General features: G+C 37.5%; 2 non-coding genes across 2 annotated transcripts; both read right to left on the bottom strand.

The window, feature by feature from the left end:
• Positions 1 to 55208: 55208 nt before the first annotated feature.
• Positions 55209 to 55315, bottom strand: LOC114007550 (U6 spliceosomal RNA). Its single transcript, XR_003549157.1, has one exon. It is a non-coding gene; the product is annotated as a U6 spliceosomal RNA (small nuclear RNA).
• A 455-nt stretch (positions 55316 to 55770) lies between these two features.
• Positions 55771 to 55877, bottom strand: LOC114007560 (U6 spliceosomal RNA). Its single transcript, XR_003549170.1, has one exon. It is a non-coding gene; the product is annotated as a U6 spliceosomal RNA (small nuclear RNA).
• Positions 55878 to 72089: the final 16212 nt, after the last annotated feature.

The following is a 72089-nucleotide window of genomic DNA, read 5'->3' as shown; positions in this document are numbered from 1 at the left end:
GTAATAAGAGGCATTTGGATTAGTTTCTCGAGCTTTAACTGGGATCATCCCAGGATTCTGTGTAGTATGTATGGGGTTCAAACATGCAGGCAGGACTTCTGTTCGCAATAAACATAGAGTAACAGGAACCTAATTAACTGATATACCTTAAATATAGAAAAAAACTGGTTAATATATATGAAAGAGATCTTTCAGACATTGCACAGTTGGCAACTATGATCCCATAGAAAGGGGAAATAAGCAAGGACAAGGTGGGTCTTACAGTTGTACCAGGTTATAGTCCAGAGGTTGAAAGAACAAATTAGTCAAAGGGATGCAGTTTCTATATATGTAGAAAGTGAGTCGTTGTAAGGAATTGGATTGTGCAATTATGGAGGCTGCAAGTGTAAGTTCTGCACTGTGGGCCTCTGGGTGACACAGAACAGCAGATTGTGAAGATGAAGCCTAAAGACCATCTGCTGGAGAATCTTCTATGGTTGTAGAGCTAGTCTTTTTGTTTCGTTTAAGCCTTCAGCTGATTGGATAAGGCTCACCCAAATTATGGGTGGCAACCTGCTTTACGCAAAGTCCACCGATATTATTCTCATTCTCCGAATAGCATCTTAAAAAAATATTCCTGGAACCAGCAGTTAGCATAATGGTTATATTGCTGGACTCCCATGTAGTCAACCACAGTTCGAGTCCCAGACCCGGTGGCTTAAACTCATGCTGAGCACATGTACATGTGTGCCCAAGATCCTAAGAGGAGAATGGAGGAGAAGGGATTGTAATGTGGCCATCCCCCCCGGGGGGGGGTGATTTCTCACTTTCTGTCTCTCTGTCTCTGTCTGTCTTGTGAGCGCACGTGCCCTATAGCAAAAAAAAAAAAAAAGAAAAGAAAAAAGCTCCAAAAATATATATATTCCTCACTAAAATAAGGTAGGGAATTGAAGAAAAGTAAATAATGAACAGGTGGGGCAAAGAGAACAAATGACTAAATTGTAGATTTAAATACAAATGTGTGAATAATTAGCATGTTTAAAAAAGTTTATTTACTCCTTCCATTATATATATAGAGAGAGAGAGAGAAAGAGAGAGAGAGAGAGAGAGATGAAAGAGAGAGAGAGTGAGAAAGATAGGCCCTCCAATAAGGTCTTGACATTGATGCCTGGATCACAGGCATGTGTGTGCATGCCAGCTGTGTTCAGGAACATTCTGGGATGCAAACCCTGGACCTTCCCTATCTTGGACCAGTTTTGTTATTCCTGTGACACAACCTGGTCCCATAATAATTAGTTAAAAAGTAAGTGACTTAAACGCACCAATTAAAATCAGAGATTGTCAGATTGAATTGAAAAGAAAAACCCAAGTATATGCTGTCTATAGGAAGCATATTTTTTATTTCACTTTCTTTTATACATTCAATCACATTATTTATCTTACAAAGTGAATATTACAACAGGTGAACATTTCTCTCTAGTCCAGTTGATGAAACTATAAAATATCTTCAACAGATAATACCACATTTCTTTATCCCATTAATGCTTTGCTTCTCTATTTTTCTTCTAAATGTCCTTCCTCAGACCCTACTCTTTCACACACACGATATCCTTTAGTCAATCAGTTTCAGTCAGAGTGTGGACAGTCCGTATATATTAAGTGGGGACATACAGTGTCTCTCCTTCATAGCCTGGTAGGAAGCATATTTTAAATGTAAAGATACAAACAGGTTAAACATGAAGAATAAGCTACTCCTCTCTTAACGACCTGCCTGTTTAATGACTGCTCAGACTTATGACCTATTCTCCAGAGCGGGGAATCCCTTTTCTCAGTCTAAATCTCAGAAATATCATTTCTTAGTGTTTGTCTCATTCCTGTAGTCGGTTAGTATTCACTACACAATATATTTGCAATCACCTAAGACTATTAATACATATTTCATTTATAAATTTGTACTTTATTGTGTACCCGTAGTAGTGTTCAGAGTTATACTGGATTTATATTACTGTGTTGTGGTGCACCTTGTTGTTTTCTGGTGCTTATGTAATGTATGTTTTTTGCATGGATAGAATTACTTGAAGCTAATGTGGCATCATGTTGTATCTATTGAAAAGTGCATACCCTGTGGCATCACAACATACCAGAAGACATCTGCCTTTAAGCTCCTCAGTTATTGGCTAATTTGCTTAACGGTCTAGTCAGGAATTGAACTTGGTTGTTAAGTGAGGGGTGTCTCCAGAACTAGGAGTATTATCAGAGATAAATAGGGATAAATCACAATGATGAAGAGATAAATTTATCATAAACACATACAAATCTAAAATATATATGCCAGTAATAATTTGAAAATACATGAAGCAAAAACTGATAATACTGAATCAAGAAACTGACAAATCCATGATGATAAAGATTTAAACATTCTTTTCTCAGTAATTCATAGACTAAGCAGATAGCAAACAGAAAATCATAAGCATATAGAAAACCTGAACAACAACTTAACAATATGGGACACAAAATCTGAAAATAAACATTGTTTATAAGTACACATAAACCACATTTTAGGTCACAAAACATATTGTAAGAAATGTGGGATGGTTGAAATCACATCACAATGTAAGTAAACTGAAAATCAATAAAAGATCCATGGAAAATTCCCAAATTTTATGAGATACAACTAAAGCAGTGCTTAGAGGGAAATGTTTCATTTAGCTTGGACTTTATAACAAGAATACTATAGACTGGGTTACTTACATGAGAAACATTTATTTCTTATAGTCCTGGGACTAGAAAATGCAAGGTCAAAGTTCCAGAAGATCTGTTATCTGTTGAGAGCACTCCTCCTGTTTTGCAAATGACCATCTGCTATTGATAGTTGTGTCCTCACGTGAAGGGAGTGAGCAGAGAGAGGTCTCATGCTGCTTCTTGTAAGTGTGCTAATCCCATTCATGAGGGCTCCACCCTTTTGACCTAATTACCTTAGGCTACTCCAGAATATACCCCCATACCACTCCCTGCCTGATGATATACTAACACAATAGAGGTCCATATTTCAACATACAGGTTTTTGAAGAACATATTCATTTACACAGAAAATAATTCTTATATTAGAAAAGAAGAAAGTCTCCTCTTACAGTGCTGGAAGTAAAATAGAAAATTAAAACAAAATAAATATAAGGGATAAAATAATAAAGATAACAGCAGCAATCAAAACTGAAAACAGAAAATAAAGAGGACATCAATGAAAGCAAAAGCTGGTCATCTGGAAAAAACATCAGTTTAAATCGATAAACCTATTCACCAAGAGGTAGTGAGAAAAGACATGAATTACAAATATCAACAATGAGAGATTCTAAAGACCTATTGCTATTAAAGGATAAGAGACTAATATGAAAACTATGCCTATAGTTTCATGACTGGGAACAGTTAGTCTGGTATTTCCATGTACATCTGCTAAGAGTGCTTTCAGCAGTGGGAGAAAACATGACTGACAGAAGCTTAAACAGTACATTTTTCTCATATGAGAAGACAGTTTGTTTCAGGATTCTAAGATGGCATCTCTTCCATTCTCTGATCTTTTTCTTATTGTTAGAGGCATTAGACAAATCAGTGGTCAAAGCTGAAAGAGAGGCTAGAAGCTGGACTAAATTGGGTTTCCCCCTTTTATCATGAAAACCAAAAGCTTTCTCATAAGGTCCTCCACACCAAAAGATGTCCTCTGACACCTCAGTAGGTGGAACTGGGTCAGATGACCTTCCTTAGTCTCAAAGGAGGTTGGAAAATACATTTTTTTAAAGTGATTTAAAATGGAGACCTGCTCTGGAAAATCTCTGAGGAGACAAACCAGTTAGGCCTTGGAAGTAACCTGGCTTGAATTGCAAACATAAGCAAAATGTGACATTTAAAAGCATTTCTTGTAAATGCTTATATTAGAGAAAAATGAAACTTAACTTCAACCAATCAGAAGCTACCAACTACCTTATAGTTCTATAACTAGGGCCTTTTCAAAAGGATAGACCAAATCAGGCACCCGTATAACGATAACCAGTCAGAAATTATCTTTGCTTTACTTCTGCGTTTACCCTATAAAATCCCATCCCTTGAGCCTTTTTGGTGGAGCCCAAAACCTCTTTCTGTTTCCTGATTCGTGCATCACTATTTGCTCAAATAAATTTTATTGTGTCTCAGTATATCTTCCAATTTATCTAACAAAAGGTGTAGGATTTTAACATTTGGTGTATGTTTTGAGCTGAATTTCTTTAAAAAACTTTTTAAAAGATTTATTATTATTACTTTAATTTGCTATAGGGCACATGTGCTGACCAGAGAGAGATGGGGCTGAGGTGGAATGAGAAAGCAAACTGCCAGGTCTGAGACTTAAACCACAGTCGGCCGTGGGGGAGTCTATTGCCTCAACCACCATGTCACCTGCTGGCCTCAGGCTCAATTTCATACTCATAAAATTCATATGTTGAAGATCTAACCCTCTATACCTCAGAATGTGACTGTATTTAGAAATGGACCTTCAAAGAGGCAATTAAGTTAAAAATTAGGCTGTTAGTTTAGGCCCTAATCTAATCTACTCTCGGGTGATACTTTAGATGGTAGACCTCACAGAAATCAAGATAAATCATCAGTGTTCCTTTCACTCAAAAGGTACTGCATTACACATCTTTTAAATCTTTTATTTGGAGGCCAGTCATCTTTTTTTATTTTTTTATTTTTTTTATTTGCCATAGGGAATGTGTGCTTACCAGAGACAAAGGGGAAAATGAGAAAGCTTCTCCAGGGGAACTACCATGCCACAATATCTTCTCCATTCTCCTCTCACGATTTTGGGCATGCACTCATATGTGACTGGCGTGTTTTTTAAGCCACTGTGTTTGAGAACTGAACTTCACAGCTAGCCATGTGAGGTTTTAGCCTCCTTAACCACCATTCCACCTGACTGGCCTGAGACCAATCCATATTTTTTAAAGATCCATTTCTTTATCTAATATAATGATACCTGACACTTGGCTTTCTCTTTGGTCAGATCTGCCAATCAAATTTATTAACAACATCACTTTTTTTTTTTTTCTGCTATAGGGTGCGTGTGCTCGCCAGACAGACAGAGAGAGACAGAGAGACAGAAAGTGAGAAATCACCCCCCAGGGGGGATGGCCACGCCACAATCCCTTCTCCTCCATTCTCCTCTCGGGATCTTGGGCACGCATGCACACGCACCCGGCGTGAGTTTAAGCCACCAGGTCCGGGACGCGAACCGCGGTTGACTACGTGGGAGTCCAGCGACATAGTCATTACGCTAACTGCTGGTCCCAACAACATCATTCTTAACTTCTAATTTTCTATCAAAATTGATTTGGGGAAATAAAATAGATTATAAAGGATATAATTTAAAATGATCCATCTGCATAAAAAGTGAGACAAATAAGGTGAAAACATACAGCTTTTGAAAAGTAAGAGTTATTTAGTGTTCCTGAATCAAGGAGTTTACAACGTTTTAGGGAGTCCATTCTCTCTCTCCTTATCCTTTCACAGGAAGCTTTATAGATAAGGAATAAAATTTTACGATACATCATTTCAAAAATTTAGAGATAGTAAAGCTGACAAAATTCCCAAGAATATCTGGCGAGTCAGTGTTGAGATGGAGATGGAATGAAGGACTGTCTGATACTTGAAAACTGGTCCTCTTTGCACTGTTCCCAGTTCTACCACCATGTCTGGACAAAACCCAGTGGTGGTGTGTTTTTATTTTTGTTTTTGTTTATAATTTAATTTTGTGTGTGTGAAAGAGAAAGGCATTGACAAACAAGTGGCTGCTTCCTCTGAAGTTCTGTCTTCGTAAGAGTTTGTACTTGCTATTTATTACTTACTGGATGTAGAATTCTAGGTTGGCAGATGCTATAGTTTCAATGTGTCCCCTAAAGTTCATGTGTTGGAAATGTAATTCCCATTGCAACAGTGTTGAGATGAGGCCTTTAAGAGGTAAAAGCTCTCATGAATGAATTAACACTATTATTGGGGGAGTGGGTTGGTTACCGAGGGAGTGGATTCCTTATAAAAGGATGATTTTAGCACCTCTCTCCTTTCTCTTATATGTGCTCTCTTGCCTTTCCACATTCTATCATGGGATGATGTTGTCAACAGACCCTCACCATATGTAACTCCTCAGTCTTGGACTTTCCACCCTCCAGAACTTTTGTTTTGTTCTCTCTCAGAGCATTTTAAAGATGTTGCTGTCTTCTTGCTTACATTGTTTCTGATGAGTTATCTCCCACCATCCTTATCTTAATCCTTCCATGTATTATGTATCTTTTTACTCTGGCTGTTTTTGAGATTTTTCTCTTTATCATTAGTTTTTAGCAATATGATCACAAAGTGTTTTAGTGTAGTTTTCTTTATGTTTCTTGTACTTTGGATGTATTGAGCTTCTTGGATCTATGAGATTATATTTTTAATCAAATTTGGAAAGATTTTGGTCATTTAAAAAATGTATTTATTTTAAGAGAGATTTTTGCTATAGGGTATGTGTGCTTACCATAGAGACAGAGAAACAGAGACAGAAAGCGAGAAATCACCCCCCCCAGGGATGATGGCCATGCCACAATCCCTTCTCTCACATTATCCTTTCAAGATCTTGGGCACGCCCACATGCGCCTGGTTTAAGTTTTAAGCCGCCAGGTCCAAGACTTGAACCACAGCTGGCTATGTGGGAATCCAGTGATGTAACCCTTCCACCATCTACTGGTCCTTTGTCATTAGTTTTTAAAATATGCTTTTTTGTTTCCTTTTCATGAGCATATTAGGCTATCTAATGTTATCTCACAGTTCACTTAATTTTGCTCATTTTAAAAATCTCTTTTTCTTCTCTTTTCAAGAAAGTTTCCTATTGCTCTGCCTTTAAATTAAGTACTGTTTTCTTTGGCAATATTTAATGTACCGTTCATCCTATTTAGTGTATTTGGCATCTCAGACATTGTTGTTTTCAACTGTGGGAGTTTGAGGACCTTTTTTATCTTCCATGTTTCTCTTTAACTTGGTGAACATCTAGAATTCAGTTATAACTATTTTGATGGTCTTGCTTGTTAACTATTACATCTGCATCAGTTCTGGATCAGTTTAAGTTGATTTATTATTTTTCTGAATGCCTGCTAATTTTTTTACAACCTTTTAAAGTCTTTCTAGCTTAGAATACTTTTTGATTTTTCAGAAAGAAAAGTTGTGAAGATAGTAGCAAGAGCTGTCATATATACCACACCAGATCTGTCCTTCCATTAGCAATGGACATTAAATGGTACTTTTGTGATGAATAATGAACTAGTTTCAATTTCTTCCTGCTAACTAAATTCCACAATTTGTCTAGATTTCCTTAGTTTTTAGCTCATGTCTTTTTCTGTTCCAGGTTCCCATCCACACTACACTTAGCATTCATACGTCCTTACACTGCTTTTGGATGTGACATTTCCTCAGACTTTCCCTGTTTTTGATGACAGTTTTGAGGAGTATAAGATAGGAAATAATATAATATTCCTTAATTTTGATTTTTCTGATCTTTTTCTTTGGACTGGAATGAGGTTATGTGTTTTTTGAGAGGAAGACTGCCATTCTTAGTCACATCATCTCAAGGGTACATAGCAAGGTGACATTTCCTCACACCAGATAGAATGGGGATTCAGTTATTAACATGATTTATCACTACTGATGTTAACCTTGCTCAATTGGGTCAGGTAGTGCTTATCAGCTCACCTGAATTAAATTGCTGATGTCCAGGAGTGTTTCATAATAGATTTAGAAATGTGTCTAAGATACCAGTTCCCTCACATTTAGGGTAGGGCTAAAAAAGACCAGTAGTCATTCATTTATTCCTTAGTGCCAAATACATAGAATCATATGTTATAAAAGTTAAAAGATTGTGAACTATTGGGATGAAGAGAGGGAGAGAGAAGTACAGGTAAGCACGGTGATAAAAATAACCAGAACAGAGGGGACGGACAAGATAGTATGGGATGAGAATGATGAGAAATCTCAGTAAATGAGGAATATAAGCTTGTTCAAAGTCCTTCATACCAGTCAGTGTAAAAGTATAATGCCCACTTGTAATATCATTTGTTCAAAACAATATGACAAGAAGGAATAAAGATAAAATAAAGAAAATAAACATGAACTAGAATTGTATAGAAGATGTCTTTCAAATAAAAGTAATAATCTCTAAATTCTTAAATTTTTCATTTCTACTGTAATTTTTTTCTTCTTTTCTGTGAAGTTTTATGACATTAGTTCTTTGGGAAAAGGAAAAAATAGTGAGAGTATTTGATTTTTATTTAATGACCTCTAACTGGTTTTGCTGTGGCAGAGCAATATTGTGAAGTATTAATTAAATATCTGGGAGTATTTGTTAGGGCACAACTAGTTATCATCACTTTTCCCAATTCCTCAGGTTAGAGCAAGAGCCTTTAAGTTTGAAAAAGGAAAAGAAGAACTGTATAGGAAAAAAATAATTTTACAGGTCTCTGAGTCAGACCTTCATCTTACAATACCCTCCCTTCCAAAGTAACCTCTTAGAGTGGAGGGTGGGCAAGCTACCAAGTTCCCTGTCTACTCCATCATGGCATGGGAGAGAAGAATTCAAATAGCTCCATGGTGTGCCTAAGGGAGGTAGATCTTAGGTCTCTTCCCAGAGCCCCTGAGATTCCTCCAAAAATGAAGATATAATCAAATATTTTATCACAGTCAGTGGTCAGATGTGATCCTGAGAATTGGATGATCTTAGAGTCTCATGGTCAGGATAAGGGGATACCCTCAGCAGATGGGAATTCAGACATCTCATTGAATGCAAACATGGAGGAAGAGCAATCGTAAAGAATTAGATTTAATAATATGTGTCTCAGCAGACAAAGGATGCATCTCTTTGCCCCACACACATTCCATTGACACAACCTGGTATACCCCACTGGACTTGGGTACCATCTTTAGAAGAAACAGCCATGGGGTAAACTTTGAGTGTACAGATGATAAATCTTAGATTAGTAGCTTCACCTAGAATTGATCAAGATTACATTTTCTAACACCAGATATAATGGGGATTCAAGATAGACATATGACTTGTAGAAAAACAGTAAACGTTTTGAACATCTTAAAGTGTGTACTCTGTTAGAGGTCTGTTTAGCTACCAGCTTGAAGAGATTAAAAAGATTAATCCATAGATTGTAATTCTTTCTTTTTCATCCATTCCTTATGATGTCTTGTCTCAATGTCTCTATTTTTAAAAGCCATTTGGAATGTCTTGCTCTCATATCCTAATGGTACCTGAGGTGTAGACCCCATGTGGTTTCAATTTTACAGAGTACTAGATCAGCCGTGTCAATTTCAGCCTTAAAGATAAGAAGGAACTTCACATATGACTTTTCCTGGATTTTGGCATTTATTTTCTAAGTTTTTGCTTACTTAGTGACTTATAATATGTAAATTTATTCTGTGACCTTGGGAGAGATGTATATTCAAGGTAGAGGGTTATATGAAAAAGTCTTTGATTCTATTTTTTTTAAAGAATATAATCCACTTCCTCACCTCAGTAATATGAATAACCTCCATGTACATAGTCCTCAGGGTTGAAAAACTCTATAACTGGACTACACTGGCACCTGTAATTAAAAACTATCAATGTTTAACTACATGGGAGACTTCAATTGACTTGGTTAGAATTGACCCCTACCTTGATGGGAAAAATTTTTCTTGTACAGAAAGTTCCCTGCCTCCATTCAAGGAGGGAGGCCAGTGGGGGGAACTGGCTGTTTATTTTTTGTGCCCATGTAAAAGGAGCTCCTGAGTAGACATCTCCTGCTGTAGGCCAAGCCTGGCAAAGAGGTCATCTTTGTTGCAAGTGGCTGAGGAATTGCCTCCCCTGCTGATGATTGGGTATATTTTTAGCAACAAGCTGAAACTTCTCATTCTTCAAATTGTTTTCATTTCCACTCAAAGAGGCAAACTGCATGAGTTGGGGGAGAAAAATAATAAGAGGCTCAAGCACTAATAGGAGCCGTGTGTCCCGTGTAAAAAGAAACCTGATGAAATTACTTCCCCTGGTGCTGACAACTTAGTCCTGGCTCCAGGGTGGTTCTAATAGCTGTAGGCTAAAAGAATCATTTCCATAGTGCCGCTCATAATGATAACATAAATTTCACTTAAGTATACATGATTATAGAAAATTGCACAGAATTGCAACAGACTTTGTGCTGAACTGTTTATGGAGCAATATAGATTTACCAACTTTTTTCCCTAAACTCAATAGAAGACAAACTATTTTGACTCCAGGAGAGAATAAGGGTCTAGAGCATTGTGTTAATGTGTTTAAAATTTGAACTCAGGCTGGCTATATATTTGCAAAGTGTTAATGATGGGGTAGGACATGGGGCCACTCTACCACATTTACCAACCTGCAAAGTCCTTCTTTGAATGAAGTATTTATGGCGTCACCAAGAGTCCTAGCTCTATGTGTGTGTTCATAGCAGATGGAAACTCTTCAAAAGAATTCATGGTTGAAGAGTTGAAGGAATATATGCTGAGAGCATTTGTTTTGCCTTGAAGCCCTCTAACCTCAGGTGTGCCTCTTGACACAACTACAGTTGTGTATGTATTGAACATCTCTCCTCTCTCATTATTTCTAAAGTGCTAGCACCATTTTTTTTTTCTCATTTGTCTTAAGCCCAGTACCTTGTGCATGGTGGATCTTCAATAACTACTTGTTGTATTAGGTTGAACTGAAAAATTTCCTTATATTTAAAATGCAGCACAACCTGTGAGATAAAAAAATATATATTCTTAACATTCTTATTGGGTTCTTAAACATGGCAGGGTAATCTGTCACATGTGTCAGAAAGATAATGGCAGATAATAGAATGTGCTTTTGAGGGACCAGGAGTTGGCATAATGGCTTTGTCACTGGACTCCCATGTAGTTGACTGTGGTTCGAGTCCCGGGCCCAGTGGCTTAAAACTCACACTGGGCACATGTATGTGAGGTGAGAATGGAGAGGATAATGCAGTGGCAGGGATTGCGGTGTGGCCCTCTCCCCTGGGGTGGGGGGGAGGCATGATTTCTCACTTTCTGTCTCTCTGTCTTTCTGGCAAATACACGTGCCCTGTAGCAAAAACCTCTCCAAAAAAAGAATGTGCTTTTGGAATGTTGTGACTGACCTGGCATAGAGGTATAACCTGAAAAAGAAGGGGAAGGGAAGTAACTTCATCCAAGTCACCCATTCGCTCCTTTAATCCTCACAAAAATCTTTCTGAGATAGACATTTTTATTATTATTTTATAGATGAGGAAATTGAAATTTAGAGTGGCTGAAAATATTTTCCAAGCTCATGTAGCTAGAATTTGACCCTATCTCTGTGTAAGTCCCAGTTCTAAGCTGCTTCAATCATGTGCCATATTCTCTAAAAAAGAGAAACATCTTACCTGTGTCCCAATGACAGCATCAAACATCCATTCCAATTTACTTTACACTAAGCCATCTTCAGGAACTCTAAGATAATGACTCAAGGGCTGGCCCCATAACCTACTAGTTAAGGGAGCCAGATTCTACATAGCCAACTTCAGTTCAAATCCTGGTGCTGGTGGTTTGAAAAACATTCTGGGTGCAAGTTTATGCCACAAATCATGACAGGATGGGGAACCAGCAGTTAGCGTAATGGCTATGTCACTGGACTCCCACGTAGTCGACCGCGGTTCATGTCCCAGACCTGGTGGCTTAAAACTCATGCCGGGTATGTGTGCGTGCGTGCCCAAGATCCCGAGAGGAGAATGGAGGAGAAGGAATTGTGGTGTGACCATCCCCCTGGGGGTGATTTCTCGCTTTCTGTCTCTCTGTCTCTCTCTGTCTGGCGAGCGCACGCGCCCTATAGCGAAAACCTCTCCAAAAAAAAAAAAAATCGTGACAGGATGGAGAAATGGAGGATGAAGGATTGTGACATGACCATGCCCAAGTGGGAAGTGCTTTTCTCCTCTCCCTCTCTCTTTGGCAAGTACACGTATCCTCTGAAATTTAAAAAAAAAAAAAAAAAAAAAAAAAGAGAGAGAGAGAGATATTCCTGCCAAGAATCCAAAAATATTCCATCAACTTTATCTACTCGTTATTGATGATTGACCAAAGTGATTCTTGAGACTCAGAGTGGCATGTGGCTCACAGCCAGCTGGCTCTTGACGTTCCATGTGTTCTCTGGGATATGACTGCTACTTCTGAGTTATACTGAATAATAACATCCCTCAGTGGTGATAGTGGAAGCAGAGAAGCTTATCTGGCCTTCTCTGGAAGGTGAAAGACATCTCTGTGGTTTCAATGGGATAGAGCAGTTGGGGTGAATTAGAAGACAGAGCAGGAACATCAGACAAATTACACACACTATTTGACTATAATAGAGAATGATAGCTCTCTTTGGCCATGAGTTGTCTTTGAAGAAAAAAAGAAAGAAGTAATGCAAAGAAAATCATTTTCTACCCCATACACAGTATATCCCTCACCAATATATATACAGTAGTCAGCATGTTCATTTTCCAGGTATAAAAACCAAAGGCCCTGTGTAATTACTCCATACTTAGCTCATAATTACCATGTCATAAGTGAACATCTATATGTTTTTTAGACCTTCTAGCCTATTTGGTAATTGGGCCTGGAATTCTGAAGAAAACTGGGGATCTTTAAAAATGCTTTGCAACACATGTGTTATTGGTGCTGCATGAAACAGAGTGTGACTGAAATGCGCTGAGACTTTTGCAGCTTTTGGCTCTCAGGCAGCATCCCCGGGTATGTTCGTGTTCCCAGAACTAGCCCATGAGACATTTTAACCAAAATCATGAATACCGTACACTGATTTAAAACAAGTTCATATTTTAGGCATGGAAACATAATCCATGTATTTCCTCTTTGCAAGTGCAGGAGATACCTCACTGTCTTCTACAATGGGTGTAGAACCAAGCATAGGAACAGCAGGGGGAATCTTGTCAGCTTGTCAATGACATGAGACCCCGTGTTCCTGTGTGAATTCACTTCCTCTGAGGTTTTGCATCACTTTAGAGTGAAGGTTTCAAGTGTGGGACCATCGTTTTTAAAATCTTGAATACCACAGTAAATGAATATATTCAAGGGCTGTCTCATCCAAATGTAAGTGTGAAGACTATCTTTCATTCATCTCTTTGTGTATTCTCTGCTATTACACAATTCTTCCAACTTGTGGTTTTTGACTTTACTAATTCTGTCCATGTTGCTCAGTTGACATTAATTGCTCAATAAATAGTTTTTAAATGAACAAAGGAAGGGAAGAAATGAGCAAGTCTCAAAACACCAGTATTTATAGTAAGGAGACAGATATTCTAAAAGTCATAGGTTAAACTTTTCTAACACAAGTGAGGGTTGAAGGCTGAAAGTTTATTTGCAAAATGTATGAAATAAAAAGGAAAGGAATCTCTAAATACATTTTCTAAGAGTAGAGAATTAAAGAGGAGTTCTTGAACTGTTTTCTTAAATGTGCTGTTTCTTTTATATAAAGGTAGATTTTTTAAATTTAAATTTATTTATTTGCATTCATTCACTGTACATCATTACAGCATACAAAATGAGATTTTTCATCCAGGGTACACTGTATATTGTCTCAATCAAGTGCATCAACAAACATGTTATTGTCAGCAAATAATTTTCCATTTCTTGTTTTCTGTATGTTTTGCTTTTTTCCCCCCTTCCTTGGTTCCCTATCTCTTACCCTCTGCCACCTCCCACTCTCATCTCACACTGTCTCTGGTATCTATATTTGCTTTCTATACTGTTTTTCCCCCATATTTTATTGAATTACTGAAGACCGTAATTAATCTAAATATTTTTATAGCAAACACAGCTGATATATACATTTCCATGAAAACAAGTCTAACTTTAGGCATCCTATAAAGTAGCACCTAGCTGGGACTATATATCTTACTGCAGTCATTGAATAGATATTTTTTCCTGAAACTTTTTTTTTGTAACTTAATTTACATTTTTTCCCTAAGCATCATCACAGCATACAAAATGTGATTTCCCATCCAGAATATACTGCATAGTGACTTAATCATGCATATTATTATAAAAAAAATTTCCATTTCTAGTTCCAAGAATTATTTTTACCCCTCTTTCTGACCCTCTGTCCTTTCCCACCCACTTCTCACACTATCTCTGGTGTCTACAATTGTCTTCCATTACTTTCCCACCCACATTGTATTGATCACACAATTTCTTACATAATCTAACTACTCTCAATGGTGAGTTCACTCCTTACTATTAAGAAAACCAGTTTTGGGACCAGCAGTTAGCATAATGGCTATGTCACTGGACTCCACGTAGTCGACCGTGGTTCACATCCCAGACCCGGTGGCTTAAAACTCACGCCGGACGCATGTGCGTGCATGCCCAAGATCCCAAGAGGAGAATGGAGGAGAAGGGATTGCAGCATGGCCATCCCCCCGGGGGGTGATTTCTTGCTTTCTGTCTCTCTGTCTCTCTCTGTCTGTCTGGCGAGTGCACTTGCCCTATCACAAAAAAAAAACTCTCCAAAAAAAAGAAAACCAGTTTTAACTTAAATCAAAGAAATGCCAAGGAACTTTGCTTAAAGCCAGGAAACAGGTTAGGATCCTATTCAAATGGTAGGTGCGTGAACCTATCAGTCTCATGTACTTTTATCTTCTGTTCTGGTTCAATTTTCCTGATTAAATTCTGGGATATAATATTCAACTCCAGACTTTTCCCTACGATCAAATTGACCACTTTCTTAGTTTTTGAACTCTTATTTCCGTGTGTCTGTATTTAATTTTCCTGATATAGCACACCCTTAAGAACTTCTTGGAGATCTGGTCTGGTGCTGGTAAATTCTTTCAGGTTTTGTTTATCTGAGAATGTTATTGTCTTTTCTTCCCACCTGAAAGATAATCTTGCTGGGTACAGTATTCTTGGCTGAAATTGCTTCTCTCTTAACACTTTGAATACATTTTCCCATTCTTTCCTTGCTCACATTGTTTCCGATGAGAGATCTGCTGTTAGCCTGATGAGATGTCCTTTGTAGGTAACTTGATGTTTTTCTCTTGCCAATCTTAGTATCTTGTCTTTGTCTGTGGTTTTGGTCAACCTGGCTATAATGTGTCTTGGAGAAGATCTTCTTGGGTTGATTCTATTTGGGATCCTTTGTATTTCCTGGGACTGGATCTTTGAATGCCTCTCTAGGTTTGGAACATTTTCTTGCAGGATTTCATGGAATAGATTCTCTTTACCCTTATGGGTCTCTTCACCTCTGGAATGCCAATTATCCGGATGTTTGGACGTTTGATGGTATCTAGTACTTCTCGTATATTATTCTCAAGTTTTTGGGCCATTTTCTCAGTTTTTGTGGTGAATTTTTCTAGGCCAGCCATTTTGTCTTCTACATCCGAGATTCTATTTTCTGAATGACTTAGTCTGCTTTTAATACTTTCAAGGGAGATTTTGACTTCCTGTATTATAGACTTCATCTCTAACAATTCCATTTGAGTCTTTTGTAAAGTGTGTAATTCCTCTTATAGCTCTTGCAAGAATTTCCTCATCTCCTGGAACTCGACAACTTCTTTCTCCTTTCTCTTTAGCAGTTCATTGTCTCTCTTCTCTTCCATCTCTGTTAGCTTCAACATTATGAATGCTCTAAATTCCTTGTCAGACATTTCCATGATTTTCACCGAACTGCTTGTGGATGAAGAAGTGTTGCTCTTTTCCATTGGAGGAGAGGTATTTTCTTGCTTTCCCATATTTCTTGTGATCCGGCAGTGATTTCTTGTCATCTGATGGATGGTGTGTTTCTTTCAAATTCTTGAAGTTCAGTCTGAATATTCAGGAGCAAGCAGACAGAGGTGATCTAGAATCTCTTTGCCATTCTGTTGTGATCACTGGTGCAGCAGATTCAATAGATATTGAGGAATATTTTAACCCTAATAATATTTGGATATTTAGCTACAGTGCCCTTAGATCCGTTTAAAAACACATTAAATGGATATTGGAGAGTGGTGCTAGCTTGTTTGCTGGAGGCTGAATTATCAGTAGAAAATCTTCATTTCTCATGTGCCCTGAAATACCTAGTTTGCAGTAACCATGCAGAATCTTCTTCTGCAAGGTAGATTTCTTGTATCACATATATTATTTTAAATAATTGTTAGAAGATATGGAATTCAAAATACTAAACAACATTCGAAACTTTATAATTACGTTTTCCCAATAATTTTATAGCTTTTCAAGGTGTTTATTATTTTTGATCAATACATTATAGTTTTAATTTTGTGGTTCCCTGAAAACTAAAAACTGTCTCATTTCTCTACATGAGGAATTCTCAGGCTCTCTGGTTTTAGGACTGGTGTATACTCTTAACATTTTTGAGGACTGGGTCCAGTAGGTAGCATGGTGCTTGAGGTTTTGGGCTCCCAAAAAGCTGACGCAGGGAAGTCCTGGACCTGGTGGCTTGAAAAATAAATGAAAGCAAAAACTGATTCTTTGATAAGATAAATAAGATTGGCACACCATTAGCTAGACTAATTAAGAAGAAGAAAGAAAGGAACCAGATAAATCAAATTTGCAATGAAATAGGCAATATTGCAACAGACATAATAGAAATACAAAACATCATTAGAGGATACTATGAGTGACTGTACACCAAAAAAACAAAACAAAACAAAACAAAACAAAAACATGGATGAGATGGACAAATTCCTGGACACATATAATCTACCAAGACTGACTTGGAGGACATAGAAAGCCAGAACAGACCCATAATAAGCAATGAGATTGAATCATTAATAAGTAATCTCCCAACAAAGAAAAGTTCAGGTCCTGATGACTTCACTTCTGAATTTCACAATACTTTTAAAGAAATGGTAGCCCCCATTCTACTCAAACTATTTCTAGAGATCCAAAAGAAAGGAACTCTTCTAAATTCATTCTATGAAGCCTCTATCACCCTCATTCCCAAAATGGATAAGAATACGACAAAAATGGAAAACTACAGACCTATATCTCTGATGAATATAGAAGCAAGACTTCTCAACAAGATACTTGCAAACTGTATCCAACAGCATATAAAAAAAGATTATTCATCATGACCAGATAGGCTTTAATCCAGGAATGTAAGGATGGCTCAACATATGCAAAACCATGAATGTAATACACCATATAAAAAGAAAGAAAGATAAAAAACATACAGTCATTTCAATTGATGTAAAAAAAAGCATACGACGTTCCTTCATGATTAAGACTCACAGTAAAATTGGCATAGAAGGATTATTTCTTAGCATAATAAAAGCCATCTATGAAAAACCTAGAGCTAACATTATAGTGAATGGGGAAAAGCTGAGAGCTTTTCCACTGAAAACTGGTACAAGACAAGGCTGCCCACTTTCTCCGCTCCTATTCAATATAGTACTGGAAGTCCTAGCCAATGCGATCAGACAAGAGAATGAAAGGGAAAGAAGAGTTGAAATGATCTCTGTTTGTAGGTGACATGATTGTATACATGCAAGACCCAATAGTATCCATGAAAAAACTTCTCGAAGTGATAAATGCATATAGTAAAGTGGCAGGATACAAAATTAACTTAAAAAAACTATAGCATTTCTATATACAAACAATAAGCAGACAGGCAGAACTGAAGAAAGCAATCCCATTTACTATACCCACAAAAAATATAAGATACCTAGGAATAACGCTGGTGCGGTTTTTGAGATGCTCACAGTTGTGATTATAAACTGGCAGCCCCAATGTAAGTAGTTCGTGTGATATGTCTTGAAAGAGAGGACCATTCACTGTGCATGGGCCTTCAGGACAGGAACTTTCAGAGGAATCTGGAGTGACAGAATGCTCTGAAAATGGTTCCTCACAAAGGAGAGAAGGGCTACATCTCTAAGTCAACCATTTCCTGTCCCAGAATGGTTTACTCTCTTGACTCCTCTGTGTATGCATTCCCTTACCTCATCCCCTCCCTATGTTTTAGCCATAATTCATTCTTCATCTCAGCAATTAAAGTGTATTTTTCCCTCAGTAACCTGATCTTATGCATAAAAAGGGATCAGACAAAGTAAGTGAAGCCAGGCTTCTAAATCTATGTTAAACTCCATTACAACCTTTCAACACTGTTCTCTTAGAAAACATTTCCTCCTCTGTACCCTTCTAGTACCACTGTGGGACAGGGCAGTGGGACACAGTTATTAACATCAACAACAGAAAATGGTCACTATTTGATTCTTTTACTCCAATTTTTTTCTGAAAGGAAGACATTGATTTCACATGGCAGAAGGCAAACTAAATATTGAAAGACTCTTTAGTTCAAATTGTGATGGTTTATTCGGTTTTATATAACACTCAGATTTCTGTCTTTGTCAACTTTCTTGCATTTTGACATCTTCCCAGCAAAGACAGGCAATTACTTAAAAATGAGTATGGATTTATATGATAATGTCTTTGCATAAACAGACATGTACCACGTGACAATATATACAAAACACTTTTATATATGTACAAGTGCACGCACACAAACACACACTTAGATACATATTTTTTTTTTTTGGAGATATTTTCACTATAGGGCGCGTGCGCTCGCCAGACAGACAGAGAGAGACATTAGAGACAGAAAGCGAGAAATCACCCCCCAGGGGGGATGGTCACGCCGCAATCCCTTCTCCTCCATTCTCCTCTTGGGATCTTGGGCACGCACGCACACGCACCCGGCGTGAGTTCTAAGCCACCGGGTCCAGGACGCGAACCACGGTCGACTACATGGGAGTCCAGCGACATAGCCATTACACTAACTTCTGGTTCCCTAGATACATATTTGAAGGACAGAATGATTTGGGCCACTTACAATGTGAAGTATCAGGTGTTGATTGTTGCTTGATAATTTTTGTGGATAGGAACTTTAGATTTGACTTATTTAAGTAGGAAGAAGTCTGTATTACAAACTCACCAATATAACTGGGCAATGTTACAGTCAATTTCCCAAATAAGTTGTTTGTTTATGAGTCTCATATGTTCTTCGTATCTAATAGATTATAGCTGCCTAGTTTTTGGATAGGCCTGGGTGAGAAAATTCCCTTGGTTGTTTTATAACTACTTTCCATTCTTAATAAAGAAACATCTCAGGGACCAGCAGTTAGTGTAATGGCTATGTCGCTGGACTCCCGTGTAGTTGACTGCGGTTCGCATCCTGGACCAGGTGGTTTAAAACTCACGCCAGACACATGTGCATGCGTACCCAAGATCCCGAGAGGAGAACAGAGGAGAAGGGATTATGGCATGGCAATCCCCCCTGGAAGGAGATTTCTCACTTTCTGTCTCTCTATCTCTCTCTGTCTGTCTGGCGAGCGCACACGCTCTATAGCAAAAACCTCTCATAGAAAAAAAAGAAACATCTCACATTCTGCCTCTAATAATAGAGGCAGTGAACAAATGAAATGCTTAATTAGGTGAGCAAATCTTTTTTGATTGTTATTTATACATTTATATTCTCCACCCAGCTCCCTTTCTTAAGGGGCTGGTCAAGACCATTCAGAGAAAAACAAGACTTTGGTTGTTGAGTTTGGCTTATTCTGCTGTTTAGAAGGTGCGACAATTTTATTCCTAAAATGAAAGAGACAGATTCTGTAAGCCAGAACACACAAGGGAAATCCACTTTCCTTGAAAAGTCTGGCTTCTTTTTAACCTGGCACTTAAGGCAGTTCTACAAAAGGCCTACTTTTCCACCAAGAGTCAAAGAAGCTTTAAAACGGGTTCAGAGGCATGGCTGCCTGGAATGGACCTGGACTCTTCAAATAATAAAGAATATGCATCCAACTTGTCCACTGCTCAGTTATCCTTAAGAATTTCCTCTCTTACCTGGTACTCCTTCTGCATTTGATCAAGTACAACGATACCATTTATTTCTGAGACAACTCCAACATATACTAAAGGTCTTTATTTTTTGTGTGATAACTAAGGACAATCGACCAATTCCTCTTGTCTAACAATACCAACAATTTTTTCTTTAGAAAATTATACAATTCATCATTCAACTTCTCACTGCTGTGGGTCTTTCCAAGTTTAATTATAATATATTCAATTAGGATAAGATATAAACAAATTCACCTTGTTTAAAATAAATAAATATGTAAATAAGGTGAGTTTGTTTATATCTTATCCTAGTTGAATATATAATATATTCATTTATTTATTTTAGGTTTTTGCCATAGAGCGCGTGTGCTCACTATGGAGAGACAGAGAGGGAAAGTGAGATATCATCCCCCCACAGGGGTGGCCACACTGAAATCCCTTCTCCTCCATTCTTCTCTCATGATGTTGGGCATACACATACACATGCCTGGCACTGGATTCCAGAATTGAACTGTGATTGACCATTGGGGAGTCCAGCATCTTAAACACCATGCCACTTGCTGCCCCCTCACCTTATAGGTTTATAGTACTTCAAAAATTCTGACATTTTAAATCACAAGAAATATCTCAGAGCAGCACTAGAAATTTGCTCAGCAACTAACCTGAAAACATTGGTGATATTTGACATAACAACCTCTGTAGCTGTCCAATCAAACATTTTTCTATCTTTTCCTGAACAGCATAGTATTTTAAATAATTTATTAGAATGTTGTACAAAATAGTATATATAAAGATCTCATATTCAAAGCCATGAAAGAAAATATATTAATACTAAAACATATTTTAAACATCCATCATGTAAGTATTTTGTGACTATAACCAAGATCAAAGTATTAGAAATTAATATATATATATGGGCCAGCAGGTGGCATAGTGATTAAAACACTGGACTCCCATGTAGTCAACCATGGAATGGATTGAGTCCTGGACCGGGCAACTTGAAACAACTGGCCACTCTCCCTGGGGGATGATTTCTCACTTTCTCTCTGTCTCACTCTGTGTCTCTGCTGAGCACACACGTCTTATAGTAGAAAATCTCTGATAGGCATTTGCACTAAAATCTGTTGCATAGCTGAGAAAATCATTCTTACCAGCATCCTCTTGCAAGAGTATTAAAATTAAAACTCAGCTAAGATTCAATTTTTTATATTGCTTACTTATTAAAACTGCTACATGTAGAGATTTGGTTATGATGGTATTTTAGTGACACCAGTGCCACTAACAGAGCAGTACGCATTTCGGTGCCAAGCAACTAGTTTGATGGACAATCCTTAAGTGAGTTGACTGTCTTGCTTGTTTGGCCAACTTCTTTTTCATGTAGACACAGTCTAAGAGAAAAATAGCTCCACTTATTTCCTTTGGCATTTATCAGGCAAATAGGTTCCTGTAGTCAAGTTGTTCTACTGTAATAGAACAACTAATAAATTTAACCTGAAGATTCTTCTCAGGCTACCAATTATTCTGAGTATTTGAATCTTGTTTTTTTTGTTTTGTTTTGTTTTGTTTTGTTTTGTTTTCCATTTTATAGCAGACTTGGTTTTTCTACCATTCAGAAGTCCCTACTGTTCTATCCTTGGATGTAGATGGTTAGAATTTGGGGCTCACCAAAACTTTGTAGTCTCAAAACATAAAACACAATTTCAAGGGTTTAAATGTTCATTATTGTAATGATTTGATCAGTTGGTTTTTAAATTTCATTCACTCACCTTTGCTATCTAGGCAAGACTTCTCATGGTCTTCCTGATTGCCTCCTTAACTGTTCAGATCAAAACAAGAATTGCAACAGATTAGTCTTTCGTTTATTTGAATGTTTCCAAAGAAAGAAGTGGAAAACTCATGCTGGGCAAAGTTCTTTTAAGTGTCATATTCTATGTGTGTGTGTGTATTTTTAAAAGTGAGTTCTGAGATGTAAAGTTTGTACTTGTAAGACTCTGCCGTCCCTTCAGTCACTGTCCTGTGAATTCTAACATCACAATGATTGTACTATAGACTATCCTGTTGATTTAATGATTTTACATACCAGCAATTTCCTTTCTCTTCACCTTAGAAAAGAATTGTACATGTGAGTCAACCAGTCACTTCAATTGGAGGGCCAAGTGGTTTGGATAAAACAAGATCTTAGTTGAACCTTTGCCTTAAACTGAAATTGAACCTGAATCATGTTTGAGGTTCAAAAAGTTGAGTTAACTTTTTCCCCTTTATTTTAATTTTTGTGCATCTCTGCACTTCCTGGTTTGGGTTGGGAGTAGAAACCAAAATACCGCAAGAAAAGCTATTCTTGTTGCATTTCCAGCCTTTCAAAGCCAAAAAGCACTAGAAATCTCATGAAGGAAATAGTTCCCACCTAATTTCTAGCCCCAAAAGGTTCAGATAAGTTTGAGTAAACTTTGGATAACATTGCATCTATTACTTGAAGTATATCTAAGACAGGCAGTGGTAGGGGAAATAAAAGCTTTAAGGTGATAGAAAAGGGAAGGAAATAAGATGACAACAAATTGTATATCTCTTCAAATTAAAGTTTAAGGACACTGTTATAATCATGACAGTGCTTCATGACAAAAAAGGACAAAATATCATAACTGTAGGATGAAAAAACTGAATCCCACTTTTAACTTAAGCATTGTCATTTTCAAAATACTCTTCACATTTAGATTCCTCTTGAGACTTTTTAAAATGTAATTGTCAAAAGTCATTTTAAAATAACTTCGTTACCACATCAGGGCTCTTTGGGAATGATTCATGAAAGGTATAATTATAATATGTCTCAATCATAATTATGTAACTGTTCATTGGTTCATTCAGTGCTGTGCAGTAGCTACTCATTTATTCAATAAGCATTTTTTGTGTATTGGTATGTGTGAAGTGCTGGGGAGCTAATGATAAGTGAGATATACCCTTGTGAGTACTCACTCTGATTATAGTCAAGTGAATGTGCAGAATTTAACAGAATTTGTGATAGAGATGGGCTGAGAGGATTTGGAGAACATGTAAAGTCCATAAGCCACCATAGGTGCTTATAAGATCTCTTAAAGCAGGAGTAGGAGTGAGTACGATGAAAAATTCTTTCTCTGGAACAAAACCTTTCCCTTGTCTTAGTTTTCCTTGGATAACTTGACAAAATCAGGACTTGGCAGCACAAAAAGTCCAGTAAGAATGATGGATAGTGAAGGCTAAACAGAGATTCAAAACTTCTGACAGCAGAGTGGGGAGGACAGAAGTCCAGTTGGGAAAACGGAGAAGCCCCGAGTTAGGAGTATCTGACAACAGGCAACAATCAGACCTACACCAGGGCAGACACTCAGAAGAAAGGCATTGTCTCAGCTAGGGAAGATTGACCAGCTGAAATATTACAGAAAACCACAGACTTTGGAGTCAGACAGACACAGTTTTCATTCCTGGCTCCATGTTTTATAAGTGCTGTGGCTTTGGTTAATTTATTTAACTTTACTTAGCCTCTGTGCACGGGGATGATGATACCCCTATCTCAGGGTTCATGTGAACCTGCCTACCAGGTAGGTGCCTTGTTCCAAATGATGTTCTGTAAATATTGGGTGCCTTCCTTCTTGCTTCAAGTACTGACCATTCAACCTACGGACAAAATTTCCCTCTTATCAGGAAGAGCGCCTGCCTCTCTTGCTCTCCAGCTCTCTCTCCTCGGGTCAAGCCTTTTCTCTTCCCCTAAAGTCTCACTGTTGTTATTCCCCCAAATACCAATGGTAGCGTCCTCATTTTAGAAATAAAGAAATGCAGTCGGACATATGTCCTAGGGTATAGCTCATAGATGGCATTAGATTAAAACCTGAGCCTATGTGACCCCCAAGTCTGTGTTCTTTCCAGCCACACCCACCCACTTTCTCACGTGATAGTCGCAACTACCGGGAAATGATTTTGTGGTTTGTGCAGCAAAACCTATTTTGGCACACTTGCATGAGAGCACCCGTTTGGGGAGAGGTCCATGTACATGTCGCTATTCTACCAATAGACTGAAAGCTGGATAAAGAAAATCTTAATTTTTACAAACAACCGGGAGGGGTGGAGAGGTAAATTTTCCCCTGCTCTCTTATCCAGCCAAGTGAGTACTTCATTCTTTGAAGATAAATGAATATCTGTTTAAAGATATTCTATATAAGCTGGTTCAAATATTTAAAATATGCAATGCAAATAATCCAACGGTCAGTGTTCTTGCCAAAGAAAAGAGTGAAAAAAAGACTCTACTCTGAATACAGACAGCTCATATGTTGGCCACCAGGGCAGATCTGAAATTTAAGTCTGTCTGAATTCATTGCATGAATTTGCAACTTTTGCCCTTGATTTCTCAGTTCATTTATTGGAGAAATGAATTTATCATCAGTAGCACCAGGGTTTTGCCATTTTCTTCTCACAGTGATGGGTACGTTATCCAGGGAAAAACAGTTTAATTCTCTATGATTTTGCGGCTAAGAGCTTGCCACAATAGCAAGATATATTTATAAACAGATGCTATGACATCTATCTTTGGTTTTCTTTATATATTAAGGTTGTCTGGATTTTTTAAATGAACTTTCTTCTATGAAAGGATTCATTCACTCTTCCTAAGGAAAACCTTTAAGTAAAAACACACTCGTAGCTGTCTGTTTGCCAGAAACTGCAGTTTCAGGTTTCTCCAGGGGAGAATGACCACAAATGCCACTCACTAGCCTAAATTAAAGTACTCATCTATAGCTGGTGTTTGAGGTTGAGCCATATACAAATAGAATTAGGGCCAGACTTCACCAAGATGACTCAAGAGAAGTGCTCTGAGTTCTGCATTGGGCAGGGACTCTCATCTCCAGTGGACTTCCTTGGTTTTGTGGTGTCCCGAGCAGAGTAGTTTTGTGGACAGGGGGAAGATGGTGAACGAGTTAGGGGAGGAAATTGTTATTCTTATGCAGAAGACTCAGATCTCTGTATTCATTTCTCATATAACATTTACCTGTTTTGACCTGACTCAACAGTGATTTTTTTTCCCTCTTTCACGGTCATATTTAGATGGGATAATAAAGAATGGAATTTGTTAGGGATTGGATTGTGTTTCCCCACAAATTCACATCTTAAAGTCTTAAACTCTAAGTATGTCTGAATGGATCTCATTTGGAGATATGGTCTTTACAGATGTTATAGAGTTAGTCAAGTCAGGAAGGCAAGATGGACCCTAAACTAATATGACCAGTGCCTTTATTAAAAGGCAGAGACTTAGACACAGAGATATGTGTAGAAGAAAGATGATGTCATAGAAGGAAGATGACGTGAATACTGGAGAAGGAGATGGCCACCTTCTCCAGTCCTCAGAAGAAACCAGCCTGGCTGATACCTTGATCTTAGACTTCTAGCCCCCAGAACTCTGAAACAATATGTTTCCATTGTTTGAGCCACCTAGGTGGCGATGCTTTGTGAATACAGCCCTAACAAATATTCCATTTGCTGTGTACTTGTTATGAGTCAAGAACTGTTTTATCTGTTTCACATACATTATCCCATCTAATTCCTCCAAAACCTATTAGGTTATTACTAACTCTTTTTATAGATGTAGAATCTGAGGATCAGGAAATGTTAAGTAATTTACAGGAGTTATGTATTGCAAGGGTTAGAACCAGATGTGCCATTGCAGACGGTTTCTGATCCATGGGATTGCCACTGCACCATGAGCTGCATAAGGCCAGAGGGCTGTGACTGACCATATCAGAATACCTTACATTTTAGGATACTTAATTAGGGTGGAATTTCGTTTTAAGTTACAAAAGTAGTTCATTGTAATGATACTTTTTTTGAAATGAAAGCCAATGAGAGTTCTTCAGGTTTGTTTTAGGTAATATTTGTTACCTAAATAAATGAATTTATTACCTAAATCAATAAATCTCATAGATAAGAGTAGGAGAACCACAGTTACAAAAAAGTGCTCTCATTTTAAGTGTTACTATTCTATGCCAGGGCTGCATCCAATGCAATTGCTGTATCCTCTTAAGAAAAATTTAGTATATATTACTTTTTTAAGTTTCCTTTGTAGATGTATGTTAATGGAATTTCAGCTCTGATTTGCCCTTTTGAATTTCTGCTTTACAATTATTTGAGGACAATGAATTCAGTAATTTAGCTGATTTGAAATTTGTTTACATACTTCCAAATGATAGCAAGCAAAATTTCTATTACTGAAATACAGTGAAACTTGTTGGTATAGAGTTAATATTCCTTGTATTACCTGCATCTGATATCTGATTTATGCAATATATAACATATGAGGTGTCTCCAAAAATTCATGACAAATGCATATCATTTAAAAATATGCATGGATTTCAAAATTCTTTGCACCAAAATAAATTTGTATTTTTAACCATTTTTCCATGGACTTGTTGAAATACCCTTATATCAAAATGTTAGCCTTCCTTGCACAAAGATCTCTGCAACCTTACACAAGGAATACTTCTGTGAAAATATTTGCTTAGGGACTGATTTTCTAACCTTGGCCTAACAACACTTTTGTTACTGACCTTGATAGCCAGAATCAATTTCTCCTAAAACAGCTAATACAATCTCTCCTCTTTTCTCTCCTCCCACTTGTGACTTTTGCCTTTAGAATAAGTCCGAGGATCATAAGACTTCGGTGAGCATATTTGGAGCAACCTGAATAATATTTATCCAGGCTACATTCTGGCTGCAGTTTTCCTATTTTTGCTTAAATAAAACTACTTCTGCTTTAAATATTTTGCCCCAGTTTACCTTATTCTTTAGGTTGATATTTTGGTTTTAAAGGTAGTTAACTATGAATAAATCTTAAGATTTATGCTCAGTTATGATTTCTTGGTAATCATTGTGCAGAGTAAGGTATACTGATTGATCTGTAAATATCTGTAAATTTTTTCCAAAATTAATTAATTTTCAAATATCACATTTAATAATTAATAAAGATATATATATCGTGTTATGAATATGGTTATAAATTTATTAAAATGTCAACTTTGCAAGTTTCTTTTTTCAAGAACATACTTTTTTTTTTCACACTTTCAACATATTTTATGAGTCCTAGACACTGGACCTATAGTTCCTAATGCAGAATACACTGTGATAACACAGTTCTATGTGGAGAAGTCAGAGTGGGTTGAATAATAGAACATTTTCTATCAATAGAATGTCATGAACAATTTCCCTAGAGCTTCTCTAAGAGAATAAAATTTTCTGTTTTAAGGACTAGGAATGAGATGCTTGCTCAAGTTAGATAAGAGCTTCCAGTGACATAGTTGTTACTCTAATATATCTTGATTTAATTAGTCTTTGTATTCTCCACAAATAAGACAAAAAAAAATACTGTTGCTACTCCCTACTACTCTCATATTGAAATGTTATGATTCTCAATTTGAATGGCATTATTCTTAAGCTTACATTATACATAACTAATTAGTTATACTAAGATTTACTAAATTTCTTGCTATTCAAACAACTTTGATTCCCTTTTGTTCTATAATTCTTTCATAGAAGGTAGATGATGAAATTCTGAACATAAATAGCACAGAGTGGTCCTAAAACTATAGATCAAAATTATATTGCCTTGAAACTGTGACTTTCTGAAGTCATCCATTATTCCTTTTTAAAAATTTAAATGTCTTTTATTGGCATAGAATCCAAATACCATGCAATTCCCTCATGTAAAGTAACTCTTAGCATGTCCATAGAGTTGTGCAACTATCACCAAATTATTCTATTGCTGGGTGGAATATTCTATAGATATTTTGTTAAATATAGTTGGTTTATAGTTTGCTGAAGGTTTATATTGCTTTGTAGTTGTTCTATCCATTATTGAAAATGGGGTATTGAAATATTCAACTATTTTTATTGACTCTATTTCTCCCTCAGTCTGTAAATTTTTACCTTATGTATTTGGGGCCATGTTATTTGATATGTACATGTTTAAAATGGTTTTATCTTCCTAGTGAATTGATTTTATTTTTTACCATTATAAAATGTTTCTCTTTTTCTGTAGTAACAACTTTTGTGTTGAAGTCAGTTTTGTCTGGTATTAGTGTAATCACTCTAGCTCTGTATAATTCTAACTTTAGTGAAATATCATTTTTCTTCTTTTTATTTTCAACCTATCTGCATCTTTGAATCTAAATTATTATCATTCAGATGGAATGTAGTTTGATCATTTTAAAATCCTGTCTGATAAACTCTGCCTTTTGACTACATTGTTTAAATCTTTTACATATAATTTTTTGAGAGTTTTTTTGTGATAGTTTAAGCCACCAGGTCCGGGACTCAAAACGCAGTTGACTACATGGGATTCCAGCAACATAGCCTTTACTCCAACTGCTAGTTCCATAAATCTTTTACATATAATGTTAATATTGATATAATTGCATTTACATCTGCTATTTTACTACCTATTGTCTCTTTTCTAAAAAAAAAAATTATTTATGTCTAGAGAGAGAGAGAGAGAGAGAGGAAAAGGGGAAAAAAAAGAGAGAGAGTGGGACATTGATTCCCAACAGGTGCCATGCTATGATCCTTCCCCCAAATTTCCATCCAGCTAGGATGACTGATGCACCTGGCATGACCTGGTTGACTGTGGATCTGAACCCCAGGCCTTCTCATATGGCTCCAGCGTCATGCAATGTTGCCCTACACCTGTGCCCTCACAGCTGGGTTACTAATTATTCCTCTGTCACTCTTTTACTGCTTTATGTCCATTAGGTGAAATTTTTCTATTGTACCATTTAAATTCTCTTATTTATTTTTTTCATATTATTTATTTATTTATTTTAGAGAGATTTTTGCTATAACGCATGTGTGCTTGCCAGAGAGACAGACAGAAAGTGAGAAATCACCCCTTAGGGGAATGGCATGCCACAGTCATTTCTCCTCCGTTTTCCTCAGGATTTTGAGTACACACACACATGCCCAGCCTGAGTTTTAAGCCACTGAGTCTGAAACTCAAACTGCGGTCAACTATGTGAGAGTCTAGTGACGTAACCATTGTATCATCTGCTAGTCCCTTTTTGTAGTTATTTTCTTAGTCGTTGCTCTGAGGCTTACGGTATACACCATACTTACTTAGGATCATCTTAAAACTTTTTCATACTAGTTTAATTCCAATTAGATATGCAACTATTAATATTTATCCCTTTCACATTTTTTGTGCTATTAGTGCTATGCTAGTTACACACATGTGCTAAAAACTCAGTAACACATTACTATAGGTATTACGTTTTATCTTTTAAAGACCTCAGGGAAGGTAAATGTGTAAGTGTATATGTATAGCTTATAATATTATTATTATTTACTATTCCTGTTTTCTTCAGCTATTCTGTGAATTCATGTCTCTGTCTAGTGTCATATCTTTATTTTAATACAGCTTTACTTTGAACCACCTCTTTTGTGCCATTATTGTCAAATACTAAATTCTATTGGGTTCTCAGAAAAGCCCTGAAATAAAAGTGTTTTTTCTGTGTTTTTCTATGCAAACATGCATGATGACTTTTCCAACAACACAATATATGTTATAGCCCTTTAATTACAAATGTATTATTTTATATGGCTGTTTTTTAAACCAGTAAGAGAAAAAATAAAATGTAGCTATACTGTTTCTGATAATTAGCTACATAATTACATTTACCAGCATGCTCTGTCTCTTCATGTGGGTTGAAATTTTGGTCTAGTATCTCATGCTTCTGTCCAAAAAACTTTTGTTAAGACTTCTTTTAGGGGCTAGCAGGTGGTATGGTGGTTAAGGTGCTTGTACATGACTGACTGCGATTTGAGTTCCAGACCAGCCGTTTGAAAATCATACTGGGCGTGTGTGCATGCCCAAGATCCCAGGAAGAGAATGAAGGAGTGAGGATTATGACATGGCCATCCCATCGAGAGGTGATTTCTCACTTTCCTTCTCACTTTCTCTGTCTCTCTTTCTAGCATGTACATGTGCCCTAAGGCAAAAACGTCTTAAAAAGATATCTTCTAAGACAGGTTTGTTAGAAACCAATTATTGTACAATGTCTATTTCACCTACATTTTAAAAAGGATTTTGTTGGATATTTGATTCTTAGCTGACAGGTTTTTCGTTTTGGTTTGTTTCCAGCACTGCTGTCTGGTATCCACTGTTTCCAGTGAGAAGTCAGCTATTGCTCTTGCTAGAGTTTTCTGTATGTAGTGAATCATTTTCCTCTTACTGCTTTCAAGATTTTTCACTCTGTCTTCTAACATTTTGACCATGATATTCACTTGGATTAATGAATTTCATGAAATGTAGAAAATGTACAGCCTTTATTTTTTTGAATACCTTTCTGTATTTTTTGTCCTGAAACTTCCATTACAATTATGCTGATGCCCTTAACAATGTCCCACATTTCTCTGAGATTCTATTCATATTTCTGCATTTCATTCCCCTTTGCATTCTTCAGATTGCATGATCTCTTGGTCTGTTTTCAAGGTCACTGATGTTCTCTCATAATAAATCTACTGTCAAGCCCTTCTAGTAAGTTTCCCATGACAATGAGGTACTTTTTAGTTTCAGGATTTCCTTTTAAAAATAATTTTTACCTGTGTATTGATGCCCCTATCCATCATGACATTGTCATGATACCACTTCTTACTTCTGTTAGAATATTCTTTAAAATTATTTATAGTAGCTTCATTTGTCAGTTAAGTTAAAAATCTGGTCTCTCAAGCAGTTTCTCTTTATGTTCTGTGTATGGGTCACATTTTCTTCATTTTATAATGTCTAATTTTTGGGGGGGGGTTAGTTAAAAACTGGACTTTTTAAGTTCTGTGTTGTAGAGACTTTTGGTGCCAATTTCTGTAATCTCTACTTTTTCCTTGGGCCTTTTATGATTTTTATCTCAACCTGCATATTTGTTTACTGGTGGGTGAACTACGTCAGTGAAGTCTATTTCCATAGCAGCCTGCAGTCTCTGATGTTGCTCCTCCAATGGTGCAGTCTTGGACATGTGCACGTTCACTCCACCCAGCTCCTCTGCCAGATGATAATGGTTGTCTTTTTTCCAGGCTGTCCTTTTTTTTTGAGAGATTTTCTCTGTAGGGCGCATGCGCTCGCCAAATATACAGAGAGAGACATAGAGACAGAAAGCGAGAAATCACCCCCTGGGGGGTTGGTCACACCGCAATCCCTTCTCCTCCATTCTCCTCTCGGGATCTTGGGCACGCACGCACACGCACCTGGCATGAGTTTTGAGCCACCAGGTCCCCGATGTGAACTGCGGTCGACTAGCAACATAGCCATTACGCTAACTGCTGGTTCCCCAGGCTGTCTTTTATAGTCCCCTTTCTGATCGTCCTCTTAATTTTCTGCTATAGATGTCCAACCTCCATTGGTTTCACACCCAGCTGCCTTTTTTGGTAAGTGTCTTGATTAAAATTCTAGCTCATCTATTTTTGCCAGTATCTTCTTAACTGCTCACAATCAAAATCTCCTTTCTTCTTTTTTCCTTCCTTTTTTCTTTCCTTCCTTCCTTCCTTCCCTCCTTCCTTCCTTCCTTCCTTCCTCCCTCTCTCTCTCTCTTTCTCTCTCTCTCTCTCTTTCTTTTTTTTCTTTTTTCTACAGTGCTGTTAAGCTTGTACTTCCTTATGCTCTGTTCCAGGTAACATCAGTCTCCTTAAGCAAAGATACAGAGTTTTCTATTCTTATGACTTGCCTCTCCCCCTGAGCAGAATCTTCACATCTGTGCTTTGAGCTCATGGTAGGGACAGTGTCTCCCTCCTCTCAGAGTGACTCTCTCGCTCTGTAAGCAGAGAGATGTGTAGGTTTACAGCCTCTGGTCTTCTTGGCTCACCTCTCCCAGGATGCAGCCTCTTCTTTACAGGTGAGGTAGGACAAGAATGGTCAGGGTCCAGAATTGCAGCTTTAGAACTTTCACCCTAGGGGAGCGGGGAATAGGGGTGTCTGATGGAAGAAGAGAATCCAAGGCCTCCCAGTCCCACTTGTCTGAAACAGAACTCCTGCAACACCAAGGGAAACGTGATTAGAAATACTGGCCAAATGCTTCTCTTGGGGGTAAACTATCACCCTAACTTGGGAGCTGCAGGGAGAGGAAGGTCTGTGAATTAAAGCTACAGACACACCATGCTGAGGGTAGAGAGAGGGTAGCTGTAGTCCAAATGCCACAGACTTTTCTTCAATATTTTTTAAAGAATGATTTATTTAATTTTATTTATTCTATCATTTATTTTCATTTGACCAGAGAAAGACAGATACAAAGAGAGAAGGAAAGTGAGAAAGCAAGCCACCAGGTCCTGGAATTGAACCGTGGTCAGCCATGTGGAATGTCCAGTACCTTAACCACTACACCACCTGCTGGCCACAGACTTTTCTTATTCTTGCCAAGGATTAAAAGAATTTCAGGAATGAAGGTTTTTTTTCCTATTTGCTATATATCCTTAGGATTCTTTTTAGACATTTTAAATCTTTGGACCAGCAAGTGGCATAATGGTTACATTGTTGTACAACTGTGGTTTGAGTCTTGGACCTAGCAACTTAGAACTCATGCTGGGTGTGTGTGCATGCATGCCCAAGATTTTGAGAGGAGAATGGAGAAAAGATTGTGGTGTTACCATCTCTCTCTCTCTCTCTCTCTCTCCAGCGAGCGCATGCACAATGGCAAAAATCTCTCTATAAAAAAAGAAAAAAATTTACATCTTTTTTAAAAATTTTAGGCACCAGCAGTTGGCATAATGGCTGTGTTGCTGGACTCCCGCATAGTCGACGGCAGTTCGAGTCCCAGACCCGGTGGCTTAAACTCATGCTGGGCACATGTGCGTGTGTGCCCAAGATCCTGAGAGAAGAATGGAGAAGAAGGGATTGCTGTGTGGCCATCCCCCCTGGGGGGTGATTTCTTGCTTTCTGTTTCTCTGTCTCTCTGGCGAACACATGTTCTCTATAGCAAAAAAACTCTCAAAAAAAATAATAAAATTTATCAGTTATTGATGTCTTCCTGGGAAAAGAATCTGCAAATCTCCTCATGGTTTATGGCATGATTCTAACTTTTAAAAAAAGTGAAAGTCATGGTTTGACATGATTTATAATTTCTAGGATATTTGCTTTTTTCTATTGATAATCAATTTTAATTGCAGAATAAAATCAACTGAGAACTTCAAAAAATACATGAATACTTTGAGCCCAGCCATATATTCTAGTGTAATTGATTTGTGGTTCAATCTGGGCATCACAGTTTCTAAAAATTCTTTGAGTTATTTATATGTGCATTTAAGGTGAAGAAACACTTTTCAACATCAGTGTATTGAGTTTTATTTCTTTATTTTATGAGCTTACTTTCTTATTGTCGCATAGCATTTTTCTTTGTATGTGTGATTTCTGTTGACTTGATAAAGATGCCATTTCTGTTCAGTGTAGTCTGTTTTCTGTGATTAGAGGAGAAGAGAAGCATATTGTTAGGCCCAAGTATCCATCCCCAGAAGTGAGGGATTCCTGTTCAATATGGGGTATGACCAGTTCTCTGTGGTCTCTCTACTCCATGCATCCATGGTGTTCTATTCAGAGCTCAAGCATTTTCGTTGAGTACTGCTGGGTGCAAGTTGGGGAAGAGGACATACCTGCTTAAGTACTCTGAATGCTGCTTAACTGCCAGCACTGCAAATGGGTCTTAAAGAAAACCCCTTTCTGTCACTTAAGTTCTTTAATTCTAAACACGTAGGCTAGCCAGAACTTCTCCTTTGTTTGGTTTTACATTTTCCCACCAGATATAAGATCTGGACTGTGATTTATTTTCTTAATTTGATCTTACTTGCTTTTAGTCTTTCATAGAGTTCCTCAAATTTCTGGGCCATTATTGAGTCTTTTTTCTGTTTTATAGAGTTACAGACTTATTCATTTGGAAAGGTATCTTGTCTGCACTTTCTAGGTATATGAAGTAGAAGTAAATGGGGACACATTTGATCCAATTTCATTCTTTGCATTTATAAAACATATTCATATACACTATATAAATTATACATGTAACCTTATTTCATTCTCAATGTATCCTAGCATAGAATGTATGGTTCTCATGATGTAAGTAAGAAAATGAAAGATGATGAAAGTTAGGTGGGTTGCCTCTGGTTCCACAGCTATGGCAGCATAATGAAGAGGGGAGAGGAGCTCATGGAGAATGGCATTCCCACTGCATCTCATCAACATTCTCAAGAAATATATTTTCCATGAAAGTTTGAATAAACTTGTAGATTCTCAGTTTTCTCCTTCAAATCACAGACTAGACTGATACAGGCTGGTACTTATTCTAGTGAGAGTCATACAAAAAAGGCTGTTTTGAAGCCTCTTTCTTGAATTAACAGTGAAATTCAGTACAGACAGGAAGGCAGTGCACATTTGGTTGCCAAGTGCCTATCATTTCTTCAGATTTTAACAACAGCAGCTGAGTGGTGTATTTAATAGAAAGGATTCCTTAGGAGTATGATAATCACACTGACCTGTGTTGATGCACAGTGACCAATGCACCAATAAATCTGTCTGGCTTATTAGAAAATATCAAATAAACAGGTAAATACAAATGTTTGAGGGTAAGGGTCTTTATTAGGCACTGATAAACTTCAAGTGATAAGAAATGGAGATTATTTGATGCAATTAAGAGAGATCTTTTCTTTTTCCTTTTTTCCCAAAAAGACTAGGAAAGAAACGAAAGGCTGGCCAGACTGCAGGAGGAGACCCAGATGTCTTGCAGACTATGGGGAGAGCTATTGTTACTTTGGAAATTCAAACTCTCCTTAGAGTTTAATGTTTAAAGGGCACTCGACTAAAATAAAAACAACTTTGGTTAAAAACAAGTGGTGATTCAGTCTAAATGCTGAACAAAATTCAACTTCTTTTGAGATGAAGGTTAGGCTATGGGACAATTTGGATATATTAGAAACCTGATCAAGGTCTCCCGTCTTTAGCAAAAGAAACGAATTTAAAGAGTTTAACTCCTTCCACTCTACCTTTAGACTGGGTTTGAGGGAGGAGAGAAATAGAGATTTAGCTAGATCATTATGGTAAATTAAATGTTTAAGTAGGTTTTGAAGCTTTTTATGAAACCACAGACTGAGTTCTGTTTGTCAAGAATATATAAAAAATAATCTTTTTATTAAAACCTCATGGGATTAACATGCAGAATGATATTCAAAATCTGCCATGGGAAAATTGGGGTAGATAGAAAGTTTCTTTTTATGGTCCATGCCACACATATAGTTAACTGTTTAGACATTATGCCTTCTAAATTATGACCACACAAAATAAAAACACCTCTACCCGAAGGCTTAATCCATCTAGACACCAAGATAAATAGGGCTAGGTAACTGGAAAAATTATGAAATAAATGGGACTGGTCTTTGGCATGCTCAGCCAATGTTTCTGCATTCAATCACTCAGTGCGTTTGATATTCTCCATTTGTCCGGCTAGAACTGTGCTCCACCCTTTTCCACTTTTCTCTGTGCCCAGGAGATTGATCTATCTGGAATTCATCAACTGGCATTCTTTCCTGTTCTCTGACTTCCACTTGCATTTAGCCAATGAAAGCCATTGGCAGGAGGTGAGACAGTAGGAGGAGAGTCTGGAGCATTTCCCTTGCAGCCACCTCCATTTCTGGCAGAGTTGGCTGGGGCTACACTCTCTCATGAAGGCACTGTTGCTGTCAGTGGCCTTCTCCTAGAGCCTTCGCCATAGCTGCAGCTCCATTTGGGATTCCTCTTCCCCTTCAGGACTACAGACCCCTGTGGTTGTTAGCCTCTAGCCTCGGTGTGTTTATCCTTCTCTTACTCTTTTCCTTAGCCTCGGCCTTACCTCTGCGAGTAGTCCCTTCATTAAACTCTGTTCAGTAATGCTGTGTTGTGGGCCTGTCTTTGATCCCTATACCACTTGAAAGGCATCTCCTTCTGCAGATATAAAAAGAGATCCAGCACTGGTTAAATTGTTACCGAAAGCATGCACCATCTATTTTTCTTTCTTTTTTTTTTTTTGTTTTTTAGAGTTTTTTGCTATAGGGTGCGTGAGCTCGCCAGACAGACAGAGAGAGACAGAGAGACAGAAAGCGAGAAATCACCCCCCCCCCGGGGGGATGGCCACGCCTCAATCCCTTCTTCTCCATTCTCCTCTCGGGATCTAGAGCACGCATGCACACGCGCCTGACGTGAGTTTTAAGCCACCATGTCCAGGATGCGAACCGCAGTCGACTACGTGGGAGTCCAGCGACATAGCCATTACGTTAACTGCTGGTCCTGCACCACCTTTTTTCAATTGTTCCATTCACTGAAGTACTCTCATGTAAAGTGGTTTCAGAGTGGTTGACTGCTGCTCCTGTAAGAAACAACTTTACCAACTAAAATACAGCGCTTACGTACACTTTCCTTTGCCTTATGTCTTACTCTTTACTTACTTTCAATGTTACTTTCTTGCTAAGTAACTAAACTTGTTGATTTCAACAAAATTTTAAAATGTTATTTTCTGTAAGAAATCCTATTGAGTGTCAAGTGTGAGTAGGCATGATGTTTTTAGTCTAGTGAGAGAGAGAGAGAAACTAGTATGCTTAACCTTTACTTCATGACTGATTCACTCCCCAAACACTGCCATTAAATCCCAAGCTGTTAAGAAGAGGAAATTATTTCTGTTTATTTTAATGGATAAGTTTTGATACGTTCTATGTTAACTCAAAATGCACAGTTTTCACAGATAGAAAGGAAAATATCAGTTGAACAATTTAACAAGTTTCTAGAAGTATTAAATCTTTGAAAGTGAACAAGTGACATTTCTACGTAGTAGGTAGTGTCTGGGGAGTCATCTTTTGTAAGATGACCTAGACTCAGGTGACCTTTTATCACACATGTATTTTATTGAATAGTTACTTATTGTGCTGCATAGTTTTTTCACAAATTCTTGTTCTTTTGGATGCTTATGGTTTAATTGCAGTAACTACAAAATTAAAGTACAACATTAACATTAGAAAATGTTAAAACCAAAACATGAGAATGGTCATAACACATAGTAATAGTTCTTGCACACAACAAACTAAAAAACCCTGGAAGATGCTACCTCTTTATTCTTTTTTCTTTTCAGGTTTCTATTGAAATTTTACATAACACAAAATTAATCATTTTAATGCATATTTATTTATTTATTTGAGAGAGGCAGATATCCTCAACAGGGTTTCAGCACACGGTGATCCCCCGCCATCATCCAGCCTGGATGACAGGTGCCCATACATGCTTACTGTGTTTCAGGCCAACCTGAGATCCATACTCCAGTCTTGCCTGTTTTTGTTTTTAAATCTTCATTCTCCTACTGCTTAATTTTATATTTGGTCATATAAACATCATTTTTAAGTATTCCAGAGATTTTTCTGTTATCATTCCAGAGATTTCTGAGTATATAATCATATTGAATGCAAGTGGTAGTAATTTTTATTTGTTTCAAAATCTTATTTCTCGGACTAGCAGTTGGTGTAATGGCTATGTCGCTGGACTCCCATATAGTTGACCACAGTTCAAGTCCCGGACCCAGTGGTTTAAACTAACACAGGCACATGTGCGTACATGTCCAAGATCCCAAGAGGAGAATGGAGGAGAAGGGATTGCAACATTGCCATGCCCCCAGGAGGTGATTTCTCATTTTCTGTCTCTCTGTCTCTCTCTGTCTTTCTGGCAAGCACACATGCCTATCATTAAAACCTCTCTCTCGGGAACCAGCAGTTAGCATAATGGCTATGTCGCTGGACTCCCACGTAGTCGAACGCAGTTCGCGTCCCTGACCCGGTGGCTTAAAACTCACTCCGGGTGCGTGTGCGTGAGTGCCCAAGATCCCAGAGGAGAATGGAGGAGAAGGGATTGAGGTGTGACCATCCCCCCTGGGGGGTGATTTCTCGCTTTCTGTCTCTATGTCTCTGTCTGTCCAGCGAGCACATGCGCCCTATAGCAGAAAACAAAGCAAAACAAAACAAAACAAAAACCTCTCTCTCAAAAAAAAGAAACATTTCTTTTTCCTGCCCTATTTCTGTGCCAAGGACTGAATAAATTGCATCAGTAGAATTGAAACCTAGAAATGTCATATTTTGGATGCAGTGAGGCCCTCTATTCCCCACTGTACCCCAGCAATTATGCAGATATACAAAGAACTTATAGAATGTCATAGGGAGACATTGACCAGTAATGCCATGGTCAGCTGCTGAAAACAGTCTGGAGGGAAGAGGAGAGTTTGGAGATTTACCACCTCATTGTCTGGTACTCCCCAGACAGTTATTAAAGACTCCCCCACGTGAGCGACAGGAAACCCTTCACTAGAGGAGGTACCCTCCTGAGGAAGCTCTAAGTTGGCTCAGTGCCCTCAACACTGAAATGCTGAGCCACAGGCTCGTGGTAAAGGGCTCCATCCCCTGGTGTGGTTGGATTCATACTGCTCTCTCAAACCTGCTTACTCCATCTTGTTTGAACTTTTCTCTCCATATTTACTTCTTACCTCTCCTTGGTCACTCTGAAATTGGTCCTTTGCTTCCTGAGACTCTCACACTTGAGGCGCTTTTAACATCGGATGTAGACTTGAACTGATATGGATTAGGAATGTTCGTCTATCTATAGGGACTTTTTTAAAAAAAGCATTCTATCTCAGACAATTTTCCTGGTTTTCTAGAGTGAATTGTATTTTTTGCCTTTTTCTATGACTTGGGATAACTTAAAGAGTATTTTAGTTACACAGTAGTATGCTGGTAATTGCAAATAACCAGCTTTCAGGAAGGAAGAAGGCTGGTGAATTGTTTGTAGTGGATTCTGATTACTGTGGGGTAAATATTTCTGCCAGGGCTACCAGTGTAATTCCATTGCATCACAAGTTGGAAAGAGAGATTGTTGGAAGGAGGTGCAATTAGCTGTCAATTTGGAGATACAGTGAGCTCTCATCCACTGGTGCCGGGAAGCTTCAGCAGGCCCCTGGGATCGTCAGTCCTTTAGTGATAAGGAGCTGTGGCACAGGCCACTTTCCTCATCAGGATATATTAGGATATTAGCATATTGTGGTAAAGACATGCTAGTTGTTCACTACAGTCTTTTTTCTTTCTGGTGCATGAGTGATTTGGTAACCTCCTTTGCCCATTCCCTTAAGTGTGACCTGACTACATCCTGGCTCAGGATTGATGTAAGTCATCATGGGCAAAATTTATCTAAGTCATTTTCTAGCCTAGCCCATAAAAACACCTCCTATGTAGTCTTTCGCATTCTTTCTTCCACCCTTCCTTCACCTTCCTGCAAAGGCAGAGATCAGCAGAGGACTCTGAGGTGCTAGAGAATGGTAGGTTCACCAGGTGGAAGGGCTAGTGTCCCAGAAATATTTCTTGGGGGAGTCAATTAATCTGTTTAGAATTGACATAAATCAGATATAAACTTCCATTTATTAATCTATAGAGATTTCTGGGTTTATCTCTTACAGTACTTAGATGACTTGGACTAATTCCATTACAATGATCATTAGTTTTAAATATTAATATCTCCCCTGGGAATTGATGTCTTTCTCATGACTTGAGTTTGGTAATTTATGGTTTCCTAGAACATCATCAATTTTCTCTCGATTTACGTTTTTTAAAAATTGTGGTCATTATCAGATTTTTCCATCTTTGTAAATGTTTACTGAATGTGGAAACCTTTATTCCCAGTTTTTTAGTTATACACACATATGCACCTTTCTATTTACTTTTATCTACTCATAGTTTGATTTAGTTCAATGCTCTCACCAGGCCACTAGTCTATGACCAGTAGCAGATACCATGGTGGAAGACCCAGCACTCTGTGCTCTGGTGTATGATTGATGAATCCACTAGTCAGCCAGAAGCCCTTAGCTGAGTCACTGTCAGAAAGAGCTCTGCCTCAGCACTTCTGTGACTCAAGACAGGGATAGTTCTCCAGAGGTCTGGGAGATCTAGCATGTCTTTCTAGGGCCACAAACTTGGGGCTCTGTGGATCTCTCTTAAGTATAGAAGGATCTGATCCTTACTCCTTGCCACTGGTTCTTTGGCTCCCCTCTGTCCAGAAGGGAAAGAAGGACTATGATTTGGTAGAAATTATGGTCCAGCATGTTCTTTCCACCCCTGTGGGACAAGGTCATGACAAAATCCCATCTCCTCCATTTTTTCATCTTGTCAGAATTTGGGATACCCATGCACTTAAGTCACCAGCTTCAGGACTTGAACTGTGTAGTCAGCTGTGTAGGCCCTTACCCACCAGGTCACAGAACTGGCCCAAATCATTATCATTCTTATCAATCATAGCCATTATTTATTCTTAACTCAATGTTTTATTTCTTTTCTATGATTAGCTCCATTCTTGTTATATATTGGAGAAATGTTTTCCTTTTTTGGGGGTGGGGGAAGGTTTTTGCTATAGGGCGCATGTGCACTCGCCAGAAAGACAGAGAGAGACAGAGAGATAGAAAGTGAGAAATCACCCCCCAGGGGGGATGGCCATGCCACAATCCCTTCGCCTCCATTCTCTTCTCGGGATCTTGGGCACGCACACACAAGTGTCCGGTGTTAGTTTAAGCCGTCGTGTCCAGGACTTGAACTGTGGTCAACTATGTGGGAGTCCAACGACATAGCCATTACACTAACTGCTGGTCCAGAGAAATGTTTTCTGTGAAGAGTGTTTTTTTTTTTTTTTAAATAACATTGAGTGGAGAACATATTTTACATTCAGAAAACACTGTTAGTCATAAATCCAGTCCATTAGAGTTCTAGCATGAACTGCTTGTGGGGGAAAAAAAATGAAGCAAAGCAAAATGCTCTGCTTTGTGAAGCATCTGCTTAGTTTTACTGTTTAATTTGTCATGACAGTGGATGATAATTGTGATAATACATATAAGGCATTGTGATGTGCTACTGTTATTGGTGATAGGAAGAACAAAGGCTAATATTCAAGAGGAAAGTAAATTGTAATATAGTGCTAAAATACCTCAGTATTATTTACGATTTATAGTTATAGACTGATGGCTCTAAACTATCTTTATCAGTGATACTCCTGTGGAAAAATGACTGAACCTCAATTTTCTGTTTAAATGATTGTTTTTATAATGTGTTTTAAAACATATTTATCATAGTATAGTAGGACTGATTTTACTTTGACACTTCTATTTTTAATTTTGATTCATTTCTTACTCCATAGAGATTAGCATTCAAATTATTTTCTCAGGAAAAAATATGCATTTTTGAGTCCTTTAATGCAAAAATATCCTTCTATTGATTGCCTTCTACCCTTATAAAAGTGTAATAACATAAAAACTATCTTGAAAACTTTTTTTTTTCTCTCTGGAAAAATATAACTTTTTCTTTGTTACTTTAAATTTTAAAGAAGTTCTAGAATTATTCATGTGTGAGACACCTCCATCCTGTAATTCACACCTCAGTAGTACCCATAATTTTATAGCAAATTCAGGAATCCTTATACTCTGTAGACTCACATATTTATATAATTAAGAACATTTTTCTTATTTTCTATATTTTACCATTTTCCTCTCTATGGTTTGTTCCTGTCTCTTCTGGAATAATGGCAATCCTTAAGTAGAATATGCCTCTTCTATCTTTTATATATATATATATATATATATGTATATATATATACATATATATATTAGCTCTTGTATCCTGTCTATCTACACAATTCTTTCTCCATGCTTGTTGCCATCATTTATTGATTCTCTAGTGTCTCTTTTTTTAATTTATGAGTTCAGGTCAGACTTTCTGACCACTTTATGCCATACATCTTTTTTTTAATTTATTTTCATGATTTTCTCTTTATTTTAGGGTTTTAGCAATTTGACTCTAATATATTTAAGGGGGGATCTTCAGTATTTATTCTACTCTTGAGTTCATTGTAATGCTCACAGTAATGTTTTTCACTAAATTTGAAAAACTTTTGGTCATTGTTTTCTTTTTTTTAATATATTTCTCTCCTGAGATTTCTATTATAAGTATGTTATCTTCTAGTACACAAAGCTCCCCATTACACATATAACAATGTTGTTTATATGTTGCGATGGCCCTTATTGATCGGGGTTCTCCAAAAAAATAGAACCAATAGGAGATAGATAGATAGATAGATAGATAGATAGATAGATAGGAGTGTAGATATAGACATGAAAGGATTTATTATAGAAATTATTTCACATTATAACCAGGTGGAGAAGTCCCACAATAGGCTGCCTGCAAGCAGGAGAAACCACTGGAAGCCTGAAGCAGGGAACCTGGTACAGTTTCAGTGTGAGCCCTGAAAGGGTCCCTTGGGCAGTCACAGACCCAAACACAATTAGGCAACCACTGATAAGTTCAGAGTAAAAGGTTAAAATCTTAAAATCTGTCCTATTGTAGGGGCATAGCAATCTGGAAGGTAGGGTTGGGAGAAAGGGAGGGGGACAGGAAACAAAACTCTGCTTCCTGTTTGCCCTCCCACACTCGCAGCCGATTACAGTACCTACCCACACTAGAGGTGGGTCTTTCAGCCTACTGACTCACACACCAGTCTTCATGGCAACGCTCTGACAGACACACCTAGAAACAACGTTTTACTAGCCACTAACCTTTTAGGCATCTTTCTATCCAGTAAAATTGATACTCCAAAGTAACCATGGCATAGCCTATGAAGACCCAGTAGGATATGACTCCTGTCTGTCAACTGCATTCCCTTTCTCTCTCTCTCTCTCTCTCTCTCTCTCTCTCTCTCACACACACACACACACACACACACACACACCACATTGTGTTCTGGTTATGTGGCTTACAATTACTCTAAGAATAAAGTGTATGAGGGAATAGTGGCACCTAACAACATTTTCACTTACCATTCAATGAATAGATCACATTTGGATCTTGATTTGAAGAAACAAATTCTAGAAAAATATTTAGGAGACAACAGAATATTTGATATTAAAGAGTTATTTTTTCATCATTTAGGTGTAATGGAATTTTATTGTATTTTTCATGACATCTCAGATTTTAAAGATACATACTTAATTATTTTCAGATGAAATGATACAAAAAATATATTGGGAAAGCAGGCAGAGCCTCAGTGAATCTCCTCCCTTTGTCTCACAAGGCTGTAATAAAATTGCAGCCACAGCTTATGCTCTCATCTGAGACTCTGCTACAGAAGTCTGCTTCCAAGTTTACTCTGGTATTGGCAGAATTCTCTCCTCATTGAGGGCTTCAGTTTCCTGATGGCTGTTGGTGAGAGGCTACTCTCAGTTCCTAGTTGGCACCCACGGTTCCTGATGTATGAGATTTCCCAAGGTGGTCTCTTGTTCTTGTTCCACTGCTATGGAGCAGTGACTCCTTTACATCTTCTGTTTGACCATAAAGAATGAGAATGTCTATCATCCTATTCATGTCAGGCCAATTAATGTTAAAAGTTGGGGGAAACAGATAAAAGGCCTGTTTAGTTTCACAGATCCACAGATCAAGAGAAACTGTACCCAAGGAGTCTCATTCATACTTGGACCAAGTTTTAAATATGAGATTGGGGATTCTGAGCAGATGTGATAATGAAGTAAGGCTTTTAGAGAATTTGAGAGAGGATAAGCCTATTTTGCGGGTAATAAGGACATGAATTATTGTAGCAACTGATCTTCATATGGCTCTTAAGTATTCCTGTCCTCTGATGTGCATACCTTTATTTTATCCCTCCCTTCAATATGAACAGCAACTTTAACTTGCTTCTAACCCATAGAATATGGTGGTGATGAGGGCTGTATATGACCACCTGTGTTTGACTATGATTACATTATATAATGCAATAATGTCCAAGACCTGAGTTTGGCCCTGGCCAAGAGAAAGAAAGAAACTGAAGTCCTCAGTTCTATAGCCACAGGAAACTGATTTTGAAAATGACCTACATGAGCATAGAATTGTATCCCTCCCCAGCTTAGCATAATATGAAAGCACTACCCTGCCTGGGACCTTGATTACAACCTTGTAAAACAGAGCAGAGGGCCCACTTGCCATCCCTGAACTCCCATCCCACAAAAAAAAAAAAAAAAAATTGTTTGAAGTCACTAAGTTTATAGTACTATTGTTACATACCAGTAAAGAACTAATACACTGTATTTTTCATTTTGAAATTTGAACTATTTATAATAAAATGTTTAAAATTTTTTTTTGTTTTAAGGAGATTATTCTGTTTACCTATTTTATCTTTTCATAGACTTCATTTATTTTCTTAAATTTTTAAAAATCTGCTATAGACACTAAATCACTAGACACACACACACACACACACACACACGAGAGAGAGAAAGAGAGAGAGAGAGAGAAAATGAACCAACACCCCCTCCCCCCCACATACCATGCGAGATAGTCATGCTGCAATCCCCTCTTCTCCCTTTCTCCTTTCAAGATTCTGGGCATGCATGTACATGTACCTGACTTGTTTCACAAACCACAAGGTCTGGGACTTGAACCACTAAGTCAGCCATGTAGCATCCAGCCACCCTAACTTCCATGCCACTTTCTGGCCCTATTTTCTTAACTTTTTAAAACACTTATTTGTTTAATTTCTCTTTTGAAAGATAAAGTAAGAGACAGGCATTCTTTTTTTTTTTTTTTTTTTGCTATAGGGCACGTGGGCTTGCCAGACCAACAGAGAGAGACAAAGAGACAGAAAGCAAGAAATCACCCCCAGGGGGTATGACCACGCCGCAATCCCTTCTCCATTCTCCTATCGAGATCTTGGGCACACACGTACATGCGCCTGGTGTGAGTTTTAAGCCACCGGGTCCGGGACTCAAACTGCGGTCGACTACATGGGAGTCCAGCGACATAGCCATTACGCTAACTGCTGGTCCTGAGACAGGCATTCTTGACAGGGTCTCTTCAAACTGTAATCCCCTTCCAGCACTCCAACTAGTCAGGTTCCTGGGCACATGTGTGTACCTAGCATGTTTCAGGTCAAATCAGGAAATTAACCTATGGTCAACTATGTGGTTTCCAACATTGCAGTTTAGCATGCCACTACCCGCACTACACTATTGAAGCTGGGCCATCTTAATTTTGTTTGCCCATTCTCTGTTGGGAAGAGATCACTCCAGGCCAAGAATTTTCTCTAAGTGAACACATGCTCCAAAACTAGTTTTTCTTTCTATGAATGCTGGAAGCTCTGTCCATTGTCATCCTAGCCCATTTCCTGACGTTAAGGTTGATTTTCTCTATCAGCTCAATGTGATGCTCAGTAGGGCCCACATTTTTTACTTAGATGGCCTGGTTCTGTAACTAAGCTAGATATTCCAATGCAGTTTACATTGTTCTTTTAAACTTTTTAGGGAGAGAAATAAATATTCTTCCCCATTACCTACTGTGCCTTATTCTCATGTCCTTTCTTGCGATAATTTTATCCTTAGGTGGCAAATTATCCTAGGATATAAACTTTATATTAACTGTGTGATCTCCTCAGCTTCTTGTAATGATGTCAGAAATGTTTCTAATGAAGAAAATAAGAAAAGGCTGTTGATTTGGAAGGGCTGAATGGGATGGAGAGCAGGGAATGGCAATGACTTGGCCAACACACAATTCCTGAACATTCGTTGAATGGGTTCCTGTCTTCCTGAGTAGCACACACCCTACCCTCCTCTGCATTGAGATGAACTTTCTCTTACCTTTTTTGGGACCTTCCTTCCAGTTCTGATTCAGAGGGTGGAGCATATGTTGTGCAATGCAATAACATGCATTTTATTCCATTCTCATGGGTGATTCACCTAGTGGAAATTCTCTCTGTGTTTTGACTTACGGTCTTTATAAATTTTTTATTTACAGCAGTATCTTCACTTTGTCTTCTTGCTTGAATTCATGGATATTTTAGTTTAGTGGAAAATTTAGAAAAGCCTAATTAGGCATAATGTCTGTATATTGTAACATAACTTTTAGTCTTTATGTTTGTTTTAATAAAAGCTATGGCATTGGGACAGGACACTGATCTTTGGGCACAGTCTATGACGAATCTAAGTTTGGGTCTACCATTAATTTTCTATCTCCTGTTACTATAAAAAAGTGTGAAGGAAATAGCATTTACTGAATATTGAGTATTTCATATATGCCGGTAGTGATGAGATGTTTTCACATACTGTTTTGTATTTCTCCTGACAAGAACACTATGAAAAGGTATTTCCCCATTTTAATGAGGAAACTAAGCCTTAAAAAATGTAAAATCCTGGGACCAGCAGTTAGCGTAATGGCTATGTTGCTGGACTCCCATGTAGTCGACTGTCCCTACCCAGGGGGACAGCCGAACAGGTTTCCTGAGTGAAGGAGTGAGAGCCGGGACAAGCGGCATGGTGTTACAGCACGGAGACGACAGTGTCGTCCATTTATTGTGGGCAGGACGGTACAGCACAGAGACGACGTGGTGTCACAGCTCTTCAGGGTCGTCCGGAGACGATGTAGTGTTGCAACTCTTCAGGGCCTCCCAGGTCACCTGGAGACTGCACGGTGTTTCAGCTCTTCCGGGCTCTTCAGTCAGCCACTATGAAAAACAATATGGAGGTTCCTTAAAGATCTACAAATAGAACTACCATTTGATCCAGGAGTGACACTTCTTGGTATCTACCCAAAGGACAAGAGAATACTCAATCAGAAAAGCTCTTACACATCAATGTTTATTGCAGCATCATTCACACTCATTAAGACATGGAACCAACCTAAATGTCTGCCCACAGATGAATGGACTGAAAATGTGTGGCACATATATTCTATGGAATACTACTCAGCCATAAAAAACAATAAGACCCTGGGACCAGCAGTTAGCATAATGGCTATGTCGCTGAACTCCACATAGTTGACCACGGTTCGAGTCCCAGACCCAGTGGCTTAAACTCATACTGGGCGTGTGTGTTTGCATGCCCAAGAGTGAGAATGGAGGAGGAGGGATTGTGGCGTGGCCATCCCCCCAGGGGGCAATTTCTTGCTTTCTGTCTCTATCTGGAGAGCTCATGCATCCTATAGCAAAAACCTTTCCAAAAAACAAAAAAAAAAAAAACAAAAAAAAGAAAGAAAAGAAAAAAAAGAAAAAGAAAAAGAAAAGAAAAGAAAAATCCTTTGCACAGACATGTGTATTAAAAATGGAATTAAGGGACCAGATGGTAGACCACTGGTAAATTCTAACCTCTATGAGGCTGGCTCACATGAGGGGGTTTAAGGTTTGCATCTGGAGACTGCCCTGAATATGCTGGGCATGCACATTGCCATGATCCTGGGCTGGCTGGTACTGGGAGAGGACTGCAGTGTCCAGGCCCTGTTGCGGTGCTATCTCTCTGTCTCTGTCTCTCTCTTCATTTCTCTTGCTCAAGGAGCAGATAGATGGACTTATGCTTTTTAGAAATGGAGAAAATAAAATGGAATTAAACTAAACTTTTCTAATCTCAGAATCATAGTTAGGAAGCTCAGTATCCCAATTCTGTGGTAAAGGATGAATTATTTCATTTGTTTCCACATTGATCATATAGGGATATCATCTTATCCTCTCTGTAGTGGGGCTTATGAAAATCATAGGCCTTTAAATTGTGCATGAACAAGTGGAAAGGGCTTGACAGGGCTTTTGAACTACATCTCTGGTTCAGAATAGCAGCACTCAGATGAGCTCTGTGTACCCTGAACAGTCACCAATAGTAAGCCCCCCTCCTTTGGACACAGTAAGACTGTTGACCAAGTTCTCTCCCTTGGTGCGGAAAGGATTTTGCTGGTCAGGTCATAGCTTGGCTTGGTCAGGTGAAAGCATCCTTCTCACCCTTCCATGTCTGGAAGGGCTCTGCCTCTTCCTTTTGTAGCTATTGATTTGTTCTCTCACTCAGATGGCCTCCCATTCCCACTCCAGCTTGGTTACTTTATCTTCTGAGATTCCAATCAGAAAACTTTTTGAATTCACTTATATTTCTCCTTCAGAAAGTTCTCCCTTAAGGTTCATTTTCACTTTTCTTCTGTTAGTTTTCTTCAGATTTTAGTCATTTACCTGACCTTGTAACCACAAAAACTTTCTCCTACTTTTCCAGGTACTTTTTTAAAGTATGCAATTTGAGTTAGATCTTAGCTATATGCTTTTTGGCATTTTTAGAGAAAAATAATTATTTCTTAAAATAGCAAAGTCTGTTCATCTGAACCTTCTTATAATATCTCTACTGGATGCCCAAGCTGTTGGCACTGTGTGTTGGCATAGTCCTTAGGGCAAAGTCATCACATGTATCAACTTTCTTTAAGGGTTTTTGGGTCTTTGTTGTAATGAATAATTCAGTCATCTTTCCTTCTACCCTTCATCAAATATGGGTTATCACTCTGGTGTGTATGAAAGAGGCCTTCATTTCTTATTATTGGGTTTCTAATAAAATTCTCTACTTTTGTGCATAAATGGCAATTTTGATTCCAAGATTGACAAATGTAATTAGCACATGATAGATCAAAGATTCACCAACTGCCCAGTTTCTACATCAATCCTGCTTTGGTCCAGGATGAAAGTCAGTACTACAAATTCAAGATTAAACTGTCCTAATGGCCTACAGATTGGGCTAAGAAGCAGCAGAGGGTATTAGACAATTCAACTCAGTAATATATACATTGGTAACTTTCCTGGAGAGGGCTGGATAGTAAATATTTTAGGCTGAGGGCCATATGGTCTCTGTCACACACACTCACCTCTGCCACTATAGGGTGGCAGCAGTCATAGGTGGCAAACATGTTCATGGATAGGCATGACTATGTTAAAATAAATGGAAATGGAGATCAAGCCTGAACAATCTGTGAAGAAACAAAGCCAGTCAAGCCTCCTAAGTGGCCTTAACTTTGCTTGATTTGCAAACATAAGCAAAACTTAACTTGAGCTGTTTTTTGTTGATGTCTATTGGTTGAGCATAAGCTCAACCAATCAGAAGCAATCAACAAACTTATAATAATAACTAGAGACTCTCTTGTGGTGGGATAGACCAAATAACACAACTTTATAACTAGAGCCAAATATTTTGTTTGTTTGTTTTACTTCTGCATTCACTTTGTGAAAACTTGCCCCAGGACCAGCAGGTGGTATGGCAGTTAAAGGCTCTGGACTCCTTCATGGCTGACTGCAGTTTGAGTCCCAGACCTGGCAGCTTGCTTTCCCACTTTGCCTCTCTCTTTCTGTCTCTCTGCGGTGAGCTCTTGTAACCAATAGCAAATTTAAAATAATAATAATAAATAAAATTAAACAAATAATTCTATAAAAAAAAAACAACAGCAAAACTCTGTCCTTTGAGCTTCTTTGACAGATCCTGTAGACCACTCCTTGTTTGGAACTACCCACCAAATATTTTTCAAATAAACTAAAAAATTTTATTGTGCCTTAGTTTACCTTTTAAAAGCTGTGTCTCAATAAAGTTTTTTTGTTTCTGTGTTTGCTTTTTATGGAAACAGGTGGCAGGCCATATTTGTTGCACTAATGCCTGGACAGCTGGAATACAGAAGTTGTCCTGGAATGAACCTTTAAAAGAATTTTAAAAAATCAGTTAAGGTCAGAGATGTAAATGTCACTCATGAAAGCCCATGGCTCAAAGCATGCATTCAGGCTCCATCAAATGTCTGTAAGAATTGTTTTGTTTTGTTTTTATCTGCAAATTCCATTCTCTGTCTCTTTTTTTTCAAAAGTCATGGTCCATTGCACTAGATGTTGAGATCATGGGGAAGGGGGTGGGGGGACCAATAATAACATCTATTTTTCCTATCCAAGGTCTAAACTAATTGAGAAATAAAACAAAGAAGTTGGCATGTGGAAACCAACATTTTATTTTTATTGCTATGAAAAGCCAGATTGAAAGCTGTGGATTTTAACTGCAGGCAAGCAAGCTTCTTCATATTGAGTTGCAAACTTAGGCGTTCTATGACCAAAAACTCACGTTTCCCGCAGGTAGTGTGCATTCAGGAGAGAGAAATTAGGGCTCTGCTTACTTTGACCACATTTGTCCTGCAACATGGCTCTTCTACCAAGCCTGGGCAGGAATGAGAGGAGGAGCCAAGAGATTCCAGGAGTGGTATGCTAATTGGAGAAGTGCCCCCCTCAATGTCAGCTCAAGCCATGAGTTTGGAAGGACCACTTTGTGTCTAGATAGATAAGGCAACTGAGGATACCTTAAGACATAGAAGATGCCAGCAGGGTTTTTAGGCTTAAAGACATCCAAAGAACTATTTTAAATCTCTACGTTTTAAATAGTGGTCCTGTTCTGCTGCTCCTCAAAGGATGTAAAAAAGTCAAAAAACGTTCTCAAAATAATTTGTTTGATGATGTTCCAGGTTTCTTATCTTTATAATAGTTTCTTTTGTGATAATCCAAAGAAAGATTCCAGATCACCTCTTGGGTCTCAGCATCATGGCTAACAACCAACCTTTCTCTTTTCCCTCTAACACTACCTAACATAGTAATTGTCAGATAGAAGTTCACAGTACATATTGTTTAAACAAATAAATGAATATAACCCAGCTAACACTTTGATTTCCTACTTTACCATCTCATTTAAATTGTTAGCAATAAGGAAGCTAGATGGTGGCACATCAGTACAACACAACACCCTGTAAGGCAATCCTTCATGGAAAAGTTCCTAGTTCAAGTTTGATGGCCTCCCAGAGTACATCTTGTATGGGCCCATGATGTGGGAATGGCTGAGGCTTGGGACAGATCACAGCATTAAGACTCCATTGTAGGTTATTTCTCTCTTGCTTATGAAACAAATAAATAAACTTCTTAAAAATATGGTTAGGCATAAGACTCCTTAACAGTGACTGCCAGTGTTTTAAAGGACCCCCACAAATCAACTCATAGAAATTTAGATTCATCGTATTACCTTCTTTGTCAATGAATTGACCTTGTGGGGGGAAAATGGTAAAGTAACATTGGTATCCAATGCACATAGCCAGGAGCGATGGTACGACTTAAAGTGGACAATAATTTTTATACTACTGAGACATCTGCAAATTTGTTGCTAATTTTTATTTGAAAATTGTTGTTTCTGAGCCCTTCACAAGGTCAGAAAAATATAAAGGCTCCTTTAAAAAGAGAAAATGAAATAAAAAAGTAAGTTTCATATTTTCCTTAGTCTTTTGCTTAGGAAGGTTACTGTAGGAAATGTAAATAGACCACAGGAAGCTTTAGAAACTCAGCTCCTTGCTTGGAAAAATGGAAATTCTGTTTTTTATGGAAATAAAGTAATTCTATGAAAATATAAAATGCAGTCGGTTATCATTCAAAAGGGTTAGTCTTTTGGATTATGGTTTCTTTGATATAGTACAACTCTGGCACAGACCATTCCAAGTGTATTTCTGAAAGCAAAATAAATGGAAAATTGTTTTCTCTCTTCATTAATGTCTTGCTCTGTTCTATTTCTGGAACTCCAAGAGAAGGAGCATGCAGTTTCCCTGGATCATTTTCAGAGAGGGAATGAGGAAGTTGACCCCAAAAGAAAAGAGTTACTCAACTTGAAGACATAATGATTCCCCCAGACTTGCAGCATACTTAGATCCAGTAATTATGAGAAATAACACCTTTTTCTAGACCTCTGGTACCAGTCTCCTTAAATGAAAAGAACCTAAAAAACTGTGAATAGTAGAGCAGATTAGTTTGTTTACTAACTATAAAGTATTCATGGTCCTCTTAGGCTTATAAATTTTTCTTTTGGGATTATTTTCTTGGTTCTTTTGCAACAATGACCAAGACAGATACACACACACCTCCCTTTCTTAATTTCCTCTCCATTAACCTTGAACTTTGTATTATCCCTTGATGAAATTAAACTTTTTTCTTTTGAGCAAATGAAAATTATGGTATCTTGAAGAATATCTTTTTACAAGGTACCCATATTTTTTATTTAATCTGTTTTAATTAATAACTGTATGCCAGAGCCTGGGGACACAGTGGAAAATAAACCAGACATAATCTGCGGTCTCATGGGACTTAGTGGCATTCTGGAGCACTTAGAGTGGGGATTAGCAAACTGAAGTTTTGACCCATCATCTGATTTTAAAATTAAAATTCTATTGTGGTTAAGCTACTGTTATCTTGACTTTTTTTTTTAGATACTACTGAACTCTAGAAGCATTTGTTTATTTTTTTTGTTTTATATTTGTTCACTGTATATCATTACAGCATATTAAATGAATTTTCCCATCCAGAATATGCTGAATATTGGCCTAATCAAAGATGTTACCATGCCTATTGTCTTCAACAGATAATTTTCCATTTTATGTTTCTTAACTGTTTTATCTTTTTCCCCTTGATTTCTTCCTTCTCACCCTCTGCCCTTTCCCACTCTCCTCTCACAGTCTCTGGTTGTCCACAATTGCTCTCCATCCCTTTATATTGTCCAATATTTCAGTTTCTGCCATAGAATGCAGACATTCAGTATATATTAACTAGGGACATACGATGCCATTCTTTCATAATCTGACTTCACTTAGTAGTAAATCTTCCATATTTGTCCACTTTCTATTAAATGCCAGGGTCTAACTGTTTTTTTATAGTTGAGTAGTAGTATGTAGTGTATATGTTCCACACTTTTTCAATCCATTCATCTGTTTGTGGACATTTGGGTTGGTTCCACATCTTAGCAATCATGAATAGTGCTGGAATATATATATGAATCTGCAAATGTTTTTCTGACTGAGCCTTTTCCTATCCTTTGGGTAGATGCCTAGGAGTGGAATTGCTAGATCTTATGGTGGTTCTGTTTGTAGGTTTTGAGGAACCTCTATATTGTTCTTCACACTGGCTGTACAACTTTACATTCCCACCAACAATGTAGAAGAGTTTCTTTTTCACCACAGCCATGCCAGCACTTATAATTCTTTATTTTTTTAATCTAGCCAGTCTGACAGGGGTTAGGTGGTATCTCATTGTAGTTTTGATTTGCATCTCCCTTATGATAAGAGATGTTGAACATTTTTTCATATGCGTTTTGGCTGTTCACATGTCTTCTTTAGAGAGTTGTCTGTTCAGCTCATTTTCCCATCTTTTAATTTGGTTGATCATTGTCTTTTTGGGTAAGTTGTTTGAGCTCCCTGTATATCCTAGTTATCAGTCCCTTATCTGAGGCATAGTTTGCAAATATATTCCCTTTCTGAGGGTTGTCAATTCACTCTATTCTTTCTTTTGCTGTGCAGAAGCTTTTTAATCTAATGTAATCCCACTTGTCTATTTTGGAGATTATTGCCTGTACTTTGAAGGTCTTGTTCAAGAAGTCTTTGCTTACTCCTGTGTCTCTAAGAGATTCCCCTGTGTTTTCCACCAGTAGTTTCATAGTTTGAGGTCTTATGTTTAGATCTTTGATCCATTTTGAGTTCATTTTTGTTAATGGTGAGAGATAAGGGTCTAGTTTCATCTTTTTGCAGATGGATACACAGATTTTCCAGCACCATTTACTAAAGAGGTTTTCTTTTCCCCATTGGATAGACTGGTGCTCTGTGTAAAAATCAGTTGACTGTACATTTTGGGGGTTATTTCTGGGGTGTCTTTTCTGTTCTATTGATCTACATGCCTATTTTTGTGCCAGTACCATGCTGTTTTGATTACCACAGCTTTGTAAAAGAGCTTTTGATCAGAGAGTAAGATGCCCTCTACTCTACTCTTCTTGCAAAGAATTGCTTTGGTAATGCACGGTCTTTTATGATTCCAGACAAATTCTGTGATTGTTTTTTCTAAATCTGTGAATAATGTCTCTGGTAATTTGATTGGATTGCATTAAATATGTAGTTTCGGTAGACTGCCATTTTGATAATATTAATTCTTCAAACCCAGGAACATGGAATGTCCTTCTACTTTTTTATTCTATTTTCCATTTCTTTTTTTAGATTTTTGTAGTTGTCCTTGTAGAGGTCTTTGACTTCTCTGGCTAAGTTTATTCCTGAGTATCAGACTTTTTCTGGCTATTGTAAATGGGATTTTTTTTCTTTAGTTCTTAATCCACTCATTGTTGGTGTATAGATATGCTGTAGGTTTTTGTATGTTGATTTTGTATCCAGCCACTTTACTGTATTCATTTATCACTTCCAGGAGTTTTTCATGGATTATTTTTGGGTTTTTATGTATATAATCATGTCATCTGCAAATAGAGATAATTTATGCCTTTTATTTTGTACTCTTTTCTGATTGCTTTGTCTTGGACTTCCAGTACTATATTGGAAAAGAGTGGCAAAAGTAGGCAGCTTTGTCTTATTCCAGTTTTTAGTAGAAAAACTTTCAGCTCTACCACATTTAGTATGATGGTGGCTATAGGTTTTTCATATATGGCTTCTGTTGTATTGAGAACTCTCCCTTCTATGTCAGTTTTGCTGAGTATTAATCATGAAGGGATGTATTTTTATCAAATGCTTTTTCTGCATTGATTGTTATGATTATATGGTTTTTATCTTTCTCTCTGTTAATATAGTATATTACATTTATGGTTTTGCATATGTTGAACTACCCTTGCATCCCTGAAATAAAGAATACTTGATCATGGTGTACAATCTTCTCTATGTATCTTTGGATGTGATTTGCTATTATCTTGTTGAGTATTTTTGCATCTAGGTTCATCAGAGATATTGGTCTGTAGTTTTCCTTTTTTGTAATGTACTTGTCTATTTTGGGGATGAGAATGATGGAAGCTTCATAAAATGAATTTTGGAGCACTCCTTCATTTTGAATAATTAAATATAGTTTGAGTAAAATGGGGATTAGCTCTTCTTTAAAAGTTGTATAAAATTCAGAAGTGAAGTCATCAGGACCTGGGCTTTTCTTTGTTGGGAGGCTATTTATTACATAATTGATCTCATTGCTTGTTATGGGTCTATACAGGCTTTCTATATCTTTCTGATTCAACCTTGGTAGATTATGTAAATCCAGGAATTTGTCCATTTCAACCAGTTTTTCTTGTTTGTTGGCATATAGTCACACATAGTATTCTCTAGTGATATTTTGTATTTCTTTTATGTCTGTTGTAATATTGCCTGTTGTATTGCAAATCTGATATATATGGTTCCATTCACTCTTCTTCTCAATTAGTCTAGCTAACGGTGTGTTAATTTTGTTTATCCTCTCAAAGAACAAGCTTTGGGTTTCATTTCTTTTCTGAATAGTTCATCTGTTCTTTATTTTGTTTATTTCTGCTTGGACCTTTATTATTTCTTTTCTCCCGGCATTTCTGGGTTGTTTTTGTTGTTGTTTTCCCAGTTCTCTGAGGTGTGTTGTTAGGTTGTCTATTTGCCACCTTTCCATCTTTTTTTTATGCACAATAATTGCAATGAACTACTTTTTTTGGGGGGACACATATTTTAAAAATATGGAATGCTTCACGAATTTTCATGCCATCCTTGTGCAGAGATCATGCTAATCTTCTCTTCACTGTTCCAATTTTAGTATATGTGCTGCTGAAACGAGCATGAACTTTCTTTTTATAACTGCTTTTGCTGTGTCACATTCGTTATGGAAATTGTATGCTCGTTATTATTAGTTACAATGAATCTTTTGATTTCAGTTTTACTTCCTTTAGTGGTTGTGAATTTAATCTGGAGTAGGTTGTTCAGTTTCCATATAGTTGTGTATTCTCAAGGGTTCTTTCTGTAATCAATGATCAGGTTTAATTTCTTCAGTTCATCTTTGCAAAGAACCAGCTTTTGCTTTCATTTATTTTCTGTATGGTTCGTTTATTTTCTATTTCATTTATTTCTGCTTGGACCTTTATTATTTCTTTTCTCCTGGCATTTCTGGGTTGTTTTTGTTGTTGTTTTCCCAGTTCTCTGAGGTGTGTTGTTAGGTTGTCTATTTGCCACCTTTCCATCTTTTTTTTATGCACAATAATTGCAATGAACTACTTTTTTTGGGGGGACACATATTTTAAAAATATGGAATGCTTCACGAATTTTCATGCCATCCTTGTGCAGAGATCATGCTAATCTTCTCTTCACTGTTCCAATTTTAGTATATGTGCTGCTGAAACGAGCATGAACTTTCTTTTTATAACTGCTTTTGCTGTGTCACATTCGTTATGGAAATTGTATGCTCGTTATTATTAGTTACAATGAATCTTTTGATTTCAGTTTTACTTCCTTTAGTGGTTGTGAATTTAATCTGGAGTAGGTTGTTCAGTTTCCATATAGTTGTGTATTCTCAAGGGTTCTTTCTGTAATCAATGATCAGGTTTAATTTCTTCATGGTCAGAGAGGATACTGGATTTCATTTCTATGCCTTTGAATCTATAAAGTCTTGTTTTGTCAATCTTTGGTCAATCTTTGAAAAAGTTCCATGGGAGGGGGGGTGAGAAAAATATGTATTTTGTGATTTTCAGGTGGAAGATTCTATAGATATCTATCAAATCCATTTGATTGGTGGGATTGTTTAGATCCTGTATCTCTTTACATATTTTTTCTAGATGGTCTGTCCAAAGGATATAGTGGAGTGCTGAGATCCTCAATGATTAGTGTGTTACAGTCTATTTCTCCTTTTAGATCTAACAATTTTTCCTTCACATATTTGGGTGCTCCTGAGTTGGGTGCATAGATATTTATAAGCATTATATCTTCTTGATGAATTAGCCCTTTTACTGCTATTTAATTATTTACTGCTATTTAATTATTTACTGTTGATGAATTAGCCCTTTTACTGCTATTTAATGCCCTTCTTTGTCACTTCTTTTAGTTTTTGTCTTATAGCCTATTTTATCTGAAATAGGTATTGTGACTCCAGCCTTTTTTTGGTTTCTGTTTGCATGTAATACCTTTTTCCAGCCCTTCACTTTTAGTCTATGTATGTCTTTATCAATGTGGTGCATTTCTTATAGGCAACAGATAGAAGATATCTGGGTTTTTTAAATCAATTCATCCAGTCTGTGTCTCTTGATTGAAAAATTTAATCAAGATTAAACATTCAACATTACTATTGATATTTCCAGACTTGTCTTTGCCTTTTTCTTGATTATTTTTTGTTCTCTTATTCCTCTCTGTCTCTCTTTAGTTTTCCTACTATATCACTCCCTTCAGGACTTCTTGAAGAGTTGCTCTGTATTGGTAAATTCTTTCAGGTTTTGTTTATCTGAGACTGCTTCTATCTCTTCTTCCAATTTGAAGGATAATCTTGCTGCATATAGTAATCTTTGTTGAAAAAAATTTTTTTTAACACTTGAATATATCTTTCTGTTCTTTCTTTGCTTGGATCCTTTCTACAGAGATGTCTGATGTTAGTGTAATGGGATAGCCTTTATAAGTAACTAGATATTTCTCTCTTGCAATTTTTAGAATCTTGTCTTTCTCTGTGATTTTGGTCAATCTGGCTATGATGTGCCATGGAGAGAATCTTCTTGTGTTGCTTCTATTTGGTATTCTTTGTATTTATTGGGTCTGTATGTTTGAATGATTCTCTACCTTTGGACAGTTTTCTGCAAGTATTTCATAGAATAGATTATCAATACCCTTAGATTCTTCACCTGCTGAGATACCAATTATTTGGATATTTGGGCATTTAATGGTATCTAGTATTCTCCAAATATTATCTTCTTCTTTTTTTTTCATTCTTTTTGATGATTTTTTTTTCCCTAGGTCAGAGGTTTTGTCTTCTAGATCCAAGGTTTGATCTTTTACATGATCTAATCTGCTTTTAATACTTTTAAGGGAGGTTTTGATCTCCTGCATTACAGTCTTCAACTCTAGAAGTTCTGTTTGATTCTTCTTTATATTGTCTATCTCCTTCAAGTCAAGAAAGAACTTCCTTATTGCTTTGGAGATCAATGTCTCTTTTTTCCTTCATCTCAGAGTTTTGTCACCATAAATATTCTGAATTCATTTTCTGAATGTTGGTAATTCCCTCTGTTTTTTTCCACAATTGGAGACAAGTTTCTGTGTTCCCTTGTTGGAGATATATTTCCTGGTTTTCTCATAGTTGAGGCTTTTCTCTGATTTTTAGTCATCTAGTGATGTATTCACTTTTGACTAATTTGTGGGAGAAGGTTTCTACAACTATGAGCTCATGTGTTTCCCTTTACTGTTAGGTACTTCTTTGGCAGTTTCTCTCATCTACTGGGTTTTGCGATGTGGTATCCACAGGAGGAGTTTTGAGTTCAGATTTATGAAGAAGAGTTTCTCCCTCTTTTCAGCTGGTTCAGTGGGAGGTGAGAATTTCTTTGAGCCTCACAAAATTCAAATGTTGGGTTACTATGCACCTAGACTTGTCTAGCCCTTCGGTGGGTAGAGGCTGAGCAGCAAAATGACAAAGTAAGGTGGAAGAAAAAGAGAATTGAAAACATAAAAAGAAAATTAAAAAATCATGTGTTGCACTTGTGTGGTGCACAAAATGGGCTGGAGGCTTCAGATGGATATATTTACTTAAGAGGCCTGCACTTCCCCTGTTCTATGTGGAGGTAGGAAAGTAAGGAATGAGCAAAAGAAAGGGGAAAGAATTTCACTTACCTTTTTCGCTCTGAGTCTGGGAGGTGAGGTTAGATGGGAGGGGCTGTGGCTCTGGCTGCTCAGCCCTGATGCTGGTCCCTAAAATGGGCAGGGGCTTCAGACGGAGATGTCTGCTTAAGAGGCCTGCAATTTCCCTGTCCTTTCTAGCTCTGGGCACCCTTTTTAACTCCCCCTTTTTAATGTAAACTTTTGATAATGTTTATTTGATTATTTATTTCTCTCAAGAAAAGAAAGAGAAGTTGGGAGAGAGTGAATCAGTACCCCCAACAGTGTTCCAACACCAAGATCCAGCCATCAGCCAGCCCCAGATCATGAGCTCATGTTATTTGATACACTCAGGGAAGTCTCCTGAACAGGACACCTTCTCATGTGGGGTGGCCTTGGAATGTGTTGTGTTTAATCTTGTGCCACTGTCTGAACCCACCAGATAATTTTTAAAACCTTTTTTGCTTAAGCGTGATATATATGTGGAGAAGTGCCTATGCTGTATATATACAGTTTCATTAATTTTTATAAACTGAGCACAGCAACATAGCCAGTAGTGAGATGAGAAGCAGAGTATTATCAGGGTGCTCCCACTCCTTTTGAATAGCTGTCCTCCACCCAAGAATAAACATGTTCCTGACTTCATTTATTTTTTATGAGAAAAAATACATGTTTATTTCTCTTTTTAATTTGTATTTTTACAGAAATTGTATTTAATTACTGTATATGATGTAGAACATGGTTTTTCATAGCATGAATACAGTCAAAGACATTACCATATACATTATCATCAACAGATAACCTTTCACTTTTGTGTCTATGAAATGTTTTATTTGTTTATTTTTTTTTCCCTGATCCCCTCACTCTTACCCCTACTGCCTACTCCCTACAATACTGTCTCTGGTATGTACAGTTACCCTCCTGCTGTTACATCCCAATCTTTCAGTTTCTGCTATAAAGTACAAACATTCAGTATATATTAAGTAAGGACATACATTGTCTTTTATTGTCTGGCTTGCTTCACTTTGCATTAAGTCTTCCATATTCTAATAGTATTAATTATCTTTTGCTTTTGTTTTTTTATACAAATAGGATTGCAACATTTACCCTTTTATGTCTGGCTTCTTTTATTCAACAAAATGCATGTGAGTTTTAGCCTCATCATAAAGTATAGGTCAGGCAATTCATTCTCACTGAAATAGGGTATCTCACTGTGTAAATATACTACAATTTTTTCATTCTGCTCTTTTTAGTTTTGTTTTTTTTTTTTCCTAGATGACATGTATACTTACCAGAGGGACAGACAGGGAGAGGAGAAAGCATCCCCACATGGGGAATAGTCAGGTTACAGCCCATCTCTTATCCATCATTCCCTCGTTTCAGAATTCAGGACATGCATATGCATACTCTAGAGTGTTTCTCAAGCTCAGATCTGAAACTTGAACCACAGAGTCAGCCATGAGGGATCCAGCTGCCTTATCCGCTATGCCACAGAGCTGGTCCAGAAATTATTATTTTTTTAAGAACTATTTTTTTATTTAACTTTATTTATTTATCCATTTAAATTTGACCAGAGAGGGACAGAGAGAGAAGAAAAGTGAGAAAACAAACCACCAGGTTTGGGCCTCAAACCATGGTTGGCCATGTGGAAATCCAGAGCCCTTAGCCACCATGCCACCTGCCAGCCCCCCAAAATTATTTTTAATTGACACATAATTGTACATTATTATTGGGTACAATGTGATTTCTCAATATGTGAACACAATGTGTAGTGATTAGGGTTATTAACATATCCTTCACTTCAAGCATTTATCATAATTTTGTGTTAAGAAAATTCAAAATCCTCTCTTATAGCTATCTTGAAATATACACTAAATTATTGCTAACTATAGTACCATACTGTACTACAGAACACTAAAATTTATGTCCATTCTACTTTTGATGGATATTTGATTGGTCCTAAATCTCAAACTACTTGTAAACTGTTATGGTTAGTTTTAGGTGTCTATTTGACTAGTCTGAGAATTGCCTGGGAACACAATAAAACATTCAGCTCTATTCTGGGTATATATGGAGGGTAGAGGTGGAGTTCTGAAAGAGAGCAACATGCTAGGCAAAGCAGACAAGATGTGAAATATCTGTTCTCATTGTGTCTGAGTATCATTCAATTAGCAATGGGCCCAGAGAGAATAGATATAGAAGACAAATGGATGTCTTTTGAGAAAGAGTAAGATAGACTTCTTCTGTTTCCATAGACATCAGAACTCAAAGCTCACTTGTCTTCAAACTCCATGATCTACACCAACAGCCTCCAGGTTCTCAGGCTTTCAGCCTTGGACTCTGAGTTATGTTATCATTTCTCTGCTGTTGAGATCTTCAGATTTATACTATTCCATGCTACCAAAATCCCAGAAACTCCAACTTGCATACAGATGGTCATGGAGCTTCTGTTGCCATAATTGTGTCAGATGATTCCTCTAGTAAATGGACACACATGCACACACACACACACACACACACACACATACACACACAATTGGTTCTGTCTCCCTGGAAAACTCTGACCAATATCATACAGTTCTACTACAATCATTTCATTTTAGTATATATATTGTGATGAACACACACACACACACACACACACACACACACACAGAGTATTGTTTTGTATGTAACTAGGAGTTATTGTTAGTCATAGAGTATGCATATGTTTAACAGTGATTGATGCTGCAAGCAGTTCACCAAAGTGACCAAACCAGCAATGTATAAGATTTATGATTGCTCTGAATTCTTTTTAACACCTGAGAGTTCTCTTCTTTTCCATTTCAGCAATTTCAGTGTGTACATAGTAATAGTGCATTGAGTTTTTATTTGTAATTTCTTATGACTAATTGAATCCGTTATCTATTGCTACAATAATGACACACAGCTGGCAGCCACAAAATGTCAGTGGCATTGCACAATAAGCTTGTATTGATCTCAAGTATGGAATCATCTGAGGATGATTTGGTAGCTCTGCTGTTCTTGGTTAGGATTGCTCACATGACTGCGGGTGTCCACTAATTGTCAGCTGATCTGGGCTGACTGCAGTGGGAGTGATTGGGGTTACACATCTCTACTTTATATGCCTATTATTCTCCAGCAGGATAGCACCAACATTTCCCAAAGAAATGGCACAGGTGCAAAAGCAAACAAACCTAGTTGTGCAAATATTTTACCAACCTTTGTTTGCATGACATTTGCTAATATCTCATTGGTTAAAGTAAATCACATAACCTAGCTCAGATTCAGAGTCGGTCAGTACTCTCAAGTCACATAGCAAAGGGCATGAAGAGGGGAATGAGAGAAGCATGTCTTCATGATGTCGCTGAGTTAATCTGATTCACATTCAGGCCACAACCATTTTTGCAATCTAAGTCCTAATGAAGGTAAGCAGCTTTCTGGTGTTTACTGGCCATTCAGCTGTCCTCTTTTGTGAAGTAGCTGTTCAAATCTTTCCCATATTTTCCTTGGAGTGCCAATTTTCTTCTTACTGATTTATTGATCTATATATTTCTAGTTGATGGCTTTTGTTAGATATATCTATTGTGAAGAGATTTTCCCCCTCAGTGGGTCCCCTATTTACTTCTCAGAGGTCTTTTGAGAAACAGAACTCTTTCATATTAATGTAGTCAATGTATCATTTTTCCCTTTATGTTTAATGCTTTCTGTATCTATTAAAAAGCCTTGTGTACTCCAAAGTCACAAAAATATTTATTTCTTTCTAAAATCTTCATTATTTTATCTTTCACATGTAGATTATAATTCATTTGGAATTGATATATGTGAATATTTTGACTGAGGTAGCAGTCAAAATATATTTTTCCATTTTGGTTATCTGATTATCCAAGTAGCACTTATTGAAAAGAACATCCTTTTCCTGCTCCATTACAGTATCACCTTATACAGATGGCGTGCACATGAGGATCTGTTTCTGCATACTCTTGTTAATTGCTTGATAAATATTGCCTAGTTTGGGCTGTCCTTTGGGAGTTAGTGTCCAGTCCCATCTATGACTAGAGAGATGTGCTAAAGATTTATATAGATTGGGCTGCATATTCTCACCTAAAATAAATTTCAGTGATGAATCTGAATTTGAAACAGTCTAAAAGTTTATTTCACACTACTTATTGATTGATTATTGATCAGAATAAACACATGAGGAAACCCATTTTTAATCTTGCTTAGCATATTGGAAAACTGTGTATGAACTAGTTATAGCACAAAAATGTTTTTTCAGTTACATTTACAAAACTTTATTTATTACATCTATTCTGAGGATGGTATCTTATGTCTATTATGAATTTTGATATTTTTTATATCAGGATTTAAGTACACACCAGTGTGAAGTTTTACTTGCTTTTCCTCTGCCCAAGAAGAAGTGTATAGTTGAATATTTACTTTTTTGTAGGAGAACAGAAACTTTCTGATTTGTAGAGTAATAAGAAATGTGGTCTCTACATTTCCAGATGGAGAATCAGAAAGAAAGAATGGCACTCCAAATGTTCCAGACCAGTTGGAGCTACCTGTCTAATGGACCAGAAAGAGAAATTTCATCATGATATGGGTGACTTCGTCTCATTCAGATTCAGGTAAGAAACTAGAAGGCTTTGTTACTGCATGTTGTTCTCTAAGAGTGGTTATTTAACAGAAAAGGAAGGTACAGTGTGAATCTAGTATGCCAATTTTAAATTGTTTTATCTGATCAGATACTTGAGGCAATGTTATTAGTAAAAGAAATACCTGAAGATGCAGGTGTCTAACTTATAATTACAAAGAAGTAGATAAATGTTTTAGGAAGAGGAGCTGAAACCCTATTGAAGCAGTATAATTTATCTTTGAAATCTTCTCCTTCCTATGATTCCTCAGATATTTTTTCTGTTTTAATTTTGAGGAGGATATATTTTCAAATACTTTAATAAACCCAGAAAGATATATTTAATTTTTAATTTATGTTACTTTTATTGTTGCGGGTGAACTGTGGAAACTGAAGAGAAGGCAATGTTAAAGGTTGAATGCAGCTCAAAGATTGAGGCCATTTTCTTCATATAATTTCCCTTTTGTGACTCAATTCAAGAAAACAGAGAAAAGATTATTTATCTGCTAGCCTAGTATCTAAATGAAAATTCATTTCTTTGCTTTTCATATTTATTTAGTAACTACAGTCAAGCAGTGTTTTTAGTGGTCATTATTGATGGTGAATGAATGAATCTTGCTTTAGATCATTTTGCATGATTTTTATATGAATATGCTGCATTTCTCTAAATTGATTATAATTTTCAAAGTTATAAACTATATCTTAACATCATGTCCTTCAGAAATCAGTATGTGAAATGACAGATATGTTGGCTAGCTTGCTTTAATTATTCTACCACATATACATGTTTTTTAACATGATGTTTTATTCAGTAAACATATACAATTATTTCTTGTCAGTTAAAATAACATTTTAAAAAAGTAACTACATCTTCATCACTTTAGGATTATCTTCTGTATTTAGCATGTTACTGAGTCAACAATAGGTACTCAAAAATTGTTTGGAAATACAGAATTCTAATAATCAGAGAGAGAAGAAACACAGTGTTTTCTTCCATTATCCAAGATCCCCAATATGCAGAGAAGAGATAAATAGTATATGATGAAAAGTTATGAGGATTTACATCAGGACAATGGGAAGCATCAGCAATAACAGGATAGATATTTGGTATTTATTTGAGATGCAGTAATTAGCAAGACAGGAAAAGCAGAGACCAGAAAAGGAGTGATTTAGAATACAAGACAAGAGGAGGGTTTCAGACGAAGAGTAGTTAATGCTGTGAATATCTCAGAGAGCTCAAGTTGTGGGAAGCTTTAAACATTTTTTTAAAAATCCTGAAATTTGGCAAATAGGTCACTTTTTTTTTTCTGTTTTGAGAGAGAGATTTTTGCTATAGAGTGTGAGCACTCACCAGAGAGACAAGACAGAAAGCAAGAAATCGACCCCCAGTGTGGATGACCATGGCACAATCCCTTCTCCTCCATTATTCTCTTGGGACTTTGAGCAGGCGTGTGCACATGCCCAGCTTGAGTTTCAAGCCATTGGGTCCAAGACTCAAACTGTGGTCGACTATGTCGCCTTAACCACTACACCATCTGCTGGCCCCAGAAGGTCACTTTTGACTTCAGGAAAAGTCATTTAGTAGACTGGCCAATAGCAGTGAGGTCAACAGGGGTGTGCTAAGGAGTGAGGAAGAGAGGGCATGGGCAAACATGATAAATACGTTCTTTCAGGAAGTCTTAAGTGTTAGAAAGAGCAGTTAGTATTTTTTCAGAGAAGAAAAAGAGAGAAGACATCATGAAGAAGGTGTAATGAAGGAAAGGGAAACTTATGACTTATTAGAATAAGAGCATAAATAATAGAGGTCAAAATGGTGTATATATAGTGGTAGTATCAAGAAAGTGAAAAAGAGTGATATTGGAAATCATGGAACTATGAAGCCAAGATAATTGCTAGAGTGTAGAGAGGTTAGTAGGTAGAGAATTTAGATATTTCAAACTTAAGTGATTATAAATACAATGGTGCCATGAACATAAATAGGGCACTTTGAAGAACAAGTAAATTTTGCAGGAGACAGATAGTGACTTTAATGTAAAAGCTATTGAACTGAGACACAAATGGAACCTTCAGGTGTGGGCTGTGGGCGTCATAATGGCAGTGGGAGTTTCAGGTTAATAGACTGCTTTCATGCCATCCTTTCATTGTATCCTAGTGCTTGACTTTGTAGAGTTTGAAACACACCATGTCCTTAATTGTATGATAATGGCATTTTTGTTGCTACTGTTTATTAACTAATTCCAAAGCACCTTTTCTCATCTACATCACTAGTAGCCTTTAGTATAGCTCATCTAATAGTTAGGTACTATGCGAAAGGACCTCTCCTTTCTTGTATGATACATGAAATGTATGTGACATAGTACCTAGTCCACCACAAGAAGTCAATTAAAGTTATGTCCCCTGCGGTTGGTCCTTGGTTGTGGTTGAGGAAGATAGATCCTAGGTAGCTGACCATGGGGTTTGAGTTCCAGACCCAGCGGCTTGATAGAAAAGCCGTGTGTGTGTGTGTGTGTGTGTGTGTGTGTGTGTGTATGTGTGCACGCGCACGTGCTTGCGCACACACATGTCCAAAATCCTGAAAGGATGGAGAAAAAGGGATTATGGCAAGACTATGCCCATGGGTGGTGCTTTCTTCCTCTCTCTCTGTCTCTGTCTCTCTGTCTCTTTCTGTCAAGCACATGCACCTCTAGTAAATTTGAAAAAGAAAAAAAAAGTCCCCTGACTGCAAGACCTTCACTAGCTCCTTTATCTGGTCAAAGACTACTTATCCTTTGTATTATTTGTCTTTTGTTTCTATAGCAGATCACCACAAATGCAGAGTTTTAACACAACACGATTTATTATTTTACTGTTTTGGAGGCCAGAAGTCTAAAATAACCTCACTGGACTAAAATCCAGGTGCCAACTAATATCAGGACTGTTTTCTTTTTCTGAAGGGAGTCATTTGTTCCCTCGTTTTTCTCACCTTCTAGAGGCATATGCAGCATTCCTTGGCTTGTGGTCCCCTTCTGTCTTTAAACTCAATGGTATGAGTTTATCTCATTTCACATCACTCTGAGGCTCTCTTCTGCCTTCTCCTTTCACTTTTAAGCACCCTGGTGATCACATCAGGTCCCCAGATAATCCAAGATAATCTCCCCATCTCAGGGACATGCTGGTTAGCGATCTTAATTATATCTTCAGCATTATTTCTCCTTTTCCACATAGCATAACATATTTCCATGTTCTGGTAGTTAAAATACAGGCATGTTTGGGAGGCCATTATTCTACCTACCACCCTTATAAGAGTTGTATATAGGTACCATCTCTTCTGAGGAGAATATGATGACATCTCAAAGATAAAGTGAATCATGTCCTACTCAGCATTTCTCCCACATATACGCAGCTACCTCTTATCCCAGGTCTTCGCAAACTGTGCTGCGATTATTTGTACAATAGTCTAACCTCTTCATTCCAGGGCTCTTCTCTCAGTTGTCATTGTGTCTTTGCTCTTCACCCCTTATTTGCCTTGAATTCATCTGGCAAATTGCAAGCTCAAGATGATGATGGTGATGATAATAAAACTCATCAATGGATATGGAGAAAGTATATAGAATATAGGTAGGATTCTATTAGCAGGTAAAGGCATGATGGAGGAGTGAATTTCAGGGCCATTTGGTGATAAGATACGTAAATATGAAGGAGCATCATATAAATTCCTCTATCTAGAGACAAAATTGAGAAGTCACCCTCAATGGGCACAAGCAACTAGCAACAGGTAATGGCTATGACTTATGTAATTTTATCTCATACTATAGTATAATTTAAGTATTTTCTCTTTGGTAATAGAGTCTAAAATAAAAGCAAGACATGTAACAGCACATCATAAGGAGACATCGTAAGATACAAGGTATGGGAACCAATGAGGTTTTTTGGTTTTTGTTTGTTCTGAAGTATAGGAAACTAATATGAACAAGCGAATGAATAAAAGAACCATCCGTGTTTATCCATCATCCCCAGGGAAATTGACTCTTTGATTTGGACGATGATGATAGTACTATTTCCTTCTTAGTCTGAACTATCCCTTGGGCGGAGAAGGTCAACACTTGGGCTGTATGAGCATGACGCATGTTTCCTTCAGGCAACAATCAATTTCCTTTTTCCGATTCTGTTCTCCCCACACACCCTCTGATAAATAGTCTGGTCTCCCGGAGGAACAACTCACCAGGAAGGGAGTGCCTGGTCCAGACCTGACCAGTCCTGTTCCCAGGCCAGGTGGTGGTTGACCCGCTGAAAATTAATAAATCTAGGCCCAAGTTTTTAACTGTCTTTGTGTGTGTTATTAGAATGAATCAATTTTCCAGAACAAATAGGATGTACCTAAAAACATGTTGCCAGAGACCAGTGCCTTGATTGCAAGGAGCAGACAAGGATATAACCTTCTCTGAAGGCTGCCTGTACTTGTGGCTCTGTGAATACTGCTGGATGATGGTTAATTTTTTGACTAATACACCCAGCTGATGGTGCGCTGTCATATGGCAGGCAGTAAGAAGCCATAGCAGAGTTTCTTAAATTATTAGGAAATTAAGATGGTGAAAGTAGAGCTGTTAGAGTGGTTTATCTGGTATTGCTATGCACAAAGGATTAAAGGATTATAAAAGACAATAGATAGTCAGTAGGAGGCTGTGAAAATGCTTTCTGGATGGAATAGAACCTAAAAGAGAGGTGATGTGAAGACATTGTGAGGAAAGAAACTGACCCCTACCACAGATGTGGGCTATGAAAATGATTCTTTGATTTTGACATGAACATGAGCTGAGCATTGAAGCTAATGAAAAGAATTTATACTTAATTAAAAATGTAATAAAATTTTAAATAAAATTTTTAATAATTCACACCTGAATTAAAGGTATGAAATAATTTCAATGTAATTTTCTTTTTTGAAAAAGAAATTAAGACAGCTAATTTTTCTCACCAAATTGATTAGCAGCAACTGTCAAAAATTATTATTCAGACAGAGTTCTGAACTGTCATTCCATTTCATTGTTTTTATTTATGTTTTTATTAATTAGTAATAGCAGTTGAATTATTTCAAGAAGCAAGTGTAAAGGCAAAAATACTCTCTGAGCTTTTTTTGATGTCCAAATAAGTCAAAAATAATAAATATGGCCAAATAAGTAGAAAATAATAAATATGGCATTTAAAAAATTTTAATTGCCTATCAGGAAAGATTGAGATCAAGTGATGGATACATGTGAAATGTCTTTCTGCTATTCTAACTGCCTAAAATCACGCAAGAAATATTTTGCACAAGCACTTGGAATTCTAACCAATACCTAGGCAGCCTGACTTATAGGTGACATCTCAGAAGATTTTTAGGGCCCTCGATGGTACCAAGCCATGTAGCATCTTTAGGAGACTTGCATTTCATGTATAATCAAGGTCACACTAAATTCTATGTAAATACTCTTTGGCTAGACTCCATATCCAATACCCTTTTCAAAAGTCACATGAACACAAAGTAAAGCTAAAATAAATAAATATAATTCATAAAGCACAAGAGCCTCATTGTCTGGCTTGGCAAATTTACCTGAAGCTGTTCTCTTTCTTTTACATACACACACATTTTTTTTTTTAAATCCTTAATTGAAAAATTGAGCCTCCAGCAGCCAAAACATACACGGCAAAGCTAAAGACGTTTGGGCATTGGCATTTCCATGGCCCTGGCACTTGTGACCACTGTAGTTAGTTTTCACACTGTGAGGCTGCTTTTGATTTATTGCTGTCATAAAATGGGACTAGGTGTAGTGTTATGATGATTTGCAATTTGTTCCTAACTCAAAGGGCCCTAGTGGCCTCTTAAACTTATTATAACAACTCATATTAGGAAAATGGAACTAACTCGACAGGATTCATTCCTTCGGGTCACACGGAAATTCTGGGTTTTTTTTGTCCTATGTGTGGGGTTTGAGCAATGGAGAGAAGGCGTGTAGAGATGGGAAGAGAGGAGGAAAATGTGGCACCTGCATGCCCTTACTCTGAAGCAGTAACATAGGCTTGTAGAAGTTGAGTACTAGGTATTGAGGCCACTCTGTGTGCAATTAAAAGCTTTTCTAAAAATCATTTACTTTTCTACTTTATTTGCTCCTTGTTACATTTCTCACTCTGCTGTGAGGGTTCCAGTGGGTAGGTTTTCTGCCCACACTTGACAACAAGATCCATGCTAGCTCAGGGCAGCTCAATGGGGCATCTGGGAGAGAGCAACTCAAATAAGCCGCCCAAGACCTCAGCATGAGTGAGTAATTGTAAAAGGCTCCCCACCATGTGTGTTAATACTTAGAAATACAAAACTAAATGTCAACACTTGGCCTCTCTTGAGAGCACTCACATCTGAACATGGAGGCTGAGGGTAACACCACACCAGCCCAGAGTTCAGAAAGGAAAGTCTATATTATCTGCTTTAAATCACTTGTCAAAAAAAGAGTTTTTCTGGAATTCTCTTATTTGGGGAGAAGAAAAATAAAGCTGAACCATTTGCATGAGCTGCCCTGCCTTGGCATTGAATGGCAGCCATGACCACTGAGAAAGGGCACTCCAGAGCAGAATGGCTAATGCATCCAGCATCACTCAAAAACAAATAATTTGTTGACAGCAGATTGAGTGGCATCCTCCTTCTGCTCTTCTAATGGCAGCAAGCCTCAAAACCTTTCTAAATTTCCATTCTGTCACTGATAAAAGAGGGTACAATCTCTGCCCATTTGACAGTTTTGCCAAAACGAGCAATGATTCTATTCTCTGTTAAGATTGTGTGGTTGCATGTGTGTGTAACTGTGTATTTGTATGACATGCACACGCACACTCTGGAGACAGAGAGGATATCCGGCGTTGTGCAAAATGACATTGTTTTATAGGAGTTGTAAAGGAATCCCATATCCCCTGCAGAGCTAGATGAACAGCTTTTGTGAAAGCTAGTCTCTGCTGGAATGTTCACTCTCACCTGAGTAAGCAAAAGCACCATCATGGTGAATTAGCAATTGCTTAGGGTGTGATGTCATAGATTCCTGGGCAAAGGAGAAGATAAATTGTAGAAAAGAGACCTAAGGTACTTCTCCTTTCGTTTACAAAGTCTTTCTATCAGCTAGTGTGTCAAAACAAAGGATGATACCTTTAACAAGCTATCATGATACTCTTGGCTTGTCTGAACTCCTGTGCAACCTGGCAGTGATACCTGTGATGAGCTGTACAAAGCTCTCTGTCCACATTTGGTTAATTTTGATCAGTCTCTCTAAGATGAAGTTTCTTTATCTCGGTTCAGTTTAAAGGAGATAGTACTGTATCAGGATGCATGATGATCCAGCCCTGTTCCTGATTCTGCCAGTAATTCCAAACACATAACTTCACCTCTCTAACCCTTAGCTTTCCAGTCCAGAAGGTGTGTGTGTGTGTGTGTGTGTGTGTGTGTGTGTGTGTGAGGTAGGGGGCTGGGTGAGTGGTAGACTAAGTATTTGAGTTTCTTCTACGATCAGAAATTATTGACCAGATCTTCATGCAAGGACGGTATAATGGAATAGCTACAAGATGTTGTTGTGTTTTTTTTTTTTTTTTTTTTTCTGGTAAATGGAAAAGAGTAGAAATGGCTACCAATCATTTTGCACTTTTTATGTGCAAGGGCCTTTCCTACACAACTTAGAAGCATTATTATTTCATTTCTTCCTCACAATGAGTCTATGAAAATGGGTGATATCTCTATGCATACTTTATAGATGAGCAAGTTAAAGAATAGAGGAAGATTGATTTACCCAAACAGTATAGCTAGAAAGTAGAGGATGTAGTGTCTTGGCCTAGGTTGTCAGGCTACAGAGTTCACGTGCTTACACACCAAACTATAGACCTTTTTTCCTTGGGTTCATTTGTTTGTTTCTCAATGAGAGAGAGACAGAGAGGAGGGGGAAAAGGAAGAAGAAAGCAAGAGAGTAAAAGACATCCTCAACAAGATTTTTATGCCACAATCCACCCCCAGCCTCAGTTTTGGGACACACACACACATACACCCAGGAGTGTTTAGGGAGATCCTGAAATGCAAACCCAGGACCTCTCTCATGTGGATTCAGTTGCATTACTGCTGTGCCACTATGTGGCTCTATACTGGCTTTTTGTAACATTTGTAGAAGAATTGTAAAGCTTTAATAGGAAAGAATTCCGTGAGTGATTACTGGTGTTTGGCAAAGTTTCGGAAATGTGGACTATTAAGTATCTGCTCATGCTGAGTGTCTGTTAATCTTAGTTTCAGTATTCATCCTCCAGCAGCATTTCTGAATTATCAGACCTAGAAGAACACTTATGTTTTTAAATATACAATCACTTCGTTCAGGCTTCCTAGGCTGTCTAGGACAGACTGGGGACAGATGCCATCATTTATATCAATGAAAAGACTGTGGCATGTAGAATAAGACTCTCCCCAAGTTAGATCAATAATTTCGACATCTCTTCTCTCATCCCTCCCTCTCTTGCTTGCTATCTCCAGAATTTCATAAGTTTTTTAGGGATAACCCAAAGTAATTCTCCTGCAGAAAAAGGATGATACCTTTTGCTTTAAGGCAAGCAAACAGTGGGATTTCTGTTAAATGTCCCAAATGGTAGGAAGGAATTTGCAGTTGTGGAAGTTCTTTTGGGCAATCCAGCCTCAGCCCCTTGCAGTTCCACATGACCTAGATTTTATATATGGAGAAAAAAATATTTTGCCCATTCTCAGATGGTTTGGATATTTTCTTGGCTGGCTAAAAGGATACACTTATTATGTTGTCCATAAATAGAATAGAACTCAAATCATAGTAGAGATTTATTCTAAATTTAAGCTTGGATCTGTATTCACTTTCAAGTACATGTAAACATATGAGAAGAAAAATCAGTATATTTAAACACACACTTTATAAACAAACACAGTTATTAACCATCAAGATCAAGCTAGGATTTGATCAGTTATATAAAGGCCAGCTTTCTCAGAAAATGTCTTTAAGGCTGAAAGAAGGACTGGTATAAAGTAAATACAGTGAAACTCTATTTTGGTGGCCATTCCTGTTTTTTTTGTTTTTTTTTTTTCAATTTTTTTGTTTTTTTTTTCCAATTTGTTCCCCCCCCACCCCCCCATATCAGTATCTGG

Source organism: Tupaia chinensis, unplaced genomic scaffold (assembly GCF_000334495.1).
Source record: "Tupaia chinensis unplaced genomic scaffold, TupChi_1.0 Scaffold000028_1, whole genome shotgun sequence".
Classification (NCBI taxonomy): domain Eukaryota; kingdom Metazoa; phylum Chordata; class Mammalia; order Scandentia; family Tupaiidae; genus Tupaia; species Tupaia belangeri.
This window is presented reverse-complemented; position numbering and strand designations above follow the sequence as displayed.